Below are 68,608 nucleotides of genomic sequence, written 5' to 3' on the forward strand. Positions count from 1 at the left end.
TTACGAGTTGTTTACATCTAAACAACAGCTATAAAACCAATGGAAACGGGACTCTTCCTGGAGATTTGTCATGGAATCAATTGTGCTCCTTTATCAGGAACCTTGAAGACGGGATAAATGGGAGAGGCGCTTCTTTTTTGGACACCGTAAGAATGGCATGGATAAAAAACTTGGCTCACAACCTAAGAACGAGCGGAAAAGATCGTGCTGCGGTTCAAAAATTTGGAAGAAGAGCTGCAACGATATGGGGTGTCCCAGATTCTTCAATGCCAATTTTACTTAACGGGTTAGATAATTTACCTCACAAAGACAGTGAAGAGACCGCTCAGGAAGAATTGGCCCAAATCGCTATTGACCTTATCCGAGCTGAAGCCGCTGCTGATGATCAACTGAATCATCCCAACTATAAATATCATCAATATCTTCAAGGAACAACTGCTGCACTATCAAAAATCATGGGAAGTATTGATAACATGCCAGCATCACTGACAGCGCCTAGGCCTTTAGGCTATGACAACGCAAGAGCATTACTTCATCTAGATGCAGATAATGAACCTTCAATAGAAGAAATATTATTAAAGCTGAAGAAAGATGACGTAAGTCCCAATGAAAAAATGAAGTTACCAACGTAAGACAATTTCGCTGCTTTATTTATGATAGGAAAGAGAAGAAGTTCAAAGGAATGATGAAATGGATGTTGTTCCTGGTGAAAGAGGACCACATATAGTCGATGAACCGGCCGTCGACACGAACCTACTAAATTCTTGCCAATCCGCAATACTAAAGCAATGCGAATCGTATTTCCAGGTAAAACAAGTCTTAATAAACATGTATAATAAATAAAGAATGCTAACCTAACCTTCTTCGAATAGAAAAAGCAAGATTCGGAACTAAGGGGATCCTTATGCCCAGCCCCACTACAATTGCTCGTACATGGTGGCCCTGGAACAGGAAAATCTTTTCTGACCAGATGCATTTACAAAAAAGCAAAAGAACTAGGTTATATCGTTAGATGTGCAGCACCAACCGGAATAGCCGCAGGAAATTTGCCTGGTGGAAGGACGATCCACAATCTTTTTGGATTTTCAATCAAGGATTTGAAGTCTTCAACGGAACTGCCTGATTTATCTATTCAGGCTGTAAATGATTTAAAATACCGTCTAAAACCCGAAGAATTGATTATGATAATCATAGATGAGGTTTCTTACATATCACCTGAATTTCTGGGCCATATCGATAAACGTCTGAAGCAACTGACCGGAAAAAAAGATATTCCATATGGAGGTAACATGGTAGCAATCTTACTTAGTTTAGTTAATGGACATACTCATGATCATAACACAATTTTTTTTTAAGGTATCGCAGTTCTGTTAATGGGGGACTTTTATCAATTGCCACCGGTTGCAGCTACTTACACCCTCTATAGTGCTGTTGTAAAAATGTTTACGGAATCCAAGGAAATAGAACACAATCCCGCTGGACCACGATCCAGAGGAGCACAACTTTTCAGCATGTGCAATAAATTTGACCTAACGCAGCAGATGAGAGCAGCTGAAGATGAGAGTCACACTAATATGCTCGACAAAATGAGAAATCCCATTCAAGGAAGGAGTTACATCGATTCTGAATGTGTATCAAAGATTAAAACGCTACAAACATCAGACATCGTAAATGACCCACTCTGGTCATGGGCACCAATAATTGTTACAAGCAACAAAGAACGTCTTGTGATTAACGATTTCCAGTCGAAAAGGTGGAGTAGTCATTTTAATACGCCGCGGTTTGTATGGAAAATTCCGCTGGTTGGTAACTTGGCTACTGTAATACCAAATGAGCTACACTCAATTTTTTACGATAATTGCAAGGCTCTAATTGGATGTTTCGTCTGTGGTGCCCCAGGTAATCAAAACTAAGATTTTTTGAAATTCTTCATTAAGTCTTTTTTATATTGTAGGATATCTGACAAAAAACATCAACCCTTCCCGAGGTCTATCGAATGGGACCCGAATAATTTACGATTCCATTACTTTAGATGAGAAGGAGAACATGCATAGTGTGATGGAGCAGCTCCTACTAAAAAGTGGCAGAGATATTGAGTTACAATTCCCACCCAAGTATATTCATGTCGAAATTCCTGACGCTGAAGCAGTCATGTTTGAGGATATCACGATGACCCCAGGTAAGGTAGTAATCCCTATCGCTATGAACAATCCTGAAAATCATCAGGTACAAGTTCCATTTCGTAATGAAGCTGTAAGGGTTGATGCAAAATCGCATGGAGTCGAGCTGGGGTTTTCTTGTACTGTGCACAAAATGCAGGGGTTGACATGCGATCGTGTGATAATTGACGTCAACAAACGTCCATTTCAACCACAAATTTGTTATCACGGACTTTATGTTGCTTTTTCGCGTGTAAAACGAGGCGAACATATCCGTTTACTCCCTCTTCAACCCACGTCTTGCAACTTTAATCACCTTTACCAATTAAAACCACCCTCCACTCTAATGACATGGGCCCAAGGATATAATAAAGATGGTTTGTGGTCGTCCTTGAACGTGCCACCGCAAAGTAGAGTGTTGCAAAACAAGAAAAGAAAAAGAAATGACGGCAAGAAATAAAAATGCTTTTAAATCTCAATTCTTAATATGAAATGTCTTGAATACTGTGTTTCTACCCAACGAAGTTGTCTAATTTTCCCATCTGAAGCTCTGAATTTTCCCAATAAAGTTGTCTAATTTTCCCATAAAACTTGATGCTTGATGAACTTGATGTAAAATATTTATGCACAAAAATAAATTAAAGAAAATAATTATATTGGATGGCTCAAAAAAAAAATACAGCTAAGCAATAATAAACAAAAATATTTCCAAAAATATTCAATTCGTCGACGAGAGAGAACAAGTACCACGGGTGTCCAACACAAGTAAAACAGAAATCGAAACCAGCATTAAAGGTGTCCAGCTAAGTGTAGCGTCCACCGTCATACACGTTCACGATCTGGCTCGAGGAGTCCGCCCTTATCAGGTAACGGCCCCCCCGTGAACTAGACCCTTAAACACTAGATCCTCTTCCATGTAATACTATGTGAAGACTGTGGCAATGAAGACGTGACGGACCGTCTCTTCATTCTTCAGTACCATCAGCGTAGACTTGCCGACGCCCGGATGGACAAGGTGGGTGGACATACAATGCAATAAACAATACATACAAACATACAAAAAGTGACTCACCGTTGTGTTTAAATCCAAGCATGTATCCAATGAAATCCAGAACACATATATCCAATGAAACACCGAGTCACTGACCACACACAAAAGAAAATAAATGTAACTGTAGACGGCAATGTCAAGGCATGTATCCAATGAAATATTCATAGACTCGCACAATATGTGACTCAAGCCTCCAGCAAACACCACGTGGAAATAAAAAAAAAAAAAATCAAAGATTCAATCAATAATCGGTATTAAAAAAGTTACCAATAAATACAACTCACCAATGATTCCAATTCAATGTAGCCAATGAAATATTCACAGACTCGCACAACATGTGACTCAAGCCTCCAGCAAACACCACGTGGAAATAAAAAAAAAAAAAATCAAAGATTCAATCAATAATCGGTATTAAAAAAGTTACCAATAAATACAACTCACCAATGATTCCAATTCAATGTATCCAATGAAATATTCACAGACTCGCACAACATGTGACTCAAGCCTCCAGCAAACACCACGTGGAAAAAAAAAAAAAATCAAAGATTCAATCAATAATCGGTATTAAAAAAGTTACCAATAAATACAACTCACCAATGATTCCGATTCAATGTATCCAATGAAATATTCACAGACTCGCACAACATGTGACTCAAGCCTCCAGCAAACACCACGTGGAAATAAAAAAAAAATCAAAGATTCAATCAATAATCGGTATTAAAAAAGTTACCAATAAATACAACTCACCAATGATTCCAATTCAATGTATCCAATGAAATATTCACAGACTCGCACAATATGTGACTCAGGCCTCCAGCAAACACCACGTGGAAATTAAAAAAAATCAAAGATTCAATCAATAATCGGTATTAAAAAAGTTACCAATAAATACAACTCACCAATGATTCCAATTCAATGTATCCTAACACCACGTGGAAATTTAAACAAAAAAAAATTAAAGATCAGTAGCTCTGTTCTCTTACTACGCGACCACGCGACTAACAATGCAAGCGTCAGGACAGACAGTATAGTCAGTATAAGTCGCGTAGTGGTGGTGGCGCTGATTTCCGGCATTGATTTGGCAGCTAGCGCCACTAGTGGCCTGAAAAAGGTGTAAAATCAAATTTGACAGGCCTTAATGTCCAGTCATTCAGGCCAGTAAAAAATATTTTCAGGCCACTGGTCTGAATGTCCGGCACCCATAGACCCAATACAAAATATTTTTAAATAAATTAAAACTTTGAGAGTAATGAAAAGGTTTGTATCAATATCTTTCAACCATATCATGTGAGAAACATAACAGCCAAAACGGCACTTCCAATCGCCGAAATACCAGCTAGACATTTTAACTCCATAGATTGAGGCAAATCTAATATCAAGCTGCTATGAGCCAGCAAACAATAGAGAGCAAGTCAACCACATCAGGGATAATCAAATCATCTTTGGCGTACTGTGGTAACATAGAGAAATGGGAAATGGAGAGAAACCAGAAGGCAGTGAATGAGAAATAAGGACTAGCTATGGAAGCAGGCAACGTTACTAAAAGGATTGATTTCTCAAGGACGTGATAGGAGAATAGGAAAAATGCAAGAGACACGTTGATCAAAGAGATATGCAAATTACGCGAACTGTTCTTAAAATATAGATGAAGTCCACAAGGGAAACTGAAAAGAGCTGTTAGCAGTAAACAATATCTAGCGATAGCGGTGGGTTCCATTATTCGTCGGATTTTTACCAAAACATTTAATGTGCACCAGAAGTTGGCAACATAATCTTCAAAAATTCCGCGGTTGAAAGGAAAGACTCTGGAGAGAACTTGTTGCAAAAGCCCATTATGAAATTGTAAAAATAGATACCAAATAATGGTAAAAGTGGCCAATGTTACAATCCCAATACTTATCAAATTTCAAAGTTGATATTAAGGAGGAACCCCTACGGTGACAAGAAGCCAGCAAATAGAAGAACATGGGTATAGCGTGATAAAGCTCCATTTGCTTAAAGTTTAGTTCTGCTGAAAAAACAACTTGAATGAGGTGACCAGGAAAAAAGATTCTATCGTGCAAGCTCTTTCAATGAAGCCAAAGTGCTAATAGCCAGATTTAGAGGAATGCAACCTATGATAACAAATAAATTAGCTTGTGACACTTTAACGGTAGAACATATAATTGGATACCTTGTGGCAGGACAATATTCCCAAGACAATGAGTGAGACGAAGTTAGCACAAAGAACCATAGATGCTTCATTGTTTTGCACCGTCTTGAAATTTATAAGCCAATTCCAAGGCATCAGGAGCTGTCAGTGGATGATCTTTTGATAGACCAACGACTATAATATGGAGTAAAATGTATCCTACATGATGGAAATTAGTAGTCAAAGTCAGTAGTCACATGAATATTCCAACGAAATTTTTAAATACCTCCATAATTTGTTGAATCCATTTTTCAGAGAGTTTGGCTGCAACACGTCACGATTATGCACTAAGTTTTTTGTGCACTGATACAAATTTAAAACAAACAGAAAACATGACGTATCCTAGGATGCAATGGCTACGAGTCTTTCGACCACGCTTGACAAAAGTAAAGGGAATGAAAATTGCGGAAAGAAGTAGTGGAAAATGGATACGGGCGTTCACATGCAAAGGCTCACAAACATGCAGTTGCCCTAAGACTAGAAAAGCTACACATGGGGATTACGGAAAAAAATAAATAAAAAAAACTTAAACAGATACGAACGAAAATATCCAGTAATACTCAAAGAAATTAAGTTAAGAAGGTTACCGAAATTTGGAATAAATCGGTCAAGTAGAAAAAAAGAAGATAGCAAAAGACCAAACTGACAATAAACCTTTTGGAGCCCAACTCCAAGAAGGTATCGATTACTACGATACGATACGATACATGACATGATCAGAAACTTAAGAGCCTTCGGTATACTAGAAGTATAACCCTCAGGGATAATGATCTTTAACAATGGGCGTTACTTATTTTCCCTAATCCCAGATTGAGATTGAGATTCCTGAATCCGATTGCATATCCTGAGTGAAAAATTTTTCTTAGCGTGACCGTGACGTCTAGCGTGCATTTGCTATTTGGCACGGTTGCCACATAACGGAATTTTTAAGGTATTTAATTATTTCAGAGATTATTTTGATAAAATCATTAATCATATTCATAATTATTTCCGAACTAGTTTTAAGAAAATACACAGATAATTAGTTATTTAATATTTATCTAGTACTATAGTATTAATTCAGTTTTAAATTTTTCGATTCAGTCTGAAATTCAAGATTGAACAGCCAGAAGACAAGACAACTAACAACTTACATACAACTTAATGAATTTCTTGGTGGCTCTTTCACGCAAATTTATGAGAAAGTTGTTCACAAGCTTTATTTAATATTCACAATTTGTTATACTTCGTTTACCACGTACGTAGACATAATGCTCAGATTCTTCAACTCTTGTGGGGTTTGGTAAAAATAACAACTAGACCACTACGGTATTTTCCTATCTCTTCGTGTAACCAATTCGTAATCATGGGTAAATATTTTGTTTTTTACATTGAGTTATGTGTAAAAAAACAAACAGTTTTTTTCTACCCTGCTAATAGCAAAGCCCGTCCAGTTTTCATCCATCGGACGTAGATACGTCCAAACCCCGTCCATCCAGTTTGAAACCTAGAATTTTATCTTTTGGATGACCCTTTTTCATCCATTACGGATGTTTCCTGCTTGTCTAAGTTAGGTACAGAAAATACTTCCAAAAGATGGCCCATTTTCATCCATTACGGATGTGTTTCTCTCGTCGAAGTTGGGTACAGAAAAGACAGCCAAAAGATGACCCTTTTTCGTCCATTACGGATGTGTTTCCCTCGTCATAGTTCGGTACAAAAAGACAGCCAAAAGATGACCTTTGTTCATCCATTAAGGATGTGTCCCGCTTGTCTAATTTAGATACAGAAAAAACAGCCAATAGATGGTTCTTTTTCATCCATAACGGATTTGTTTCCCTCGTCGAAGTTGGCTACAAAAAAGACAGCCAAAAGATTACCTTTATTCATCCATTAAGGATGTATTCCTCTCGTCTAAGTTAGGTACAGAAAAGACAGCCATAAGATGGCATTTATTAATCCACTACGGTCATAGATTTTAGTTATTACCAAGGCCATCCCGCCGGCAACCGGCAGAGATGTTGACAAGTTCAGTTTTTCTCTAAACTCTACAGTAGCGGTAGAATTAGTTCAAGTCGATTTCATAGTTATTAGTTTATCCATTAGTATTTGCAATCTACTTGTCAAGTAGATAAATTTTCAATAAACTTATTTATTTTACATTTTCCAACTTGAACCTTTTGAAGCATGCATTCTTTTGCTTAAAAATTATACCGATTTCTAAAAACTTAGGTAGTCTTACGTAAAATATTAGGTCAAGTACTAGCATTTTCGACAAACACGCCCGCTACCCTCGAACTCCTATTTTCTATACTAACAAAAACTAGAAAACTTTCTAAGTCCATGTGTGCAGAAAAACGGATTTTAATTAATAAATATCTAAATAATTTACAAGTCGATTGGTGAAGTGGTTAGCGAGCTAGGATAAAAAGGTAAAGGTTGTAGATTCGACGCTGGTCTGAGTCGGATCTTTTTTTCGTCTTCTGTACAACCCCGAACGTTTCGAAAACGTTATTTAAACTTTTCTTGTACATCCATTGTACGTCTTTTTAGGATTTATTTTATACATCCGCAGAAGATGCCGCGCGGACGTAGGGGGAAGCTTAATCTTGAGGTCCATAGTGCATCAAAAAAAGATTCAATTCGGACATAGGGGGAAAGAAAGACTCCATCCTTGCTGGATATCTTTTGGGGCGTTAATTCACTGCAATAAGGCTCAGGAGAAGATGTCCAAGGGACGGACAGCCAATCCAAGAATTCCAACCAAAAGACGTCTTAAAGACGGGAGCTTGCTAGCAGGGTATTTGTTAGTATTCCAGTTGGTACTCTTTTCTAATTGTTTGACAGTTATTTATACTGAATATTAATGTTTAAATTTATGAATTGTTTAGTTAACTATAGTGACGTGCTGCTGTTGGGTGTTGTGATGGCTGGGTCGACCGCTGGTGTACCTTTGTAATTTTGTATCATTGGTATGGCGGATAACAAATCACAACGCCGCCGCCTTATACTAAACAACAACCAACGACCAGTTACTACGCTTCCCTTGAGCTACTACACCGACGTCCCGAAGTAATACTCTGCCCCAAGTTTCACCATCAAGGCACCGGAGTACTACACGATTTAGTATACTGCCCCATCATTATCCTTCACCGAGTCTTATAAGTACTACTCTGTCCTCAGCTACTTACTACACTGATCCTAAGTACAACTCTGTTCCCAGCTACTACACCGAAGCTCCAGCTTACACCACTAAAGCGGTCGAATACTACACTGAAGCCGTTCTTATTAATGCCCGACCATGAATTTATCTTACCTTTCCCCCGATTTTACCTGCATAATGTCAAAAGGTATACGAAATTAGCCCCTGAACGCCTCCTGTCAACGCGTATCGAATTCCGCATTGAAATTCCCGGAAACAGTAATATGAAACGGAATCATCATTTGAATATTGCAACATTAGAAATAGGCTAACTAAATTATTATTATCTTTTTCAAATTCAGCTCCCTACGGCATTTTCGCTCGCAGCTGCCTTGCCATGGCCAAAGACTCCAGAAGTACCTTTCAGATCATCGACGATGACGGGTAAGAATTTAAAATCTGAAATTCAATTTTTTTAACAAAATCTAATTTAATTATATTCTTTTATACTTAATATTAGTTGCCCAACTGATCCATCCATCTTCCCTCGCTTCATTCCGGACGGAACTGCTCTGCAGAGCACCTACGAAGCTTTCCGCTTCACCGAGAGCTACGGTGTCATCTTCCAGTGCAACGTGCGATATTGTCTAGGACCTTGCGAACCGGTACGATCGTATATTATACGCCCTATATTTCAATTAAAATAACGTCATAACGAACCATTGATGGATTGCAGGCTAATTGCCAATGGGGAAGAGACACGATAGAATCCTGGGACGTAAGCGCCGTTAGCGCCGAGAAAGTTGACAAGACCGAAGAGGACTGACCATGTCGCACGAAATTCTCGTCTCGATTCTCGTTCTTGACTTTGGAGATGAAGATACGAAATTCAGCCACCGACAGACTGCCACCTTGCCGGCCAATTTCCCCAACAACAGTAAGATTAGGCGGGAAATTTGAATCGGTCACGATATAGGAATGATAATTGATTTTAAAAAAATGTATCATAGGTACTTACACAGTCCATGAAGAGACGGTGACCGTATTCAACAGCACTTGCCCAACAAAGACGTCCGTTCTGGCGTTGGCCGTCACCTGCGCACTTCTCTTATTACTGTACATCTGCACCGTGTTCTACTTCCTCATGCGCCGCTGGTTGGGACCCGACAAGAGCGTCTAAGATTATATACAAACCCGCATCTATAATCAAGGTGTGGAATCTTAATATCTAAAAACACGGGACATATTTTCCGATCGTGAAGCCCTCCTCCTAAACATAATCGTTAAATCCATTCGTCGTCACGTCAATTTCGCTAGATATTCATTGTTTCCATTTATCATTTTTTTTTTAAATTATTATTTGCTTGATTTGTTAAAGCAGCGCTTTAACATGACTTCTGGTTGAATCTTTTTTGTTTTTCTTCCATGGTGGTCATAAAAGGGAACTGGTCCATTAGTAATTTATTATTCTATATAATCTTTTTAGGTGTTTCAAAACTAGCCCAGGGCATTTTGTTGAGTGGTGCTTATTACGGCAGATCTTATCCTGGTTTTTCTCTAGCACACTTGTAAGCTATAATGTAAATATGATTTAAGTGGGGGGGGGGATGACTTATATAAATGAAGTCTTCAAAATTCTAATATTCTTGGGAAACCGGTTGTAGTTGGAAACGAAACAAAAAAATAACCGTTTTTATTATCGAATGTTTCTTCGTTTATGTTTTTCCCTGCCCCATAATAAAACTTTGTCTGCAGTATGAATAAACTGATTCACACTATATAGTAATGTTTGGGAAATCGAATATCAACTTCTGGTCAACTATTATTTAGCACGAGCTTGAACTAAATTATCTACAAAAGATTATTTAAATGCTATGAAGCCGTGTTATCTTCAATACTCCCAAATATAATTGCATGACATCAATTGTTTATTTTTCAATCTGCGGTTGTGTCAAATACTGTGGGAGAATTAGTCATTGTTTTAGTTAATCAAAGTCATAGAAAAAGTCGGAGAAAGAAGTATCAGCAGCCATGTTATTCGTATTTAGGTTGTCTCCCGCCTAAATCAAATGTTCCCTCCCGCCCAATTTAAAAATATAAAACAAAAGAAAAATGTTAAAATTATCGCTACACTCGGCAATGGAGCAGTTACACATCCTGCGTTGCGCATTCTCCGCAAATGCGAAAATCTCATTTGTGTCCAAGCTGGTGTGTGTCGCCTACAGCGTCTTATGGGAAAACCAACTTCTTCCCGTTAAAACAGTTGTTTTCTTACCTATAACTTTGATTTCCCCCCTTTTCTTCCTAACAGTGAATACTTTATTCATTTCTCTATTACCTAATTTTTATTTCTATCCCCAATTCCATCTGGTTGATTTTTAATTAATTTTTGTTTGTGACTGGTTTTTTGTTCGTCTCCTGTAGCAGACGTTTCTACACAGAATCGACCACGCTACGAACGAAATTCTTCTGCTACAAGAGACAAAAAAAAAACCAGTCACAAACAAAAATTAATTAAAAATTAACCAGATGGAATTGGGGATAGAAATAAAAATTAGGTAATAGAGAAATGAATAAAGTATTCACTGTTAGGAAGAAAAGGGGGGGAAATCAAAGTTATAGGTAAGAAAACAATTTTATTACCGAGGAGAAGTTGGTTTTCCCATAAGACGCTGTAGGCGACACACACCAGCTTGGACACAAATGAGATTTTCGCATTTGCGGAGAATGCGCAACGCAGGATGTGTAACTGCTCCATTTGTTTGAAAGACACAGTTAGCTTTTATTCTTAGTCGAAATATGCAAATTTGAGTTAGTTGTTAAATTCTGGTTATGGTGGAGGAGGAAGGGAGAGAAAAAATTTCATGATGGCCGCCGCTTTTCAAACCCTTCCTCCCGTTTCTCTTTGTTTCAAGGGGGGCGTTACTCACTTTCGTCAGTTGGTCACCGAGCCTCAGTTCGAGCGCAACGTTTTATTGTCGTCTCTTAGAAATGTTTTAAGTTCTTGATTTTATTTATATTATCTGTTTCCTGGTAGTCTTATGACTCGTAGACTTATGACATGGGCAAGAATGAAAAGGAATTTTGAAGGAGCATTTAGTTGTATATTTCGCTTCTTCTTTTTTTTTTTGCTGTTGCGACGTCAATTCTTTTTGTTATTCAACCGGTAAGTCACTCAGAAGTCAAGAATTCTCACAGGCAATAATTCGGTTGCTTTTGTTTTACAGTTTTTTTTCTGCTTTTGCTTTTGGCGTTCCTAGAGAAGTGGCAGCTGGTCTCACGTCACGCCATGTTTGATTGGCTCACGGACAAGGTGCTGGACATTCAAGCACCAGAGAATAACCTCAAGAGGCTAAATGGTTGTCCAAGGTAATATGTTAAGTCATTCAAATTTCGGTGTCATTTTTGTGATGCAGTTATATTCTTCCAGGGCGGCCAACAACATTTGGAGAGCGAGTTGATAGTCAAGTGGTAGTGTTAAGAGAAGAATGGCCACTTTGTGGTAGCCATTCGAGTTGTCTCCTGTCTTTCTTGACTCCACAACATGGCCATCAGTTGGAGAATCCAGCTGGCCACTTCCTCGATGAGATGTTGGAGAAAACGGACTTTGCTGAAGTTTAGTCCCAAGTCTGAAGCTCCTTGTCCATTCTCCTTACGCCATTCTGGACTACTACCGACACCGATTGGATTTAATCAGCAACACGTGCCTGGATCGCCAATATCTGGTCAATTGGTCATGGATCAACCCTCGTAGAACCTCGGCATAATTCTCAAGTATACTGCAGCCACTCTTTTTGGCCCTTTCTTTTTGAACGAATAATTGATGGAGCGACTTGTTTTATATCTCTTTGCATAGATTCGGGAGGGGTGCCCATACTCCGTCAACTAAAACAATCACCGTTCGTCCATGGATTGTACCATCAACTTGTTCCAGGTCCTCCAGTTATACTCGACGTCCTACGACTAGCTTCAAGCCAAGGCCCACCATAGGCCTCCATCCACCAGGCCTCGATCTCCTGGCTCATATTGGAATCTTCCAATTGTACCCAGCAGTACTCATCGGGAATATACTCCACTTCCGACATCCGCCTCCTGTCGACTACCACGGTACCACCCGGCCGAGTAGCATTCGTCCAACTCCAAAAATTCCATTCACTGCGGCCCGTCCATATACTAGACGCCCTTCTCTTTCGAGCTAGACCAGCTACACACCGAATTTCTGAAGGTTAGGACAATTAATTGGGGTTGAATTATGACATTAACTTCTAGTCGAGCTTATCTATAGGGTTTACTGGCTACTTTTGTTGTTTAATTCTCTCCAGTTTAAATCAAAGATTAAACTTAATTACACACGAATGCTGTTTATTCTGGATGGGATATTGCGTTTAACGCAGTCTGACACCAAATTATATCACTAATAACAACAACTACAATTCATTCCAGGAAATATCGCCTTCCGGCGTCCCGACTTCAACTTCGTGATTCCGCCCTGTGTATTTTCTCAACGTCTTGAAGACCACGAAATCTGTGATTGATCTCCATACACACCGCCGCTGCCTTTGTTCAGGTAAAGAACAAGTTTCTTTACTTCTAGATTGCATAATATTTCTAGTAGTTTGATGACAATTTTGTTTTTCTATGAATTCATAGACATTTTTGTTTATTTGTTAATAGCACTAAGAAAATACGAACATTGGTACAGAGAGAAGCCAAACTTCCGCTAAGATATCAAGGTCCCAATGGGTTACCGTAGGTGAAAATGCTTTATTAGCCTATTTTTATCCTAATCTCTTGTTAGGATATAATACTAGAAAGAAAATGGGTAGACAGCAGTTCGTGATTCTTCCTCTGCCCCGTATTTTCTCAGACGGTTCTCATTCGTTTTTATTGGGTAGAGACGGATGAAGAAGAACTGAATAAGAGTTAACAGGACAGACATTTGTTGGATAGAAAAAACGTTCTCGTATGTCGCAATAACCAACACCCACCGCTTCACTGTTAAAGAGTAGCTCAAAGACGTCCGTTGATTCTGCTATGATTCCATTCTTGTCAGGAATGCTAGGTTGGGCTCCCAGCTGAATTTGATGGGGAACGTTTATCGTAGGATTGAATCCCATTTTTACCTTCGCACCCGGTGTGTTTTCTCTTTCCGCAACAGATTGGCAATTCTTTCGCCGTGCCCATGCGCGTTTTTCATTGCGTAATCCAGCCATTTCGCCCGGCATTGTCCAAGCGGTTGATATCCACGTCTGGATGATTGAGGAGTATCTCGACGAGCTGCACGTCTTTTGCAAATTGTGTCGCCAAATGAAGCGGAGTGATTCCATTTCTACCGGCACCGTTGGGATTGGCTCCCTTTTGAAGGAGATGGGGGACGATTATCGTCGGATTGGGTCCAATTATTGCGTAATGGAGAGGTGTGACTCCGTTATTATCAACGTCGTTGATGTCAATTTCGCCCGTTTCCAGAATGGCGTCGATGAGATCCGTCGTCTTTGCTTGAAGTGATGTGAAATAAAGTATACATTATAATCGATTCCCTCAAGAGGTGCACTCTGCATTTCAGTTTTTTCTACGTCCAATTCGGGTTTAAAAACGCTTTTTCTAATCAATCGAGTAAAAATTTTACCCTCTAGTCCGTGCTCGTTAAGGCTGGCGCTAGCAATAAGTCTTGGATCGTTTCCTTTGAAGTCTTCGTATTTAATATTCTTGAGTAACACATTAATGATCTAGTAAATGCAAAATAATAAAAAGACGGAAAAATTTCAGAGAGCTGCTGTCCATTTTGCCAAACTGCTGTCGTCTTTTGCTACCTGTAGGCTACCAGCTTTTTGTCCTACCCTATGCAGAAACACAACAAAAGTAATTATGTAATCCATATTGCTACAAGATTGTTATATCACATAGGGTAGACCCATTTGCTGCTTCACTGATTGTCCATGAAGTTGTCTAGAAAATTATAGAAACTATTGAACTGCTTCCATTTTTTCACCTCATTTCACTTTTAGATTAGATTAGAGAAATTATTTTACTGACTTATCGGCACACTTGTAACTGCCTTCTCTTTCTCTAATCCTTAACTGCTTGTTTGTGTAGGCCTAATGATGTGATTTTTTCTCCCCTACCGCCATCGACACTGCCTGCTGAGTGTGTCAGAATCCAATTCTTGTCATAGAAACCAGAAATGCTATCTTTTTCCATTTGAATGATGAGGTAATCATGACAATTAGATTTTTAAAACATTTCATCGCTTGACTGTTTGTAGGCAAAAGAAATGAAAACTGGTGGGAGCCTCTGCTAATGACTACGCAATGCGGAGTAATCCACTGGAGTGAGGCTGATGCGGCTGTAAGCCTACCATTGTCTAGGTTAATACTTTGATGGCCTAATTAAAGGTTTTCTTTTTCTTCTGGAATTCCTGTTTGCGGATGGACGATCTGCTGAGAGATTAGTCGTCAAACTATGAAGCGTGAACGAGAAGCACGTAAGATTTATTTGTTTTTTTATATTCTTTGATTGACTTTTGAAAGAAGATGTCATTTCATTTTTATTGACTTTTGAAAGAAGATGTCATTTCATTTTTAGAACCAACACGCCTTGAATCCTACTACAGACAGCTGGATGACTCGTCAATCCTTTCAGCGGTGAGCGACGCGCCTTGTGTTAGTAACTCTGGTCCAAGTTCTCTAGTAAGGATTGCAACATTTTATTTGACACATTTTATTCGTTGCCCTTTTCAGATCTCTTCCTTCGACGCCTTCGCTAATTAGACGTGACAACCTTCGTGACGACCCTCATTTTGGGTGTAACTCTGTTCGTTGTGCATTCCCTTGTCCACCAATCAGAACAAGAGTTTGGTTTTTTCGGCTATACGTGTCGCCATTTGGTTGCCAATTTCTGTATGCGTGGGACGAGATCCTAACTGTTTCTAACGTCCCTCCTTTTGTCCCAGTTTCAATCGATATAGAAAAAACTGACGGCTGCGTTAAATATCGATACAGAAAACTGCAGCGAATATAAAAGACGACCCATTTCGACGTTGGATTCACAACCCCCCAACTCGCCTGTCGAAAATGAAGTTCTTTTCGATTCTCTTCCTTTTGGCTGTCGTCTGCCTGGCCGTCGTTGCTGATGGGGTAAGTTGTTTGACAAATACTCGTTTTGGTTTCAATATTTAACCTCAAGCTCACACCGATGTACAAAACAGGAAAACCGTCGCGAAATCTGCAATTCCCAGAAGAGCACAACGACCAAGTTGATAGCGAGAAAAACCTGGCCCAGTCAAACTGCCACGACGACAACGACGGACAAACCCACAACAACTAACACAACTCGTTTAGCGATTCTTTTCAATTGCTCCGTTTCTCATCCAGGTAATGAACTTGAATCGATTGCCCTAACAAACTTGAGGTTAAAACAACCGAATGAATCGTAATTTTCTCTCGTTTAATTGAATCACGAAACTGCACGCCTCTACAAATCCTTGCTGGAGCGAAGCGTGTGGAAATGTGTGCACCAATTTGACGTCAGCGGGAGGTGTTGTCCAGTCTTCCAACTTTCCAGGCGACTACGGGGGTGAGGAAAGGCAATGCATTATCACCATAACCGCGCCAGCAGAACGGATGATCCAATTGAAATTCACCACCTTCAATTTGGAGACTGGCTACGGTTATGTTACCGCAAGGAAAAGAAATCGAATTTCAGCGTTCGATGTAATTATCCAAATTTTGTTTTGAATTGTCAGGTTGGTGATGACTCGAGTGCTCTAATGCGTTCGAAAACTGGCCACACGATTCCTGCCATAGTTTCCGCAACAACCAAGCAATAACGGTAAATTTCATGACGGTAAATCCGGTGAATTTCATGTGACGGTAAATTTCATTTTGCATCGGTAATTCATGCGATATTTTTTTTTAAAGTTTCAAACGCTTCCATTTTCTAACCTCGACAGAGCCAAGGGAGTTCTTGTTCCGTTTTCGATCCAGCAGCAAGTAACTTAATTCGATAAAATCATTTGAAACTCAATTTGTGAATGGTGAAAATGTCTAATGAACGAAATTTTATATTGCCTATTTGTCACGTGAATCTACGCGTCTGTGGATGAAATTTGTGGATTCAATGGATGCGAAAATATGTGCACCAATGCCACGTCAGCGGGCACCAGTGTTGTCCAGTCTCCCAACTTCCCCGGCGACTACGGGAATGACAGGGAATGTCATGTCAACATTGTCGTGCCAGCATGAAAGCGAATCCGGTTGACATTCACCACCTTCAATTTGGAGACAGGCAAAGGTGAAATTTCTGTAAGCAATGCATCGATTTCAAATCGATTGTATTTCATCATTTCAACACAAAGCCCTTTTATACTGGACTTTGTATTTCTAATTAAATTTACTCGTGTATTTTCACCATATTAGGTGGAATGATGACATAACCTGTTCGACTTTTCAGCTTAGATACAGAGAGACTGCTTATTTGTCCCATGTAAACGGAAACTCAGCTCCTGCGGTAGTCACCACAACATCCAACATTGTGAACATGGAATTTTATTCCTATTTTAGTATGAAACCCAACGCCACAACATATAAATGTCAGGCAACTTACACTGCTGTGTAACGGTATGGCATCTCACAGTATCCAAATTTTAAATCTTAACTTCAAACTATGTTTCCATTGTCCATTTATTCTTGGAGCAGTTGTAGGTATCAACCAATTCAACACTTCGGCTGACTACCCAAAAAAACAACGACCGATGAAAAAAATAGCTTTACTTCTATTTTTATCGAAGCAAATCTATAGTTTCAACAACTGCCACTTTGTTAACTATTAACACACACCGCCGTGAATTCAAATGATTTCTAACAATTTTCTTATTAAAAATCTTATTAATTGGCAAAACAAATTATCTTTAACATATATATATATAACATTTAATCTTTAACTGTCAGCAGCAGTATAGCAAACTACTTGAGACGAACGGGAGTTTATCAGAAACAATTACGACATGTGTTACAATGTGTTGTTTAAGAATTGTCAACATTTTGCTATCCAGTGCAGGTATGAGAAAGCATTTAGTCTCCAAGTTCCTGGTTTGATTTCGGCCTTTTCCGAGTTTATTCTTACGTTGTGTTTGGCTTTTTATAATCAGCTCTCCTAACGCGCGCGCAGTCGCATATGATGCCTGTCATGTTGCATTCATGCTTTAGCATTCTTTTGACCACGTAATACACACGGATCAATTTTTGAACGTCATGAGATTTTTCTAGGATGGAAGAGGTGTGAGGTGTGTTAGAAGTCCTGTCATCTAATTAGACCATCTTTTGTAATGATGATCTATTTTCATTTTCTATAACTAACTCAAGGTTGAATTACTTGTAGGTTACGAGGTGGTGGCAGAATGCCTGTGTGATGTGCTCTGCATGGATGCACGAATCCCTGGTGAACTCTGCGTCCAGTAGCTCCAGCTGGACCTCGTACGCTGGCGATCTGATCCGGAAGAAGACTTCGTAGTGGAACCAACTGGAGAATAATCTGAAAATCAATCAAATCAATAAAAATGAGCTACCCTACAAAACGGGAGTTATTTTCATATTAACAAAAATTTTATAATACAAAAATAATAACAATTGGCCCACGACTAACAAAATGTTATTTCATTTATCCCAGAAAGCTTTGATTATGGTATGACGTTTCTTCTCGTCGATTTGTAAAAGAAACATTTGATCATCGGGTAACTTTGTAGCGTAGACCGGTGGATGCATTTCTACAGTCCCTGCTTGATAAGAGTCGATTAGAAAGAAAGGAAACACTTCAAAATTCTAGGAAACGAAGAAACGTCCCACCTGACCATTGTAACATACAAGGATAAGGAGTGTATTGCTAATACTACATTATAGTACAGTCACTGTTAGACAGCCAAGGACAGCCAGGGAACAGCCCCGATCAGTCCGATGCTCTACGCTTATATACCCGGCTAGGCCGGCACAGTCATACAGTACGTCCGGTTGGACTACATACCAGACGTATCACATAGCGTGGTCATTGAACTCGTGACATCCCCCTCTTTAACTCGCAGTCGTCCCCGACTGCGGCAACACAACGACAAAATTCATTCAAAAACATAAAAAACATATCAAATAACTCACATCAGCAAAAAAAATTACTTGTCAGGAAATATCTCACACGTGCACGTGCCGAGTAGTCAGGACAAAACAAAGCAATCGTCAAAAATATCCACAACAAAATAAATCTATACGAACAAAATTCACGCATCGACAGCAAAAACAATAATTCATTCACACTTAATTTCCTATCCCACAAAATCCATACAATAATAACTAATAAATGCATCTCTAAGGCAAAGAAAACCAAACCGGAACAGAACTACGACTTAAAAAAAACGCACAAAATACTGCAACCATTTGAAAAATCAATCACGTACAAAATGTCACAAGCAATGAACTCAGTTCGACTTCCAGATCGTCACCCGTCAGTCTCTCCGATCGATAGCAATACTAATATGTAATTTTAAAAAATAACGTGACAACAGGAAAAAACAATTTTTCGGCGCATTCCGCCCTTCGTCTAACACTCAACCGTTCTCATCGTCACTTTTCTCTCCGTTCAATCACACTCCGTTCTCTCCTCCGTCGCTGTCTCCTCTTTCCTCTGTCGCTCTCTCCTCTGTCGCTCGTCGCTCGTCGCTCTCTCCTCTGTCGCTCGTCGCTCGTCGCTCTCTCCTCTGTCACTCATCGCTCTCTCCACCGTCACTGTTTCCTCTGTCGCTCTCGTTCCTTCTTCTTTCTCTAGCTTCATTGTTTCTATCCCGCTCTGTCGTCTCCGTCGCTCTCTCTCACCGTTGTCTCTTCCGTAGCTCGTCGCTCTCGCCGCCGCTCGTCGCTCTCTCCGCCGCTCGTCGCTCTCTCCGCCGCTCGTCGCCCTCTCCGCCGTCGCTCGTCGCTCTCTCCACCGTCACTCTCTCCGCCTCTCTCTCTGTCGTTCTCTCTCTCCGCCTCTCTCGTCGTCGCTCTCTCTCTCCGCCTCTCTCGTCGTCGCTCTCTCTCTCCGCCTCTCTCGTCGTCGCTCTCTCTCTCCGCCGCTCGTCGCTCTCTCCGCCGTCGCTCGCCGCTCGCCTTGCTGTCGGGCTCCCGACCTTCTGCCGGTCTCGCAGCTTCTCTTCTCCCGTAGGTCTCTTTCAATCGCTCTCTCTCCGTTGGTCTTTCTTCTCCGCTCCTTCCACCGGCTCTCTTCGATCCTCTTGCCATCGCAAATTCTCTTGTCGATCTCCCGTTCCATAGGGGCTGATCAAGTCTCTCTTTCCACCGGTCCAACTGCCTTCCTCCTTCGGCCATCACTGTTTTCGTCTCCGTACACCATACACAGCACACTTTTCCACAACACAACAAACACACACAAAAAAAAGAACACGAACAAAACACTAAACGACCCTGGCATGTTGCAACCTTCGAGAAATGAAACACTTCCCGTTGCTCACCGTGCGTTTTCAGTGACCCCAGATCTTGCCCGCGTCCGAAAGCTTTGACACTTTCCGCTGCTCACTGTGCACTGTGAACGACCCCGTTTCTTGCGGAAACCGAAAAGATTTACACCTTTTGCCGCTCAACGTGCGCTCTCAAGCGACCCCAGGTCTTGCCCGCGACCAGAAGCTTGACGCTTCCCGCTGCTCACTGTGCGCTTACAAACCAAACGACCCCGTTTCTTGCGGACAAAAGGCTCACGCTTTTTCCCTCAACGTGCGTTTTTTTCCAAGTGACCCCAGGTCTTGCACGCGGCCAAAAAGCTCGCTGCTCACCGTGCGCTTCCTACAACGACCCCGTTTCGCGGAAAAAAGGCTCACGCTTTTTCCCTCAACGTGCGTTTTTTTCCAAGCGACCCCAGATCTTGCCCGCGGACTGAAACCCGCTGCTCACCGTGCGCTAACAACAACAAAACAACAAATCAACAATCAACAACACACAACCAATGCTACTCCCAAATTTCTACTTATCCCCCGCTCCGTTCTCCTCACCCTTGTTACCAGGGATAGCACTCAAGGCGCCGTTTTCTCCGTCACATCGTTGCTTGGCCGGAACAAATCCGCACCACCGCAATTTCAAGGATCACACTGCGAAAGAATTACAATACGATGGAGAAAAACGGACTTACCCTATGAGGCCTGCATCTCCACCATGTAACATACAAGGATAAGGAGTGTATTGCTAATACTACATTCTAGTACAGTCACTGTTAGACAGCCAAGGACAGCCAGGGAACAGCCCCGATCAGTCCGATGCTCTACGCTTATATACCCGGCTAGGCCGGCACAGTCATACAGTACGTCCGGTTGGACTACATACCAGACGTATCACATAGCGTGGTCATTGAACTCGCGACACCATTTATGTGAATTTGCAGTACAATTCTAATCTTCAATGCGATTGATCGCTATAGATTAATATTTTACCCTATTGGGTGATTAGTCTAGATGGACCGGAAGTTGCAGCTCATTCACATCAAATTTCCTTTTTTTTTTCAAACGGGGGTGGCCGCGGATGTAGGACGTTCAGGCCCCGGCGTTCAGGCCCCGGCGTTCAGGCCCCGGCGTTCGGGTCGCCATAATTCGTCATCGTCATCGTCATCGTCATCGTCTTTTAGGGACTAAACTGCGGAATGTGTTGTGGAAATCTTGAATCGGCCACCAGAGGGAGCCGCTTAACTTCTACTTGGCATTTCGAACAACCACTACAGTTTTTTGTGGTTTGAACATGGTAGTACAAATATCTTTGAATGTCTAGCTCTAGCGTAATGCTAATGCAATTGGTGTAATGCATTAAATACTTAAAACTATATATTGACATTATGACTTATGAGTGCGATGATGTGATCCGTTCAAGATAAAATACGTGGTGCTTAGTTATTATATTTTCATGTCACCTCTGGAAAATTATTTGTCTTTAATTTGATAGGAGAATACCTTGAATTTATATACGACTATATATTTATATATAACATTATATTGTTACATTATATATTAAAATATATATAATTATATGCAATATTATATAACCGCATATAATAATATTTAATATCACATGTTTTCATGGACGTGACCGTTCTACGTGCATATACGACTTTATATATTTATATATAACATTATATATTAAAATATATATAATTATATGCAATAATATACAACCGCATATAATCATATTTAATATCACATGCTTTGATGGACTTGACCGTTCTATGTGCTTCCGTATCTTGTGTACCCTCTTATATAAACGTATACACATGTATAAGACCCTATTTTATTTGCGAAATCCTAATTATAATTAGATTCTCAGAGGTTCTGATTGAAGCGTGGTTTTATAACTTGTTATAGGATGTCTAGTTATCTACGACAATCCGCCGACTATTTTTTCGGAATTAACGTCTATTTTTATTTTTAACGTTAGTTTGATGTTTTCTATGCGTGAATGTTTCAGAATACAGGAACATTTTCTTAATTTTTTTTGCATACAAAAATTCGATTTAATTCATTATTGCCTATTTTTAAAATAAAACAAGCATAAAAATCTAGATAAACTTGCACAACTTTAGCCTATGACTATTTGAAATCCAGTGGTGCCCCCTGGTGGCATCCACAGCGGATCCCGCATTTTAGCTCCCTATGGGCAGACGATGACGATGACGATGACGATGACGAATTATGGCGACCCCCGGCGTTCAGGCCCCGGACTTCAGGCGCTCCCAACACCATGACATTTTCTCTGCTTTCTCTATTTTTACTTTCGTTCCTATCCCATCTCCTCTGCCTATCTTCAGAGACCATTGATGTCCACTCCCGAGTTCTGACTGATTGAGCAAGGAGTAAAGGAGTCCTTGGATTGAGTTTACTCAGAGATCTCTGCTTTTATTTTACTGTGGTCAAATTTCAACTTTGCGCCACCAGGGATTTGTAATCCATACCTTACTCTTATCGAGATCGATTCCTGCCTTGAATGATTTACCAACAATCATCTCTGCTGACAATGTTTGTTCCGAAAATTATTTTAATTTAATTTAAAATTACGCAAACAATGTCACGTAATTTTTGTTTACAAAAACAATTTGAATTTTTTATAAATCACTGTTTATATCAAACTGGCAACGCTCATTCATCACAGTAACATTCAGTCCTCTAGTCACTACGTCGAAGTCTACTTCTTTATGATTAGTCTACGTCTACTTAAATATGCTAAAACTGCGTATTTTGAGTTAAATTTAATCTGTTTTAAACATTTCGTTCCGACAAACAAATTATCCCCCCCTCCTTATCATACAGATACAGGTAAAGGTCGTCAATAGGATGTAGCAATATTAGAATTTGGGGAACTGTTCTTAGCCCACTGTGCCATTTGCATTATGACAGCATTTCTCCATTGAATGGAAAATGAAAGACTTATTGTATCTCTTTATGCAATTGTAGTATGTCTTGTGAGTGTTGCTATTTGAACAAAGAAAGGGTAATTATTTTTAGATTAATGAAACCATCTCTACAATGATGAAGCTTCTTACATCGGGAAATTTCTGGTTTTCAGTCTTACCCAGTTCCCACACAGTATTTGTTAGACTCTGGCTTATCGTAATTATTCACTTTGGTCATTTTTTTATTTGTTTGAGTGATCCTTTTTGGGAGTTGGCTTTTCTGTTTGATCATTTGTCTTATGTCTCACAAGATGTACAACTAAAAAATGTAACATATTTTCTTTGAATCAACATTTGATCCAGGATATACCCAAGCTCGTTTCAACAGTTGCAGCCCAAATTTCACTGGCGCTCTTCAAAATGGAATTCAAAAACATCAAACGTAAACTGGCTAAAGCTCCGAAATACTCTACTCTTACTGGAAAAAAACCTGCTGTATGTCGCCCAGTTCGACTCGAACATACTGATGAGGACGTATTTTGCGTTTACGTTCTTGCCATGTTCTCTGGAAACCAGGTATATAAAAGTGAAATCTCATAAATTACAACGACGCGTTGGTTCATTGTCATTTTAAGGTATCATTTCGTCGAGTGTTGTCGAATATGGCTATACACGATCTGTGGTTGAAAACGATGGAGGACATGGACAATTTTTACCGAGACAATGTGACTCAGTTGAAACCAGTTGAGACCCTTCGAAAAACATCGCCTCTACGCTGTAAAATTGAATGAAACGTGGGCCCGGGCGGTGTTTTGTGAATTTGATGAAACTGGTGGCGTAAGTTTGTATTAATATTTACACTTCAATCGAAAAATCAATTTCAATGTCTTTATAATTTTATATCTAGGCAAAATTGGAAATTGTTAATCAAGGCCACTTAAAAACTGTTTCACCCTCAGATGTTAAGTGTCGTTTTGGCATCTTTCCTTGCCAAGCCACTCGATGTGTTCTCTATGGCTTGGGATACAGTACTGGTCCACTTATAGAACCGGCCTGTGCGCGGTTCTATAACCGGGTGGTTCGATATGCGAGCACCTGATCCCATCGCCATCTACCTTCGATTTTGTCCATACGTAAAAGCTTATTGAGTAAAAGTAACATCAAGTAACATCAAGTTATTCAATGTGCCGTGGGTGGCGCTGAAACACGGCAGAGCCATTTCGGTTCTATATTCGGAATGGTTCTATGATCGGGCGGTTCTATAAGTGGACCAGCACTGTACTTGACTTTCGTTTTAAATAAAGTTGCCATTGAAGCTGTTAGCGAGTAATGAAATTACAAAGTGGAAAACTTTTTTGGACTCAAACTCTTAATTTTTGTTTTAAATTTGATTTTCTAGACACCTTCTTGGTAAATGTCTGATCGCATCCATCGTCACTCGGAAGCCGAAATTGACTGATGTTTTTTTCGAACCTCCTGTCATCAACTTGAACGAGTTTATCCTACTTCAAGTAGCGAAGAGTGTGTGGATGATTCCACTCACGGTTCGTATTGATCGCATTCATTATATCTCAAAATCAATCTAATAACGTTATGATTATTCAGGATAATGAACCAAACGTGCCGGAAGATCCTTTGATTGAAGACCCCTGCATTTCATATCGCACCAAGGCATCAGTGATGAACGGCTTGATTTTCATTGCGGGACTCAAGTGTTCCCAACGCCCACATGCCTCAGAAGTCACCGTCGACGGGCTTTACTTAGGATACAACGCCAAGGAAGGATGGTCTCGTATGCGTCTTGAAAGCAGCATTGTTCGTCGTAAAAAAGCTCAAGTCAGGATGATTGACTATATGGAAATACCGTTGACATTGTTTGGGAAAAGAGTTTGTGGGATCTAAATGACATGTCTCCCAAATTAGCCACTATTCCTGTTCACCAATCTGTCGTTCTACCTCTCAGTTGCTTGTGTGCCCGCGTTATAAGTTTGAACAAAATTGATGTACAGTCAACTCCTGCAACTGTGCAGTCGTTTGCTCGCCGCCACCTTTACCCTTATTGATGCCTCTCTTTATATTTTTTGGACAAGTGGCTTTATATTTGAAATTCGTTATGTACGTTCCTTTTCTCGTTTCCCTTTCTTTTCCTACTTGAAATATTTTTTTCAAAAACTTACGGCGCTAATACGTTAGTCGTTTTCTCGTTTGTTGGGTTGAAAACCTTCGGCTCAAAATTCTCAAACAGTTTGGCTTTATTTTTGCGGTTATTTGTCAGTTATAATTGTTGTCTTGCCTGTTATAAGATAAACAATGACTTTCAAACTTGTTTCGTTATTTAGTTTTAATTTTATTCTTTTATATTAATTTGGCAATTGCCTTTTTTTACCGTCAGATGGCTTTGAGTTTGTCACGTGACTTCCGGTATCAGTTTGAAATCGTCTCATCGTCTGCGATTTCAGTTCATGGCCATTGTAACAAAAAATACGAGAGCATGTTTGTTTGCTGTAGCCTCTTTTAATTGTGTGAATTATTCAATGAGTTTAAGATATTTTTTCTGCTCTTTAAAACTGGCATCAAAGGTTTTACTCTTTTTATAATTTGAACTTAATTAATTGTCGTTTAATCAATCATTACTTGTCAACTCAAGTTATCAGCATGGATCTGGGCTATCAGTCAGATTCTACTGATTCTTTCATTGGTGACGAGCCACTTTAATATGAAATACCTGGTCCATCTTTTGATTCACTGAGGGAATTAGGCAACCAGCTGTTCAAGAAGACTTTTCGAAAGCTTTGTCCTTGACTCATTACCAGCAACAAATGTGCCAGGCGCTGCAGTATTACAACAAGGCTTGCAATTTTGCCAGAAATGCCAAAGAACTATCTTCCATCAAGAAAAACATTGCAGTCTCACAGTTGTACATTGTGCAGAGGATGGCACAGTGTAACCCTCAAAATTCGCATCAGATGACAAAAGATTTCAGGTTTTTTGTGAAAGAGAGTCTGAAAAACTTCGAAAAAGCCATTGAAAGAGGTAAACAGGTCCAAGCCCCAACATGGATGCTTCAGTTGAAAGAAAATCAAAGAAAATGTGCTGAGCTCATGTGGAATTTCCTCATTTCGCTGTGTAGCAAGAAAAAACTTTGTGTTTTACTTGGTCAGTTGCATCAGTTTTGCTGGAGCCTCAATGAACCATCACTTCATGCCAACCTTTTCCTCAAACTGGGCCGTTTTACATTACAAAAGGCTGTACATCTCTAAGAAAGAAAAATATATCGAATCGCTCCAGCTGCTGCACGACAACCGACTGAACATTGGCCACAGAGGCCAAAAAGATTAGTAGCCAACTGGAAGAGGCAACCGAGTTGGAGGCAAGTACCTACATTCATTTGTGCATCGGTGACTCGGCCAAAGTACGTCAACAAGGCGACTGCCTCTGGAGAGCAGCTACCTGCCGCAAAGAAGAAATTCAAATGGAATTGACTTGGGACGCTAATGACTGTTATCTCCAGTCGATCGTTTTATCCCGGAGCAAGTGTCTAGAGAGCGAAGCCAGGGCTCACAGTCAACTGGGTCGACTTTATGAGTTACTAGTGTCGAACGAGAAGAGCCGCGATCACTACAAACTCACCATACAATTGGCGATGGCTATGCATCCAAAGATCTGCAAGAACTAATTCTGGTACATGCAAGCTTTCAATGGCCTAGACAGATTTCAGCAAAAGCAGACGTGGGACGAAAGAAAACAGAAGGAAGCTATTCGTGCTCCCATTCGTATTGAATTGAAACAAGCCCTGGATGAACTGAAAGAAGCATCCAAGAAATCAGCTCAGGAGCTGTTAAAATCTCATCTACGACAAACATCCGCCGAAGCGAGGAACCAAGTCGACTGAGCCCTTAATCCGATCTTGGTACAAGACAGCGTTGCTTCATTATCATCCCGACAAGCAGGACCTTGAAGAACACGGATTGATGTGGATTGTCATGTCCGAAGAGATCACCGTTTTATTGACCTATCATTTCGAGCGGATGAAATCGGTAAAAACGCTAATTTTTTTGACACTCCAAGATTTTATTAATGAAATTTAAATGATAGGACCCTGAGCTATAAAATGTCCCTGAAGAAGACGACAGCAGGGTCTTTCCACGCGAAATCTGCCGATCGATGGCGCCGTCAAAATTGGAATTCTATTCATTTTTTGGTGTTGGGTAAAGATGAGCCAAAAAAAGTGATTCTGAAATTTTCAGAATTATCGCTTTAATAGTTTAGGAGATATTTTAATTTTAATTTCTTTTTTGTTATTTTGCCGTGAACTAAAAAAAAATACATTTGTCGGTTTTTCTTTAATTGCGACTTTATTCGTGTTAGTTTATTGTGTTAGAATTTTATGAAACCTTCCAGCTGATTATGTTGGTGACGAACAGAAGAGGAACAAAACGTAAAGAGGTGACATGAATAGGTCTATCAGGAAAACAACCTACGAGAGAGAAAATTTAGCACAACCAAAAATTAAACTTCACATTTAGAAGAAAATACAATCCTTAAGTGATTTCCATAGATGTTGACAGATGTTACAGTTGAAAGTCATCCATACAGGGTGACTGGCCATCAAACACTAGTTATAGGGCACTGAATGAATAAGGAACTCGTAATTACATCCCAAACAGTTGATTTTACTTCCTCCCTAGCCTGTAAACAGAATTTCCTTTGTTATCATGAATTCTTAACTGGCTGACCAAAGCTATAAATAGAACATACCAGCAGGATAGCCTTGGACCAAAATTAACAACTGTTATTCCACGAGTTGAATCCCATCCAGACTGTAGCACTACTGTAATAATCCAGTCATCATTCTGAACCGATGAGCAATTTTGAATCACCAAAACATTATGAAAAAGACATAGTTAATAATACAATAATCACCAACCAACTTATCTGAATTGCGTAACTTAAAACAGAGTCCTCCATGACTAATATTGAATCACCACACAACATTGTGCTGAACAGAATGAACATATCATCATTGCAGAAAGATGTCACATGATGTCAGCTACTATTTAACTGCACTGCTGCACATGGTGAAATGGATTGATCTAGTCTAGGACCCACACATTCTGTAAAAATTAGTTGAGATTAACGTAATTTACCATTTATCATTCAAAACACAAAAATAGCTGATTGAAGCTGGTGAAGCATTCAACATTGATAGCCTTCGTCTCGATAAACAACTTAACACAACAAAATATCTTCCAAGTTCCAACGCAAAGGCTATGACTGCTGACTGACTGCCGACATTTGTTTTGGGCGGGGAGGAAGGAGGAAGAAGGAGAAGCCATAGGGGCCACAGGCTGAGTTGGCAATGCTGTCATGTTGCCAAACCGAATTAAATACAGAAGCGAAATCAAGCGGCAAAGACGAGATTTTTTAAAAAATCTGAAGGAAAAAATTTAAATAGTAAAGTGTATCAAGTTCTGTTGAACAATAATCGTTAAATTCCAGAGATTTTAAGAATTATATTTCAAGAAAGTTAAAATAAATTTAAATGTTTACGGAAGTAAGACGATTGATCTTCTGCGACTGTTCTCTATTGTTACTTAACCATAGTACCCATGAAAGGCGGTAGGGTTCGCCTCGGCGACCGAGATCAAAGTTGCCATTTCCATTTCTATTTCGGGTTTTTGAATTATTTTTAAAATTTCATTTCATTATCTCTCGCTTGAAATATGTGCGTAATTCAATAAGGTTTAAGAAAATGTAAAATTTAATTTCATAACGTTTGATTTGAATTGATGAAACTTAAAATTATTCCTAAAATGACTGCTGCGGAGCGTAGCCGAAGCCGCCTAGGCTATATAAGGTCACCGCTACCCTCTTCATTATTCACAAATTTTTTTGAGATTTAACAAACTCAAAAAATGGTTCTCAAAGACTTTTTGACCACTGTGAAATCCACGGTCTCTGCCTTGTTGTTAGAACCGGTCCCCACAAACCAGACTGAACAACAATCAGACACTAACATACTCGATTTCTCTAACCCATATCAATACCCGATGGAATTAAAACGAACACCTGCTAAGGAACGTGATGTACACTTTGACGATTTCAGTAGTACCCGACTTCCTTCCTCCGGATTAATTCCTCTATCAAATCAGAGGAAATTTATTCCGACTTCATCTGGTGTAGTTCCTGGAAACGTACCTTCCAATAACGCCATTTACCTGAAAAATGGTGTATACCAGACCATCCATAAAGCCGAACCGAACTACCAGACTGTGTTCACGATTCCCATAAAACCGGAAGAACAAGGAAGCAGCTCAAAAGTCTGTTTTGAATATGATTTCAACGAGTAACCTGAGCCCCGTTCAAATCCGGGGAACTTTGGTCTAGCGTAAAGTCGGATTCTTTTGCTATTCGCTTTTCTGTAGCTTAATCATCTGCTTGTAATAGATTTTATCGTGGGAAATCTGCCCAGTACCTTACTTGAAGATTTCGTCATCAAGGCGATGCTATAGACTGGTTGTTGCGTCATCACGATTGCGACATCTGGTGGTGATTTGTTTGGGCATGATTCCATTTTGGGGGAGGAGCCTGTGTTGACACATTATCCGTGACAGACACAGGCTCCTCCCACAAAAGCTTGTTCTTTTATTATATAGGGATTCAATTAAAGAGATGAAAGTTAGTAACCTACCGACTAACCGAGAATCAACGGATGGCCCAAAAATGATAACCGAATTCAAGACGAAAATGTTTCCGGAACCTTGTCACAATCAAGTTCCGACAACCAACAATTCGCAAGAGGCAACTGACCGGACCCGCATAGTAACCCAACCTACTATGTGGAAACCGGAACCAGCCCTTGCCTTATTACCTGACAGTACTGAGTCTATGGTTAAAAATACCGAAATCACGACGGTCGATGATTTACCGGAGATAACGAAAATCGCACAAGAGTATGTGCTAGATTTAAAAAACGACAACCAGAATCACAAAAACGAGATTGGAGTATGTCAGAATGTCAGCGCCTAAATACACGGTGTTGAAGAGATGGCACAGGAGATGGAATCTATGAAGGAAACTCTCGTCGAGTGCAAATTGGATAGTCGGAAATGTCAGCTACCCAAGCCAGAAAAACCGGATGATAACGTTAAACGTTTAAAGCAACTTAGATACGAGAATTTCCACCTGAAAACCGATCTCGAGATGAAAGCTGCTTTGCTGGATTCCCATACACGAGCTGTTGGCTACGAACTACCAAATGCAAAAGAAATATCGGAATATGTCTGAAATGAAAACTGAATTAACTACCCGGAATGCGGAACTGAAAAGAGACAAATCTTTGCTAGAGTTGAAGAATGCCGACCTGAAGAAGAACCTAGTGCGAAAGGAGCGAAAGAATCGAAAGAATCAAGATCTTTGGGACACCCAAGAGAATGTTTTGCAATCGGTGCAAAAAGTGGAAAAGTTGACTAACGAGCAAGTGGAGACTCTACCGGAAGCTCAGTCACAAGAGAAACTGCTGGATCTAGAACAACAAAAGCAACTCGTATACGACAATTCAAACCTGAAAACTGAACTCGAGACGTCAGCTCGTAAGTTGAGTTTGCAATCGGAAGAAATTAAAAACCTGACGGCTAGAACAAACGAACTGACCAACAGGTTGGAGGAAACATATTTGAAAAATGATGAGCTGATTTTGAAGTTGGCTACTTCACGTGATACGGCTCTGACCGTTTCAGATCGATTTCATGAAAATGAATCAAAATTAGAAAAGGAGATTAACGACTTAAAGGATCTGTTGAACACAAAGCAGAAAATCTTGGAGGAAAAAGAAGCAATTTTGGAGTCTACCCTGCAGGCCAAAAAGGTTGCTGCCCAAAAAGAGGAAGAGATGCACCAATCACAGCTCGAACTTAAACTAGCCCATCATGAAAATCTTCGTTTGACAAATCTAAACGATCAGTTAGAAAATCAATTAACCGAATTGAAACGATCAATGGAAGAGATAACGGCGGAACGGGTGGAATTTCGTTTTCTTTACGAGGACGCTACTGAATTGTCCGCTGAACAAGCCCGGAAATTGGCCGAGCAAACCAGACAACAAGCTGCTGATAATGGTCTCCTTCTGTCGGATATAACTAAACTAAAAACAGAGTTAGCTGCCTCCCTGACTCAAATCGACGAATTGAAAAAAGAGAAAGGCGTTTTGCTCTGCAATGCCTCAACGGCCACCGAATCTCTGCTTCGAAACGAAATCGTCAATTTGAAATCTATAATAGAAAATCAGAATGTGACCCTATCCTCAAACACGACGACAGTTTCCTATACTTAACCTTGGAATCTACCAAAGCAATGCTCGCAGAAAGGGAGATGGAAAACGAGGATTTAAATATCCGGAATTGGGACCTGAAAAGCGAAAAATCTTTGCTAGAAGTATATAATAAAAACCTGAAGAGGGAGGCTGAAGATTCATTGAGAAACCTAGAGCGAATGGAGCGAATGAATCAAGATCTTCTGGACACCCGCGATGAGGTTTTGCAATCGGCCCAAAAGGCGGAAAAGTTGGCTAAAGAGCAAGTGGAGGCGCTATCGAAAGCTCTGGCTGTACTGCAAGAAGCAGTTAAACATACCGAAAACGCAGCTGCAGCGACGAAAACCGAACGCAAATCGATGAACTCTGGTGCGACTAAAACCGAAGGAGAAACCCCAAAAAAGAAAAATTGGATTAAAAAACTGATTGCCAAGAGCAAAAGCGGCAAAAGCCGACAGTATGATGATGGATACGCGGATTTCCTGGAAACGACAGGGCAAAAGATGGTGCAAAGGGCAAAAGATGGTGCAAAGGGCAATAGAACTGCAAGAGCATGCGAACAGCTTAAAAACAGAAGGCAAAGCGCTAAAGAAAAAGGCTAAAACAATTCAAAAATAAACTTTCACCTTTTTATTTTATTTTGTTTCGTTGCTGTCTATACCTTCTTGACGAAATCCGGAAATGATCAGTTACCCCGTTGAGTTGGCTGCTGTTGCCGAGAGAGTCAGGCATCCAAGTCGATGCTCTGTCAGGTTTTGGAGCAAGAAAGTGTTTGCTGGTGTCGAGAAGACGAAGCCGAATCCTCGTGATTGTCGTCTCTTCTACTAGCGGCACTCGACGGAACACTTCTGGGCGATTCGAGTTTTCAATACCACCTGAAAAATGTCATTGGATTTACTCGTGCGTCTGGATACTGACTTTAGTTTCTGTGGTTGCCCCGATTCTACGAAACTGCGCAGTCAAATTTGACGGAGGAATTTTGGTCTATATTATTGATTGGTCCTTTTATAGCAAATAAAACTTACGCAATGAAGAGAAGGATCAACCAGTAACCACCAAAAGTACACAAGTGGCAGCAACGCCGAGCTCCAGCACTGGGATTCTCTGTAGCGAACCAATATTAACATGTTAATGTCAGATAATCTAAAGCGTGCAAACTGTGCAAACAATTAAATGTAAACGACTGAAACAGCATAAATGGACCTAAAAATTATCAGTCCAGATCTAAGGTAATAACCATCAATACCTAGATAATCATCAAGATCTGCTTTTAACCATCCACTACTTCTAATCCTAGCACAATGGCGAAGGGTAACCTGAAAAAGGATAAAATGACCCGTTAAGAGTGCAGTTAAAACAAAGATAATGAGAATATACCTTAAACAAGTTCATCAGTTCTCAGTCAATGGAACAGCAGCACGTGATCTAATAATAATTTTAAAAATATTGCAGCGGCAACAAGCAATACTTCTTATTTATCAATTCAAACTAACCTTTGAAACTGCCATTAGAATACCTCCAGTCACCTCCAGTATAGGTAGCAAGAGACGATATGTTAGTGAATGGAAAGCAGCTTAGACAACAGCACCACTAAAAAATAGGAATCAGGAAGCCTAAATAAATTCAAAAGAAAAAAATTTATTAGCAGCTTCATAATCATCAAAACTATATAACAACAATCTGATTTTACTAATTACCCGAACTGATTTCCATAAATTGAAAGGGAGATGGCATTTCTTTAATCATTCAACATAATTTACTCTTTTGAACGTGACGATTCAATCGAACGATTTTGATGAAAGTAGAGAGACGTCATAAAATCAAAAACAATAAGTCAAAGGAATTGACACGCCAAATGTCGAACAAACACCCCCCCCTCCCCTAAATCATGATGAAAAATCTACTGTAGTCCTCATAGTGGAAATTTTTGAAAATATATAAATAAAGCGTCAAAATGTTACAAAAAAATTACATCTTAAAAGTTAAAATGTAGAAAAAAGGGATTACTTCATACAGGCTTTATACTTGACATTTTTTAACAAAGAATCAAGAGAGCAAAAACAAATGATAGACCACACCTACCATCTTACCATGAAAGCCACGCCACCAGAGAGCAGACGACAGAAAAAATGGATTCCATATTTTACCAAAGTTCGATTTTGCCTTGGGGGCTCTTTCAAGCATGGCTGCCGTGGCTAGTTTTATATTGCTCGTCTGCTTGCAAGTCATGCTGTCATGCTGTGCTCTTTGCAATAGATTTTTCACTTTTTCTACATTCTCTGTTCATTCGTCAGTGTTGATGTTTGACGCGTTATAGGTCTCTTCAATTTGTGGTAAGTTAAACAATAGATAAAAGAACTTGCCGATAGCTCTGTTGGTAAGAAACGGTGACTCTGGCCATGGAGGAGAAGCTCCTTTGTGCTCTGGCACATGGCCGGCTCTTAATGGGAATCGGCCAAGTCGCTCATGTGAAACTCCACAAAATCTGTTTCGTGCAATGTTTAGTCATAGACAAAGACCACTCTTCTTTATCTATGGTTTAGTTACTGGAAAACCTTTATTTTGTTTCCTCACCTGTCGAAATCATTAACTGTGTTATGATTCATTGTAATTGCCATTCGAATGCTATGGGAATATAATTGGCTGAAACGTCAAGCGAGGTTTCCATGGAAACATGTCGGGTCGTCGGGCTCATCTTGTCGGCCTCGTATGAGACCATGGCCTACTTTAGTTCACGGCCCATCATCGTACGCTTCTGTGTGGGACCAATTTTGGGTTCCCTGCCCCTTTCCTGTTGCCATAGTACCTAGCCAGAGGGTCGTAAGGTTTCGTTTTTTGTTCCACATTTCCGCAGATTTGTCCACCCTTTGGATGCCTGTGTGCTTGACTTGCAATATGCCATGGTCAGAATCAACAGAAAATAAGCGATTGACATTCTAGTTGGTATAGCGGCGGATTTCCACAAGAGTAGTGATAGGTTCAAATCTATGCATATCACAATCAATTTTTCATAATTTTTCCTTGTTTTTTCTATATTTTTTAAGGGAATTAGATGGAATGCCTAGATTCTGTAAAAAATGCGAGTTTTTTCACTTTTTTAAAACAAAATCTGAATTTGTTTTTTTTTCTAAGTCCTTGCCAAAGAAACAAATTAAGATTTTGTTTAAAAAAATGTGAAAAAACTCGCATTTTTTATAGAATGTAGGCATTCCATATAATTCCCTTTAAAAATATAGAAAAAACAAGGAAAAATTATGAAAAATTGATTGAGATTTGCATAGATCTGAACCTATTACTACTCTTGTGGAAATCCGCCGCTATACCAACTAGAATGTCAATCGCTTATTTTCTGTTGATTCTGACCATGGCATATTGCAAGTCAAGCACACAGGCATCCAAAGGGTGGACAAATCTGCGGAAATGTGGAACAAAAAACGAAACCTTACGACCCTCTGGCTATGCACTATGGCAACAGGAAAGGGGCAGGGAACCCAAAATTGGTCCCACACAGAAGCGTACGATGATGGGCCGTGACTAAAGTAGGCCATGTATGAGACTCGCCAATGAGGCAATGACCCCGCATCTTTTAAAACATTGACAGTAATTTCATAGATAAAGAAGAGTGGTCCTTTTCTGTGGTAATTTTCTTGTATTTTTTAGCACCTTTACAAGAATGTTTAATTTTTAGTTAGCTTGTAATTATGAAAATGGTTTTTGTGGGGTTTTGCTTTATCGATCTGCTATGCTCTTTCCAAAGTCTGAGTGTGTGCTCAACAATATCTTTTGTCATTTCAGATTTCAAATATTATGGGAAACGAAAGAAAACCAACAACTATGAACGACGACGTTGCATCGTCTTCATATACAATCGCACTAATGAATGAAGGTCGGTGGCATCGATTAACAGTTTTATAACTAGATTTCTTTTTGATATTGTTAATATTCAACTATTTGTTGTAATTTTCCTAGGTTCTAGAAAGCGCAAAGCACCTTCCAGTCCAATACCAGATGATAATTCACATTCACCGCTAGGTATACTATTTGCATATTTCTTGTGTGTGTTTGACGTAAGAACAATAGGTACTGTAGTGGTAACAAGTGATCCACTATTACCCGTTTTACAATTCTCTTAGTATCAGTTAGATGTTTTGACTATGTTATAAATTCTAAATTATTATTAGTTGGGGCCGATGACAAAGATGATGAAGGGAGAGAAGATGAGGAGGAAGAGAAAGAAAATGGTGGCGATGAAATAGATGACGAGGAAGAAGGCAACGACGAAGAAGAAAATGGGATCGCTCCAGGTATAAGAAAACTGAAGTGTTGTGTTGATCAATAATAAATATGTGTCATTATTCTCTAATTACAGCATGGCCCAAGAGTGACGATTGCGAGCTCTTTAAGCGTATCCGAAAAGCATGTCCAAAAGATGATGCCATGAAGTACGAATCGCGTGTCAACCATTTGAACTGGGAATCTGTAAGTTGTTCATTAAAAATTTTAAGTTTGTAAAAACTAATCTGATTGAAATTTAAACAAATTCCTTTTAATTTCAGATTAAATTTCAAGATTATTCTGCAGAAGAGTGTAAAAATCGTTGGTTACATGTTCAAGTACGTAAACGTTGTAACATTTTTGGCTCGAAAGCCATCACTTTTAAATAATGAACTTACAAGAATCCAATTATACGATAGACTCATCTGAGGAATTATCGGATCCTTGCCGAAGTGTTAGAAGATGCTGAATCGTGGGTAGATGGACCATGTTATAATAACTTAAACAAAAGAAGAAAGGTATTAGTTTTTATTTGTTACATTCATCTTTGCATCTTGCTTCAAAATTTTTATTTGGATGGTTTTCATTTTCCAGAATAACCAGAAGTGTCCTGATGATCGGTCTAAAAAGCCAAGAACTTCATAAATGTTGCCCTTTGTGGAGCAAAAAGATGCTGTTTTGGAGAAGAGTTTTGAAGAAGAGAGATTAAATTGTTATCACCAGAAAAATGAATTGGTTTCAACAACACTGCAATCCCCTGCTTTGGCGGCTAGTAGTCAATTGTTATTCAAAGCAGGAAATATGACTGAACCACTTAAACCACCAACGTAATCAAAGGTTCTGTTGTATTGTAGAGTGATGGTATACCATCGAATTATTTTCATTATTAGGAGTGCTGCTGCTTATTACGTTATGAAGCATCAGTCTAGATTTGGTGAACGTACTCCTTGTGAAATCGATTTTGTTTGGCTAAGGTTGTCTGTGGAACAGAGGAAGAAGTGCATTGAAGAGCATTCAAAGAAGTATGAAGAATATGTTATTGATATGTTCGAATTCGCCAAGGTAAATTCAAGCGTTTCTTTTTTGTGCCAATTTTATCTAATCGATTTTTGTGTTAAGTCATTGAATCCAGCCGAACTCAGATCTTTCCAAATATTTATGAAGAATCGAGCTCGAGGTCTGGAGGATGGAGATAAAAATAGTAAATCCATTTCCGCATCTTTAAAATCCTCAGAGGGTTCCAGTGATTCGCCGTCCAAAGAATCCGCGGCAAGTGTTGATGCGAAATTTGCCAAGTCACCTTCGAAAATCCAGCCATCTGTGAATGCCAATGTGAAGTCATCAACAGAAAAAGAGGATTCAACAACCCTGACATCCTCTACTTTGGTGGCTAGTCAATCGTTATTCAAAGCAGGAAAGATGACTGAACCACTTAAACCACCAGCGTAATTAAAATTTCTGATCTAGTGCGGAGTGAAGACACCATTGAAATATTTTTTCATTATTAGGAGTGCTGCTGCTTATTACGTTATGACGCATCATTCCAAATTGGGTTATCTTACTCCTGCTGAAATTAATGCTCTTTGGGGAACGTTGTCTGAGAAAGAAATGAAAAAGTGCATTGAAGAACACAAAAAGAAGCATGAAGACTACGTTCGGGACTTTGAAAAATTCATCAGGGTAAAATCAAGCGTTCCATTTTTGTACTAATTTTTATGCAATCGAATTTTGTAATTTAGATATTGAATCCAGCCGAACTTAGATCTTATCGCACAATTATGAAGATCCGTGCTCGGGATCAGGAGGATGAAGTTCAAGAAAGTTCTGACGAGGAAAGTTCTGATGAAGAAAGAAATGACGAAGAAAGAATGTTGTGAACCGACTAGTTCAAATGAAACAAGTAACGCTTTCTGTGGCGATGACCTTGTAATTGCCTCAGAAGAAGACTAAACGGGCTGAAAATGTACTATTTAAAGTGTTTAATTGAAGTGTTAAATGTTTCAAAAGTACCTATCAAATAGTTAATGGTCGTCAAATTGCATGGTGTTGCACATCCGTTAATTCAGGATCTCTATAGACCTTTAAAATAAAATGCTCAAACAAAGCCAACGGACATTCTTTCCGATAACCCAGGTAATCTCTAGGTCGGGATCTTTTTATTTTTCTAGTACACTGGGCTTTCTTTCTCTCCGAATATGCAATACCACACAATCGACAGCGGCGTCGTCACTTCTGACTCCTGAAAAGTCAAGTTAAGATATTGGGATGGAGAGAGACAAAAAGACATGGTAAGTGGCTGTTTTCCTTCAATTCCTTTGGCTGCTGAGCATATACATTGTAAAAGGTAACTGAAAAAATTGAGACAAATCCGAGTTTAAAAAAGATGCAATTTTTATGTTTCACAATCTGCCAATGTGCCATCATTCGTTAATACTCGTTTTAAAGTGACCACTCCAGGATAAAAATACGCAGTCAAACAGGAATAAAATTACTGCCGCATCACATAAATAGACTAACTTTTTAAAAAAGAAGGTTAAATATGAGCGACATTCACTTGTTAAATAATTTTACTTTAAGGACGGTAGGTTTCTGTTCCTCGGCATCGTCATCGTCCATGTCTTAACCATCTTCTTCGGCCGAACTCGCGGCATTGGCCTGTGAGCCATGAAACAAATTATTATAATTCAGCCAAAAAATGGAGTTAAACTTAATTTCACTCACGTAAGATACGACGCCAGAGACCCAGGGTGGTGGGGCTTGATCGGGGCACCTTCTCAAAGCAAATTTGTAAACTTTAAACCCAGATTTCCTTACGCATTGCCAATACTTTTCAACCGTGTATAGACCTAAATAAACAAATGAATAAATTGAAAATTTCGAACAATTTTCAAAGTCAAATTATTACCATCGTATCTATATCCGTATTCAGGTGCAAATTCGTTTTTGAGGTTGGACCCTCGAATGACACGGACAGGTTTGCGTGTAGTGATATTCAATGAAAAATGATAAGATTGTCCTCAACTTACATTCTTCTTAGTTGGTGAATTCACCACTAAGGGCGCCCTGTCGTTTTCCAGACATGTCCAGACCGGCAACATTTGAATCCCAACCGGAATTTTGAAAAACTTCATTTCAAAATGCCATTAAAAAATTAAAATGAATTGCAATTAATTCAAAACTAATTGAACAATGTTCGTTACACCTTAAAGTAAGAGAAAAAATCAATACAAAAAGTTAAATAGCATAAACATAATTAGAAATCTGATGTAAAAGTGGAAATGAAAAGTGCAAAACGGGATTCCCCTGGCAAGTCTATATAAGCAACCCCAACGACATTAGCAGGTATCGCAGTTTTGAATTGCAAACAAACTATCACACAGTTTAAAAATGATCGGAACTTTGGAAGTGACTATATTTGCTTGCCTTTTTCTTAGGATCATGGATTTCTTCAGTCGAATGACCGAATCACAAACTCGGCATTCGTCTGTTAACCTGAATAATATTGAACCTGACGTTGCATGCAGTAACCAGCATGCACTTCCCCGACCTGATATTAACGATGGATTTTCGACTCCCAGCGGAGAAGTCTTGAACAACCAAAGTTTTCTTCGTTTGATGACAGAAAACCATCAGATTGTATTGGAAAAAGAACGTTTGGCGAATGAGTTGAGTCTAGTTCAATCACAACTGACAGACTCCTCATCAAAACTGCAAATGTTTCAGAACGTACACGACGAGTTGGAAACTACCAAGAGCGAACTCGAAGAAAAGGAACGTGTAATGACTGACATGAAAGAGAAACATCTCCGCTTGTCAAATGATGATTCGCGTCTTAGACGAAAAATTGAAGACAGGGATAGACTGATCGCATCCAGTCAGGCAGAAGTGGAGGAATTACAGAATTGCCTAGATGAAAAAAAATTGGATAAAGTGCATGATATGTTGGCTGTTGCTAAACGTGAGCTTGAGTTAAGGAACAGATCCGATACTAGACTTCATAAACAAAATCTCCGATTGATGAGAAACGATAAGCAGCTAAGGCGAAAACTGAAAAGTACCAATCGTTTTCTTATATCCAGTAGAGCGGAATCCCAACGTCTCCGGACTGCCCTTGCTGAACAACAACTGGACAAAGTGCACGAAGATTTGTCTATGGCTAAACGTGAGCTAGAGTTAGGGAAAAGAGTCGTTACTAGACTTGAAAAGAGAACTTTCCGATTGATGCGAAATGATAAGTGGCTTAAGCGAAAAATGGAGAATACCAATCGACTTCTTCTATCCGGTCAGGCGGAATTGAAAAATTTCCGGGTTTGCATTGCTGAACAACAGTTGGACACTCGCGAGTTAGCCAAGGCTACACGAGAGCTTGAGTCAAAGAATAAAACCATTTCTGAACTCGAAGCGAAAAATCTCAGTTTGGACGAAAACGATTCAAAACTGAGGCGAATTGAAGAGCCCAGCACTCCAGTCATTGAAATCCCCGAAATCGAAACTGCATGTTTAGCATCCAGTCCCATGGCATCCAGTGGAGCGATTGAGAATAATCTATTTGTTTTGGATAAAGAACGTTTGGAGAATGAAATCAAACCACTGAAGACTTCGTCGCAACCAGAAAATGTGTTGAATATTTCCTGTTGTAATGAACCACGGCCTACAATTGAAAACTTAAGCCTAATAACAGGGAGCCCGGCAGCAATTCTGCCGGATATAGAATTCGACATAAAATGTACTAAAGACGAGAAAAAACCGCCAACAGTCAAATCGTCTAGTACCTTGTCTACCAACAGAATAAAAAATATTATAAAAAATATTTTCTCCGAAACATCAAACCTACCGTCTGACGAGTTTGTCGTTAGAGGAAAACAAGTTAAAATGCAAATTGACTCGGGGAGTCCCGCATCATTTCTTACAAAGCAAGAATGGAAGCGGATCGGAAAGCCCCCATTAACTCCAGTAAAAGGTTACTCGTTTAAATCGATGAGCGGTCGGTCTGCGGAGTTAAAGGGTATGTTCATGGCCAGCGTTGTCTATGAAAACACGAGCTACCTTTTACCATTGTATGTTTCGAGTAGTATGAAAATTAATGTTGTTGGACGAACTTGGCTTTCAGATATCAAAAACGTTGATTGGAACATTAAAGTTTTCTCTGATAAGTTCGAAAAAATTCAGCAAGAAAGTCTTAAAGAAGTAGAACAATATTGTACTGAAATTCCAACCTTGAACTTGGCTATTAATGGATTCCCAATTAAAGCCGAAATCGATACTGGTTTATCAAAAACAGTCATCACAAAGAAAACTTGGGAAGAAATAGGGAAACCAAGATTAAGAAAATCCATTTTTCCATTCTTGGATACGTGCTTTAACAAAATTCCAATTAAAGGTCTATGTGCTGTAACTATAAATGAACGAAAATATAGTATAATTGTTTTGAAAGAATCTAAACTAATAGACCAATGTAATTCAATAGGAATGGATGTTCTGGGGAATTTGGAGAATATTGATTTAAATGAGACTTTTAAAAACTTAAATAAAACGTAAAAGATAAATTTTATTGTTTTTTTTTGTCGTTGTTTACATTAGTGTATGATAATGGACATTGAATTGTTGTGTTATAAACTTAGTGTTGTTGCAATGTTTGAGGGAATTAAAAAAATTAAGAGAAAATGAAGGGAGGAAGAGAAGAAGGAAGGAAATAAGATGAGGAGAATGAGAAGAAATGAAGAAGGTGGGAGAAGAAAAAGAAAAGAAATAGAATAGAGGGAAAGGGAAAAAGTTAGGGAAGTTAAGATCATTTCTTTCAAGAGTTCATGGGCAGTTTTAATTTTCGTGAAGAAGAGGACCGGAGCTGATATGAAGAGGACCAGAGCAGATGAAAAGGAGGACCACAAAAGATGAAAACAAATAAGAAGAAATGATTGCGAGCCAGAAGAGCGAAGCTAATTGCGAGCCCGAAGGGCGAAGCTAATAATCGCATACGCAGAAAAATAAAAACCATGTCACTTTGTCTGTCTGTCTGTCTGTCTGTCTGTGTGTATGTAACGCTCCATAGCTCGGGTGTTTCATGACAGATTTCGGACTTTTTGGTCTTACAAATTAGACAAAAAATATGCGGTGCGACCAGAACAAAAATAATTCCATTAACTTAATTAGTTCTCCTGTAATTAATGAAAAACTGTTAAAATAATTGATTAGTGACATCTGGCGGTGGCGACTACAACTTTTTCACTTAATGACTGGTGACATCTTGCGGTGGCGACTACAACTTTTTCACCTTAGGTTTAAATTCCACTTTCCATTCTTAACGTGCGTGTCATTTACTTAACGTGTTAAGTTTAAAATAACGTGTTAAGTTAAGAATTAATTTTAAACTTAACACGTTATTTTAAACAAAAAAAGATGGTTATTTTTAAATTGTATTATTGAACTTTAATACTTTATGTGTAAAAATAGGAAAATATGAGTTGAGCAAACTTAACGTAAATAATTTGCAAGGATATTGAACTGTGACAGAAACATCCCGTTTAAAGACCAAAAAGTCTGTGAAGAAAAGTGTGAATTGTGAATAAATCTGACTTAACAATATTCCCAGAATTTGTCATTTAAGACAGTTTTCAACTGGCTTACGACTATCCCTTCGTGGCGAGCTGATAAGCTTGCTTTTCTATCTTAATCGCATACGCAGAAAAATAAAAGCCATGTCACTTTGTCTGTATGTATGTCCCGCTCCATAAATCGGGTGTTTCACGACAGATTTCGTACTTTTTGGTCTTAAAAATTACACAAAAAATATGCGGTGCGACCAGAACAAAAATAATTCCATTTACTTAATTAGTTTTCCCGTAATTAATGAAAAACTGTTAAAATAATTGCTTAATGACTGTTGACATCTTGCGGTGGTTACTACAACGTTTTCACTTAATGACTGGGGACATCTTGCGGTGGCGACTACAACTTTTTCACCTTAGGTTTAAATTCCAATTTCCATTCTTAACGTGCTTGTTATTTACTTAACGTGTTAAGTTTAAAATTAATTCTTTCTTGTCGAATATTTGTTATTGAAATATATTCGTTATGGATCGTTAAACATGATTAAAAACCACCAGATGTCCATAGCATCGCCGTGATGACACAATCTTTGATGACCCAACCATGACGCAATAACCAGATTTGTATTTAAGTTTTGCAGTTATTAAACTTAAAGATGGTTATTTTTAAATTCAATTATTGAACTTTATGTGTAAAAATTTGAAAATATGAGTTGAGAAAACTAAACGTAAATCACTTGCAAGGATATTGGACTGTGACAGATAAATCCCGTTTTAAAACCAAAAAGTCTGTGAAGAAAAGTGTGAATCGTGAATAAGTTCGACTTAACAATCGGCCCTGAATTATTCCTTTAAGACAGTTTTCAACTGGCTTACGACTATCCCTTCGCGGCGAGCTGATAAACTTGCTTTTCTATCTTAATCGCATACGCAGAAAAAAAAGCCATGTCACTTTGTCTGTCTGTGTGTATGTCCCGCTCCATAGCTCGGGTGTTTCACAACAGAATTCGAACTTTTTGGTCTTAAAAATTACACCAAAAATATGCGGTGCGACCAGAACAAAAAAAATTCCATTTACTTAATTAGTTCTTCTGTAATTAATGAAAAACTGCTAAAATAATTGCTTAATGATTAGTGACATCTGGCGGTTGCGACTACAACTTTTTCACTTAATGACGGGTGACATCTTGCGGTGGCGACTACAACTTTTTCACCTTAGGTTTAAATTCCACTTTCCATTCTTAACGTGCGTGTCATTTACTTAGCGTGTTAAGTTTAAAATAACGTGTCAAGTTAAGAATTAATTTTAAACTTAACACGTTATTTTAAACAAAAAAAGATGGATATTTTTAAATTGAATTATTGAACTTTATGTGTAAAAACGAGTAACCTGAGCCCCGTTCAAATCCGGGGAATTTTGGTCTAGCGTAAAGTCGGACTGTTTTGCTATTCGCTTTTCTTTAGCTTAATCGTCTGCCCGTTAAAGATTTTTTCGTGAGAAATCTGCCCAGTGACTATATAACCACACAAATCATAAATCAGAATATCTTTAACGAAATTATAATTCGCTGGTTCGTTAATTTTATCAACAAACCGAATTGTTATTTCCTTCAGTAGTTTATCTTCTAATACTGATCTCAGGTCGGAAGCTCGAATGTCACTTTCCTTGGCTTGACGTTTAAGGCATTTTGACATTGTTACTAGGATGTTCATCTGCTCAACATTGTCAACGTTTGCTCCTTGTATAATCGTGGATAATCTTGCTCCAAGAGACACATAGCGAATGATTTGTTGAAAAGAAGTCACCGTGGGATGAGCATCAACACCACGTACAATGCCGAACAGTCTCTGTATGAATTAGAAAAAAAGTTATTGAGTAATTGCAATAGGTATGATAATCACGATTAAAATTCGTTTCACCTCAACTGGATCTTGATTCATTTTTCCAGTGAGGACTACTGTATAGCCTGCGTTAAACATTTCTTCAGTTAACGCAATAACGCTTCTTATAGTCATTCTCCATCCATGTACGGTTGTCAAGGAACAAAACATTTTTCTGTTTTTGTCCTTTTCATAAATCCTCTCAGTTACTGCTAGAACTGCTAACATAGCTTCAAGTATTTGTTTCCTGCCTTTCACTTTTTCATCATGTGCATTTATCCACCAGTTATTGGGAGTGATTCCTTCTTTGATATGCCTACCGTTGAGTACGTCAAAATTGTCATTCACAGTCTTTGTAAGCCGCTCAATGTGTTCAGTACCTAACAATATGTAATAATCAATAGCATTTTAAATTGATTGATTAATTATGGAAAATACCTTCAAACAACTTTTTCAATCGTTTTTCAATTGCAGTAAAGGCTGGAATTTCACGGTAGATGTTAAAAGCAAGAGCATTTCGTTCTGAAAATAATTGAGCAGCTAGTCTGACGTTCATTTTTTGAAAATTGTTTGGTTTTACGTGCACTTCAGTTAATCGGCAGCATAACATCAATTGCAAACCTTTCTGGGCTTCCAGTAGATGTTCATACGAATAAAAATTTACGTTGTGTCCCTGGAACTACAAATAATATTTAGAATTACAAACGAGTAACCTGAGCCCCGTTCAAATCCGGGGAACTTTTGTCTAGCGTAAATTCGAACTTTTTTGCTATTCGCTTTCCTGTAGCACGATCTGCCCGTAATAGATTTTATCGTGGGAAATCTGCCCAGTACTTGAAGATTTCGTAATAACGGCCATGCTATAGACATCTGGTGGTGATGCTAATTGTTGCGTCATCAAAAATTGCGTCATCACGGCGACGACATCTGGTGGTGATTTGTTTGGGCATGTTTGGGCATGTTCCATTTTGGGGGAGGAGCCTGTGTTGACACATTGTTGACACAGACACAGGCTCCTCCCCCAAAAATGTCCGTGACATGAATAAGCCCCTCCCCCCAAAGCTTGTTCTTTTATTATATATAGATTAAGTAAAACAAAATCAAGAAAAAGTTACCTGAACTACTTTATGTTCAAGCATATGGTTTCTTGTGCATTTCAACAAATGAGGAACATCGTGGAGGCAATGAATTTTCACTGAAGGATCCATAGGGTGTAACATGGAATTAACTCCATCTTCCGTTCCAGAAACACCAAAATGGGAATACAGCGTTTTGTTTGTGGAAAACCCATCACAAACGCTTGCTTTTGTTATAGCTCCAGCTTGAAACAGACGCGCAATGCTTTTCGTAACTAGTTCTACTAAAACTGTACCATATGCTCCACCCTTTGTTCCAAACCACGCAAACGGTTGAATCCAGCCTTTATAAAATGGTCTGAAAACAAACACTAGGACATGGTCTGCCAAACCATTTGGAACCATAATGGAAACTTCACCTGCAAAGTCTACTATGCCTTTCCACTTCAGACCTTTACTGTCCCATCTCATTTCCTTGGTTATTGATATTTCGTCCCACATTATAACTCCCCAGCGCTGCCATGCCAGTAATCCTTTGAACGCATCGGATATCTGCGGTTGGCGGAGATATAGGCCCGGTCGAAATAGGCCCCGACGAAATAGGCCCGGCAAATAGGCCCGGACGAAATAGGCCCCTACGAAATAGGCCCACTTTAAAAATATTTTTAAAGTGGGCCTATTTCTCCGTCAAAGTGGGCCTATTTCTCCCAATTATTTCTAAGTTCCATAAGGTACTCTGAAATATTTTCATGAAAAAATTCGACCTACTCTACATGAGCGAGAAGGCGGAATAATCTACGAGAGATCCGCCACCGTATATATTCATTGCCGTAGCTCAAACCACGATGAGTGATTTCACACATTGCCGTTTCGTTTTTCACATGTTAGGCAGCTGATTCCCGTCTTTATTTTTTGATGAACGTATTCCCCTTGATCTTAACTGTAAAACACATTTGTTCAAACGTCGTTTTCACTTATTAACTATCGCTTATTTAAAAAATGAACAAATTTCCGTGTTTTCTTCGCCATTTATTTGTTCCGTAGCTCGATCCCCCCTTCAGCGGCTCAGCCTTGAACGCGTCTCTCCCCTTCAGCGGCTCAGCCTTGAACGCGTCTCCCCCCTCTACCTATGCCAGTACTCAGGTGAAGTAGGAAATGAACATGTTTGATGAAATAAATCTTACGGATTGATTTCAAACATATCCATAACAATTTCATATTTTTTTTAAAGCAACAAACGCATATCACCTAAGTTTCTTGTTTTATGGGGCTAACGCGAGGTGCTGCTCAAGCCGGCCAGAAGGGTGGTCGAGCGGGAGAGGCTGCACGCACTCATGGGAGAGGGGTGAGTGAAGGGGGGGGGGTTTACCTGGGCCATACCATACACGCCCATGTTTTCCCTTCTCCGTATATGTCAACGGGTGGTCTAGTGGATAGCAACTTGGGCTATGTATCTTAAGTGCCGGTGTTCAAAACTCGGCCATGTCGATAAAGAATTTTATTTACAAAATATTTTAGAAAAATTAATATCTCAACAGCATAAAGCGGTGTGGAACTACCCTGGCGAAATTGATCGTTTTTTGTTTTTTTAATTGATGAAATATACAGCACGAAAAGAAAATTTCTATTATAGTTGAATATACCAAATGTGGTTTTGAAGATTTCCATCTATCGGTGATGGTGGCGTCACTAGCGTGGTTCAATAGCGTCATGAAGATGGCGTCATCTGCTCATCGTCAACTTCAGCGTTTAATTTACAAATAAGAAATATAAATATTATTAAAAAATTAAAATAGTAGCTTCAACATGTGTACATTTTATTTTTAATCATTTTAAAATTTGAATTGCAATTTTCGTTACATTTGATCTGTAAGAATTCGATTTTGAATCATTTTCATTTCAAATTGATTCACACACATAGCAGACGCCAACACATCAAGCGTCATCAATAGCGTGGTCTATGGTGCAATGCTATCGCTGGAGTAAGGCGTTTCCCTTCAATTCGGGTATGTTAGAGATTTCTATCATGTTATTTTCAATCTTTAGTTGCTACTATTGTAATTATCAACTTGTGTGAATAGGTAGCGTCATGATTGGACTACCCTGATGGCGTCATGATCGCTGCTGATTGCCTTTCCAATAGGTTTTCAGCATTCTGCTTACACCTTTGGCCACATATTTCACAATCCAACATCAATTGGTACCAACAGCAGCCCTTCTCTCCATCATCCAGAAGGGTCTGAGATCAGTATTGGAGATGTGTGTGACAATTTTAATATGATGAAATTTATCTACCACCAAATTTTTACTCTTTTATGTTTTTGTTTTTCAGGATGGTTCGGAACAACCCATGGAAAGCTTATCACTCATTGATGCTGTGATGCCTGATGTTGTTGCAAGTCGTCAACAGCAAACACAGAACAATCAGAAACCACAAGTGGTAAAGACAGAACCACCAAATTCCAATGGAGATGAACCCATGCATTCCTATCGTAAAATAGTCAATACTTTTCTTTGATCCCCTGAACTACTTACTTATTTTCCCTTCAACTATTTAATAAAGGCTGGGACGAGGAAACAGGAGTAGAGATACCTGCCAGCAAATCAACTGTACTTTGTGGCCATGAATCTGAAGTTTTCATCTGCGCCTGAACCCAACAACTGTTTTATTGGCTTCTGGCTATGGTGATAGTACTGCCAGAATTTGGAACATGAATGACAACCCGTCTTCACCAACTCAACTTGTTATTAGGCATTGCATTCAGAAGGGTGGAACTGAAGTTCCGAGCAACAAAGATGTCACCTCACTTGACTGGTATGTATGTTTTTTCTTATAACTTAAGCGCCAAATAGTTTGCTGTGTAATAACAGAGTTCTTTTTTTTTTTAGTGTGATGGAACTCTGCTTGCAACTGGCTCTTACGATGGTTACGCTCGCATTTGGACAACTGATGGAAGATTAGCTAGCACTTTGGGACAGCATAAAGGACCTACTGTCGCACTACAATGGAACAAAAATGGCAACTATATCCTCAGTGCTGGATTCGACAAAGTAGACCTAAGTTTTCATTTTTAAAACGAAAACTGTTGATATTAATTTATTTCTTTCATTAGACGACCATCATTTGGGACGCTTCAACGAGTCAGTGCACGCAGCAGTTGGCTTTCCATTTCGCCCCAGCACTCGATGTAGATTGGCAGTCGAATGTCAGTTTTGCCTCATGCTCCACTGACCAGTGTATTCATGTTTGAAAGTAAAATCTAGATAGCCTACAATGAATACATCTACAATGAAACTGCGGTGTGCTGATTGCGGCTGATTGTTTCAACTAAAAAGCATATTTTATCAAGCGATCAATTCAGATCAGGTGTATTATCAATTTTACATTTTCCTGGACGCAAAATTTGTTGTTTTGCTTTAAAACTGGATCGACAATCAACAGTATACAGCCTTGACGGGGGATCAATCAGTACATGGAAAGATGAGGGATCAAATAATTTTTTTTTTTAAAAGGGATATTTATTAATCTATTATTAGATTTGGGATAAATGAGAGACAAGTTAGATAATAATTTTTGTTATGTTGTTGTTAAATTAAGAGTAAAGCACTTGTGAGACCTGACAAAACAAAACAGAGTAACGTCGGGAGCAATGACTGTTGGCCACTGGTGGGGCGGCTATTGTTACGACCGCCAAGCGTTCCCCATCCTTTGGTTCCTTCTTCGTCTCCACTCCAACCCGGATAAGAAAAGCATTGAATTTTGCAGTCGGTTGACTGGCAAATGTCACACACATTGGCTGGAACTGGTTCGTAAAACACTCGAGCACGTCGAGCTAATGGAAAGAGGGGGGAAATCAGTTGACTAAAATCCTGAAATAAATTATCAGCAGCCTGAGACTTACAGCTGTCGTAATAATCGTACATGACGACGGGTACTTTACGTTGCTCGGCCACTTTGAAAACGCGATACGCTTGAACAGTTGGGCAAACCGTATTCCTCGTCATCTAAAATTTTAATTAACCTTCTCGTTAAATAAGGAAAACTGTCGCTTTAAAAAGGGGTTTTTACCTTGTCGAAATACAACGAAATTCCAGTGCCACCTTCTTTCGTTTTAACTTTCTTGACATCTTTGGTGGCTCTGAGACTCGGTAGGGAATCCTCGTCCATGACGTAACCCGACGGCAAACTGATTTATGTAACGGCCCTGTTGCTCTCCTCACCGACGAAACTGAAATCAATTCAAATAAGTTTTAAAATGAAATTGGAGACGATAATTAGACACGGGATTCAATTGATACCTGGAGCAGATGGTCAACTGCATGCGGTTCTGATTGGCGTTCTTAAAGAGTTGAGGATCCAGCGTGAATAGCGGCCACTCTCCAGTGACATTCAAATTGTAAGAAGTTGACACTTGGATAATGGAGAACCCACTTCCAACGGCTGAAATTTCCACATGGGTGGTCTTGGGAGGAAGCTGTCGTTACAGAAAAACCATATGAATTACTTGTTAAAATGGAAACAGAATAAGTTTCAGTGGTTTTACCTCGAACTTTTGGAGAACCATGGCGTTTTCACGACTGAGAGAAAATGTCCACAAAGTACAGTTGATTTGCTGGCAGGTATCTCTACTCCTGTTTCCTCGTCCCAGCCTTTATTAAATAGTTGAAGGGAAAATAAGTAAGTAGTTCAGGGGATCAAAGAAAAGTATTGACTATTTTACGATAGGAATGCATGGGTTCATCTCCATTGGAATTTGGTGGTTCTGTCTTTACCACTTGTGGTTTCTGATTGTTCTGTGTTTGCTGTTGACGACTTGCAACAACATCAGGCATCACAGCATCAATGAGTGATAAGCTTTCCATGGGTTGTTCCGAACCATCCTGAAAAACAAAAACATAAAAGAGTAAAAATTTGGTGGTAGATAAATTTCATCATATTAAAATTGTCACACACATCTCCAACACTGATCTCAGACCCTTCTGGATGATGGAGAGAAGGGCTGCTGTTGGTACCAATTGATGTTGGATTGTGAAATATGTGGCCAAAGGTGTAAGCAGAATGCTGAAAACCTATTGGAAAGGCAATCAGCAGCGATCATGACGCCATCAGGGTAGTCCAATCATGACGCTACCTATTCACACAAGTTGATAATTACAATAGTAGCAACTAAAGATTGAAAATAACATGATAGAAATCTCTAACATACCTGAATTGAAGGGAAACGCCTTACTCCAGCGATAGCATTGCACCATAGACCACGCTATTGATGACGCTTGATGTGTTGGCGTCTGCTATGTGTGTGAATCAATTTGAAATGAAAATGATTCAAAATCGAATTCTTACAGATCAAATGTAACGAAAATTGCAATTCAAATTTTAAAATGATTAAAAATAAAATGTACACATGTTGAAGCTACTATTTTAATTTTTTAATAATATTCATATTTCTTATTTGTAAATTAAACGCTGAAGTTGACGATGAGCAGATGACGCCATCTTCATGACGCTATTGAACCACGCTAGTGACGCCACCATCACCGATAGATGGAAATCTTCAAAACCACATTTGGTATATTCAACTATAATAGAAATTTTCTTTTCGTGCTGTATATTTCATCAATTAAAAAAACAAAAAACGATCAATTTCGCCAGGGTAGTTCCACACCGCTTTATGCTGTTGAGATATTAATTTTTCTAAAATATTTTGTAAATAAAATTCTTTATCGACATGGCCGAGTTTTGAACACCGGCGCTTAAGATACATAGCCCAAGTTGCTACCCACTAGACCACCCGTTGACATGTACGGAGAAGGGAAAACATGGGCGTGTATGGTATGGCCCAGGTAAACCCCCCCCCCTTCACTCACCCCTCTCCCATGAGTGCGTGCAGCCTCTCCCGCTCGACCACCCTTCTGGCCGGCTTGAGCAGCACCTCGCGTCAGCCCCATAAAACAAGAAACTTAGGTGATATGCGTTTGTTTCTTTAAAAAAAATATGAAATTGTTATGGATATGTTTGAAATCAATCCGTAAGATTTATTTCATCAAACATGTTCATTTCCTACTTCACCTGAGTACTGGCATAGGTAGAGGGGGGAGACGCGTTCAAGGCTGAGCCGCTGAAGGGGAGAGACGCGTTCAAGGCTGAGCCGCTGAAGGGGGGATCGAGCTACGGAACAAATAAATGGCGAAGAAAACACGGAAATTTGTTCATTTTTTAAATTAGCGATAGTTAATAAGTGAAAACGACGTTTGAACAAATGTGTTTTACAGTTAAGATCAAGGGGAATACGTTCATCAAAAAATAAAGACGGGAATCAGCTGCCTAACATGTGAAAAACGAAACGGCAATGTGTGAAATCACTCATCGTGGTTTGAGCTACGGCAATGAATATATACGGTGGCGGATCTCTCGTAGATTATTCCGCCTTCTCGCTCATGTAGAGTAGGTCGAATTTTTTCATGAAAATATTTCAGAGTACCTTATGGAACTTAGAAATAATTGGGAGAAATAGGCCCACTTTGACGGAGAAATAGGCCCACTTTAAAAATATTTTTAAAGTGGGCCTATTTCGTAGGGGCCTATTTCGTCCGGGCCTATTTGCCGGGCCTATTTCGTCGGGGCCTATTTCGACCGGGCCTATATCTCCGGCTTCCATATCTGTTCGAGCGCAAGCGAATTAAAATCAAACTGACACTCGGAAGAACTTAACATCCTTCTCATCGTTGACTGACTAGGAAGAGGTAGAAGTCCAATTTTCCGTATGTGCACATATGCTGAAAAACTTTTCATCCTTAGGATGACGCACTGAATTAGAAAGGAATGGTCATATCTCATAGTCTTTCGGTGTCTGTTACGTTCTGGATCAATTTTGGCCTTGGCAATAAACATCTTAACAACCAATTTTTCCTATAAAAAAAATATGACAATGTATTGAGAAAAGAATAGTATTTCTGAGTTTCGGTGTAGAATGGGGTTTAAATAATAACTTACCGTTTCTGAAAGATGTCTTAGCTGATAATCTAGTCCATTTGTTTTTTTCTTTTTGAACCATGATTTCGCATTCTTTGCGTATATCTTTAATCAGCTTACAGGCATCCTTGAAAGACATAAAATTTTAAATTATAAAAATAATAATGGCATTGTTTGAAATCATAAATACCCTTTGTTTTGTTGTGATTTCATATGCAACCATGCAACCCTAGATGGCAGCACCCTAGATGGCAGCACTCGTGAAGCGGGAGATTCCTCGGCCTTCTCTCATCTACTGTATAGGCCCTTCCGTTTCCCTCTTTCACTTCTCTCCTGGCACCACGCTGACAAGCAGCTCTCAAAGACTATTTCTAGTAGCTAGCGGGTTTTTGTTTAAGTTGCTTCTCAGCAGCTATCTCTGAATCGAGAACCATTTACATTGTGTCCTGAGTTTTGATTCCTAATCTGTTTCTTCTGTTTGTATTTCATCCGAGTCCATTGGACTCAGGTAATTATATATTTATGTTCAATCCATATCATATGATATGAAGCCCACATTGTGGAAGATAATTGTGTTACATACCTATGTAATTGAAAAGCCCACATGCTGGCACAAATCAATTCCTGTTACAAATACAGAAGCCTAGTTGAGCAAACATCTCACTCTTATCCTTGTCTATTTCCAACATGTTTTCCTTTAAGAACTTTAACTTGTTTCAGACTGTTATCTAGTTTCTTTTGTTTCTCAGCTAACTTAGATTTCTTGTTTTTCTCCTTTGAAATTGGTATTTTTACTTCCATTTTACTTGACCTTTCAGACAGGTATTTCTTCAAAAAAAGACATTTAACGCACAGTCTGTTTTTTTCTTAAATGGTTCTGCAATATTTTGATCTTAACACGCCAGCTTTGTCCAATGTAGCAGAAAGACGAGATGAAAAATTAAAATTTCTGAACCTTTCTTGAGGAATGCCAGAACAAATTTTTCGATCGTTGAAATCCTTTATCAATTGCGAAATATCTTCAATTGTTGTGAAATGGTTTGACAATAAAGCAGTAGTGGTTGATGGAATGATCGTTCCGTTGACATAATACATTACTTCTTGTTTGTTTTGAAACCATACACTTTTTATATTAAGATTTCCATTTTGTAGTTGATCCATCGAAATGCAATAAATCATTTGTTTGATTTGATCAAAAGACCATATCCAATTCTTTGGTATCATTGATAAAGTTACTAGTGACTGAAATGTCACAAAATTAGACTTGGAATTACTAGAGCTTGCTTCCATAGAAGGTGATGTAACTGTAGAATCTTCAATGACAACAGCAACGTTTTCGTTCATTACACCAGGAAGTGGATCAAAAATGGCTTCTTCAGTAGCCTGGTGAATGTCGATTGTTTCTTGAATAGAAGAGCTTGCTTCCATAGAAGGTGATGTAACTGTCGAACTTTCGACAGCAACAACAACGTTTTCGTTCATTACATCAGGAAGTGTATCAAAAATGGCTTCTTCAGCAGCCTGGTGAATGTCGATTGTTTCTTGAATAGTAGAGGTAGCTTCCATAGAAGGTGATGTAACTGTCGAACCTTCGACAGCGACAACAACGTTTTCGTTCATTACATCAGGAAGTGTATCAAAAATGGCTTCTTCAGCAGCCTGGTGAATGTCGATTGTTTCTTGAATAGTAGAGGTAGCTTCCATAGAAGATGATGTAACTGTCGAACCTTCGACAGCGACAGCAACGTTTTCGTTCATTACAACAGGAAGTGTATCAAAAATGGCTTCTTCAGCAGCCTGGTGAATGTCGATTGTTTCTTGAATAGAAGAGCTTGCTTCCATAGAAGGTGCAACTGTCGAACCTTCGATAGCGACAGCAACGTTTTCGTTCATTACATCAGGAATAGGATAAAAAATGGCTTTTTCAGCAGCCTGGTGAATGTCGATTGTTTCTTGAATAGTAGAGGTGACTTCCATGGAGGGTGCTATAAGATTAAATTTAAAGCAATTGCTCTTCAAAATAAAATATAAAGAGAACTATTATCAATACCTGTACTGTCAAATTTTTTTCTCTTTGACGTAGTTGGTATTTTGTCTACTTTTGGTCGTTTCCTTACTGATGCATTGCTAGTATTTTCTTCCACTACAATACATATTTAAGAATTGCGTTATTTAACATTAAACAACATAAACATATGTAAAGATACCATTAAGGTTATTTCTCCATTTGAAACCATCAACATTTTGCATTGCTTGTCGACTAGATGTATCTAAAATGAAAACGGTTAAGTTTCTGTGCATTACAGATTATACAGGAAATATAATATCAATACCATTTATCAGAAAATGTTTGGGAATTGCTCCAGCATTAAGATTCCTACGTTTGAAAGGATGGAACACGTTCAAAATTTCAATACCTGATTTAAAGTCACTTTCGTCAAAATGACGGGAGCAAATACGTGAGGTGCTCGTCAAATTACTACATGGAATTAGTTCTTGCCATTTTGATAATGAAGTTTTAGGAACTGCAAACAAAGTAACATCATTTTCTTTTTGATTTCACTTGTAATATGTTGTTTTACAACCAGGAACAGCACACCTGCCAACCATTTTTACAGAAATTATGGTTAGGCTTCATTCACGTAATACACGATAATGGCCGCCGTATTCACATATTACACGAAAATGGCCGCCGAAAGTATTATTTGAAAGTCAACGTCTTATCACTAGATGGCGCTGTCTCATTTTTCCACTTCACAACTTCTGACAAGCTCCGCCCTAAAACCCTCTGAAAATCGGCTTACGTTTACCCTGAAACCGGGATAGGGAAGCCAACACAGCCATGAACCGACCAGGGATTCTATAGCTCTGCTACAAGGTACGGTACGGTACAGGGTACAGGCCTACAGCTTATACTTAACTATAAGGCCGGCGAGCTACACACGTTTTCCATGGTTCCATCTCCCATTTCCACTGAAGCAAAGGGCGCATCTAGCGGTCACATTTCCAACTACATGCTAAAATGCAACACCAATGAGTGCGAATAATCATGTTGAAAATTCAAAAAAAAAATATTACGAAACAAATAAACATTTTTCTATGCGAAGAAAATAAAACAACTTCCCTTCTCAAGTTCCCATGAGTGACGATGTGGTGGGTTTCGTTTTGCATCGCCAGGGGATATTAACAGGACCCGTACTATTAACAGGGGATCGGCAGTTCAGTGTTAATTTTCACTCAGTATTTTGAGGCTATACATTTGCAAGTACAAATTTCGTGATGGTTAATTAATGAACATTGTTGTCTCTTTCATGCTCTTTCGTTTGAGATGTGTTACAAATAAACTGATAAATTGATCCATTAGGAATCAATAATTATTTCAGGGCGTTTTCATCAACCCCCGATGTGATCTGGCCTCTTATTTTAACATGTATTTTATTGGTTGAAAAATGACCACCCCGATGAAAAGATCTCCATGCCTGAACAAAATTTTAGAAATGAAATTTTGTCTTCTCTAGACGGACTATCTTTAGAGAGACAAAACTGAATGCTAACATTATGATTCAGAAAGAGATGTCATTGGAGAATGTTATGTATCCCACTATCCCCCTATTCTCATCGAACATAACAGAGGGGGGCGATCATGGCCTATAGATATTAGGAAATTCCTAGTATTTTAAATCATATAACATTCTAAATGAGAATGGTATTTATACTACATGCATACACGTCAATTTGACTAAATCAGTCTATCGATAGAGACAACAAACATATAGGCGAAAAGATTTAATTGCAACCAAAATAGCTCATTAATCGTAATTGTGAAACGTTCAAAACTAAATGTAGTTGACTAAATGGAAGGAAAACCGAAAAACAGTATTTACCCAAATATTTCAAGTTGAAGCTCAACCCATCCTACTTCCCTTGGGCCTCTACGCGCCACAGTTCTAAATTTGAAAACAGACAAAGGGACGGGGATAAAAATGTATTGCCTTTTTTCATTTGGTTCACTGTTATGGATTAGCAAAAAATATCACGAAACAAATAAACATTTTTCTATGTGAAGAAAATAAAACAACTTCCCTTCTCAAGTTCCCATGAGTGTCGATGTGGTGGGTTTCGTTTTGCATCGCCGAATTTCACAATTGGTTCCCCTCGTAATTTCGATTGGCTTTTTGAAAAAAAGAAAAGAAACAATTAATAATTCTCTGCAATAGGGTCTTTGCATGAAATTTTGATTTGTTTTTAACATACTTCATGAGAATCAGTTTTTCACGCTGATTCTCATGGTATTTTTTTTTTTTTTTTTAAATCATTCAAATTATGTGTATTTCTAATTCAAAGTTGAAATAAGCGCCTCTCATTTCAAAACGGGGTCTCAGCCATTTTTGATGGGCGGTGCTTAATTTATAATCAATTTGTAGACGACGCTCACCAAAATCACCCTTTTCGTACTGCCCACGGCTGAATACAACCCTCTTTTGCCCTTAGGGCTTTAAGGCGAAATACGAAAAGGGTGATTTTGGTGAGCGTCGTCTACAAATTGATCGCAGCAAAAAATCCCGCGGGATCTATGAGGCCATAGGCCTACAGCTCGACACACAAAAACCGCCTGTGTGCGCTCCTGTCTTATATAAGGGAGACACAGCACAGATGAAAGGCACGGAAGTCCTGATTGGTGCAACGGCCCGACTGCCATGTAATCAAAACCCAATGTGTTAGATGGGCCTACTGGGGTCGGGTGGGCCCGAAGAAAAGAGCTCGTAAAAATAAAATAGAAAAAGAATCTATATTTTTCTATATATATATCTAACATAAATCGAATCAAAAACCATCCCTCAGCACACACTGCACTATATACTCACGTATATAGGGAAGCCCTAAATCTGCGCCGGTTGACTTTTCGGTCGTCCCCAAACGCGTCCAAATCACAAAAGCACAAGGCCCCCGTGTGTTGCTGCTGCTGGGCTGTGTCTGTTATATTGGCGTTTGTTTGCCACACGTACATAATAGCTATTTCAAATTGGATTGGATTTCTATATGGGGAGAGAAATAGGGGAACAAAAAACTATGGCACCACCCGCGTTTTTGCTTGGATTATATTTTATGGGCTATTATTCCTTTGCTGCGGATGCGGTGTGAGGATATTGCACGGATGATTTTCCAGGACATTTCCTCTTTCTTTTCGCTAAATAATAGCACACAAAGGTATACAGAGAGACGAATGGGGATATTCTGTTGGCCTTTACATTATGTAAAAGGGGGCTGTTTGTTTCTTTTTATTTTATTATATTTTCTCGGTCTGGGCAATCGCCTTACACACTGCGGACACACACACAAAACAGCGGACGGGGGATATAAACAGCTTACAACAACACCATCGACCTCGATAGGACGACATATATACAACAATCTACTATGGGCTACTATACTACGGGCGCTATAAATAAATAGGAAAGAAAAAGTCAAGCGAGACATGATATGCGGGTATAATGTTATACGTACACATTCTTTTTTTTCGATTAGCGCCAACCGCGCTCTGTACATCAGTTTGATGTCTCTTTTTTTTATTTTCATCATCAGCAACTGCGTGCTGCTGCTGTTATTGGTCAGGTTATTATCGACGATTGTTATATATATGATATGTACTACATATATAAACACACATCAAGCGCACGAACGACTAGATTCACGGCCATCATTCCAGTGCAGTTTGGAAATAAAAAGAAGAAAGAAGAAAAAAAAATCCGCTGATGATGTAGAATAAACTGCATCCCGGCGTCTGTGTGATGACGTTTGCCGTTTTTATTTTGCCGAATCATCAATCTAATATATAGAGGGAGAGAATAAGGGTGGGCCAGCGCGCTCTTTATATCTAACCTTCCGTCGTCCTATATATATAAAGGAAGAGCTAAACCGTGTCTCGTACATATAAAATTGTGGGGAAAAAAATAAGATAAAAAAAAGGTTGTACTACACATAAAACGTCTAGCACACAATAATCCATGCGTGCAATTGTTTTTGATCCGGCGCAAGAAAAGTATAATAGTACTATATAGATAAATCCGGGACAGCTTGCTGGATATGAAACGCCATAGGGACAAAAAATTAACTGCTCCAAAGTTAGCATTAATTTAGTGTTCTCCAAAAATAAGTGCTCAAAATTTAGTGCTCTCTCCCATCCGCCTTCTAGCGGGCGGTTCAAAATATTTCCTTTCTCCGCCTGCTTGTGAGAGGAGTTAGAAGCTATCGATTAAAATCCAATATTAAGCTTAACTATGGGATTTCTAAATTCGAAGTCAGGAAGATTACTTCGACAAAGATGGAATCATAAAAAGACACGATAAAAATCACAGGGCAGAAGGGTGGTGGCGGAAGTGATGGGGCAAGACGCTGATCGACGCTGATGTATTCGAAAATTAGATTTTAATCGATATTCAATTGTCAATATTTTCATTGATAGCGAAATATTTTTAACCACCCGCTAGAGGGCGGATGCGAGAGACCACTAAATTTTGAGAGCTTATTTTTGGAGAACACTAAATTAATGCTAACTTTGGAGCAGGTAATTTTTTGTTCCTTTGGCGTTCCATAGATGGATGACCGGAGACATATTTGTCACAGATCATAGATGGGAAATGTGCAATCTGTCGTCGCGATGGATAGGGGGCCTATTTATTATTTGCTGGAACTGGGCTGATGATGCGATACATTTTATCCGTCGTCAATGGACTATGGAACGCCATAGGGACAAAAAATTAACTGCTCCGCAGTAAGCATTAATTTAGAGCTCTACAAAAATAAGTGCTCAAAATTTAGTGCTCTATCGCCCCCGCCTTCTAGCGGGCGGTCCTGAAATTTTCCTTTCTACGCCTCCTTATGGGAGGAGTTCTAAGCTATCGATTGCAATCGAATAGTTAGCTTAACAATTGATTTGCAATCATGATTCAGACCCTATCTCCTGTCCGGCGTCTAGAATTGGGTTTGAAACCAGTAAATCTGACCATTTTATGGTTTTTTGACTGTTTTTTCCAACCGTTTGGCGACCTCTTCATTGCGTCTTTCTGACCATTTCCAAACCGTTTGCTGTACTTTATGTAGAACGGAAAAGCATTTCGAAAAATTTTGCCTTTGAATAGTCAAATAAACTGAACCTAAACCGTTTTTGTTTCGATTTCTTATACCACAATTCAACCTTATAAACGAACCTATATTCAGCCCTTTCTTCGTGATTAATTCACGCAACCAGCAAATGAATAAATGAAAATTTTAATTGGTAAGTCATTTTATTGCGTGATGCCATGTTTGGAAACAATTCAATTGAATAAAACAACACACAAACAGAATATAAAGAAAACACGAAATTTTCTGTGTAAAAAAAAACAAATCAAATTCTTATCTTGAAAAACTGATAGAAAATAATGACAAGTAATCGTTCAAACTAGAGAACAACACGATAATAATTATACTAACTTCGTTTAAACGATTACTTGAGATACTTTTCAATCAACTTTTCAAGATGAGCCACTTTTTTTCCCAGTAACACTTGAATATCATCTTTCAATTGACGAGGAGCATTAGTTCTTTCTGATAACACAACCGGCTGCTTGGTGTTGCCTCTGTGTGTGTATGCGTCTTGTTTTCTTGCAGTGATCAATGAAATCCTGGACGTCTTGTTTCGGGATGTTGTTGGCCTTTGACCAGAGATTGGCAGTTACTGAAATAAAGAAAAAAATTTTAGTTAACAAAATTTGATTGGACAATTTTCAAAAACGTTAATCTTACCGAGTATAATGGCTAGAATATTGGGCATACACTTCAAGCCAGTTATGAGTTCATTAGCAACTCGTCTCGTCTTCCACTGAACAATGTTTCCCACCTCTGGCTCCATCAGTTGAGAGAAAATGCTACGTAGAAAAGAATTGATGGTTTTCGATTTTTCAAACGCCGCGGCCCAGTGAAATATCTGAAATTTTTGGATGGAAATTTAGGTTAGTAATTGGCATTGTGGTGTTTCTTACAGAAACTTACCAAACTTATTGACTGTTTCTCACGAGCTCCGACCATCACGTCAAAACTGCAGAGCTGAACAGGATCTTTTATTGGTAAAAAATCAAACTCTTTTTCAACGATAGTTGCATGACGAGCACGGTCTTCTTCCAACACCGGAATATTTCCATTAGATTGTTGTACGGCTTTTGTGAGCGCCACAACTTTCTGCGAAATTTCAGTTAGGGCAGATTGCTGATCTTGTATTATTTTCAGTTGTTGTTGGATTATTTGAAACTGAGAATTTGCAAGAGGTATATCTGTAGAGAAAAACGGAATAAATGATAATACGTTTTAAATGAAATTAGACCGGGATATTTACTTTCACTTCCCGAACTGTAATGAAGTCTTCGCCTTTTCAAACGGTTGGAAGAAACGTTGTTACTTGATGTTGAAATGTTACTTGATGCCGAACTGCTTGACGAATTGATAGAGGAAGATGGCTGATTGTTTCCTTCTAAAAAAATTGGTTAAGTTCTGATAAGATTAACATAAAAAGAAAATGTGAAATGTACCATTCTCAGTCGTAGTATTTGTCACTTTTTTTGGATTACCTCTTCTCGGTTTCTCAACAATCAAAGCTACTGCATCTTGCAATTTTGAGCTTGGAATTTTCTTTCGCTTGCCCACACCAAGCATTTTTTCTGACTCTGATTCTTCCCATGTTGTAGCAAGACCAGATGTGAGACGTTTCAGCCTCTTGTTGATCTTTTCAAAGGATTCTAATAAAAGAACATGAACAAGAAAATTATTGATTACAAGCTGAAATAGTTTACGATACACCAATACATTTGAAACTTACTTAAATCATGTGGATTGAGATAACTGACCAATTCATACTCGAGCCAATCTGACTTGGGATTTCTGTTGTTCATGAATTTGGTGTTTTCCCAGTAAACTGGTTGCGAGGACTTTTGTTGAGTCATCCTTGGATACAAAGTATACTTCTCGCAATCAGAAATCCACTCTGGCAAAACAAGGCTGTGGATGACATTGCCGTCTTCCATGGTTTGCACAATTGCATAGAGTAGGGGTGTATTCTTGTTGATTGGTAAATCTAAAATGTAAATATTAACTTTAAGCAAAGGAAAAGCATTTACTCTTATTAAAGCCTTACTGCATCGTGTAGAAGGGTGAGATTTTGATTTAACTCTGACATCACGAAGCTGTTTCACTTCTTCACAAGTGTAATAAGACATCAACTTCTAATCAATGCAAATTAAAACGTCTTTTAGATAAAATTTAAAACTAAAATAAGAGAAACAAACTCACCTGAACCATTAGCTCTGTGCACAAAATCACACTACAAGCAAACTGCACAAAATCCAACAAAAAGAGTCACTTGGAATCCACTCTAAGATAAAACGGTATCAACAACGAAGTGACGCTATGACGCTCTTGGCCAGCAGTTGCCAAGTTTGAGAAAACAATCTTGTGTGCATCGTATACGCTGCTGTGTTGCCACACCTGAATTTTTCTTGCAATATCTAAAGTAAAACAAAGGGTCAAAACATTACGGTATTGGAACAGTTCATAAACGGTTTTATTTAAAAAAACAACACGGTGAAATATACAATTCAGCTTTTTTCTAAACTTTCGCCGTTATAACATTGTTGACGCTTTTAAAACCTTTTTACAAACGGTTTATAAAAGGTTAGTTTTTACAAACCAAATTTTAGACGCCGGACAGGAGATAGGGGACGAATTGCATTGTTGACAATCCAAGGGCTCGCTCAACGCACAAATTGATTGTGTTCTTTTTCCTCCTGAATAGGTAATATTTATTGGAATTTTATAAAGAACTTATCTACGTTAAATCCTTAATAACCCTGAAAACTCTCACAAGAGGTAAGTCTTTGTTGTATGATTTGGTTAAAAAAGAATTAATAAGTTGATACTCTGCTTCTGTTACCTTCCAGAACTTTCCGAAAATAGTTTCTCACTTTGATTTCATACAATTAAAAATGAGTCTTCCGTTGGTGGAGGCAAATTAAAAGTTCAAGAGTAAACTGAAACACTGCTGAGATAGGCTACATACTACATGGAACCAGATCCCAATCGAGAAATTCCAACTAAATAGTCCAGGGTAAGTCTTTGTTATATGATTTGGTTAAAAAAAGAACTAATAAGTTGATACTCTGCTTCTGTTACCTTCCAGAACTTTCCGAAAATAGTTTCTCACTTTGATTTCATACAATTAGAAATGAGTCCTCCATTGGTGGAGGCAAGTTAAAAGTTCAAGAGTAATCGGAAACACTGAGATAGGCTACATACTACAAAGAACCAGATCCCAATCGAGAAATTCCAACTCAATAGTCCATGACTTAAACTTGAATGGTTAGTTTTCAAAATTTAAAAATCTTGCAAGTGCTGGTTGTTGTTTTTCGGCAATCGCAATAAGTCCCAACACATCATTTTAAACTAAATTACCTAATGGCATTTATTGACAGGTGAATGTGAGCACCTGTATCATTCTGGGTTCTGCCAAGAAGACCCCAATACCAACTCCCATGGACTGACCATTTCATCGTGGATCTGGGAATGGAATACTGTCATTCAGCAGAGAATGGTCCAGCCATGAACAAACGATCCTCAGTACCCACTCCAGTAGTACTTGGTATGATAATTACCAAAATTATACTAGTTGTAATGAATTATTTTAATTGAAAAATTTTAATTGAAAACAGCACGGAAAGAACGTCGGAGTCACTCACCATTTGAACGTGACACCTGTTTGGCGAAAAGGGCTACCTGGCCGTGTTGTAGCCATCGCCAGTATATCAGCATACGACACTTTTGTGATTGACATCACATTTGGTTGAAGCTAACAAGTAGCAAGCTACAAAAGCATCACATCAGTTTATGTGAATTAAAACTTAAAAGAGCTTTCTCATCATTTATAACCAAGATGCAGCGTGAAGAGATACAGCTGGTAATAATGTAATATTATAATTGAGGTAAATTTTCATCCCAAACTTACAAAATACGTACAAATCAGGAAGCCGCTTTGGAAGCTTTGCTTCAGAGAATTATTGACCTGAAGACTTCTATTCGAACTCTGTTATTTCGATTGGAAAACGAGTATGGATCCCTCAGTTGGCCTTCTGTTTTGGCCGCACGCTACGCCGTTATAACTGGCCAGGTAAATTGTTCTTAAGACATTAGCAAGTAATTCAGACTAATTTTAAATCGTCAAACCAGATGAATACATAGCTGAAAGTTATGAAGAATGATAAAACTCCTCTTTTGAGAAACCTCATAGTTTTACCTTTAGTTTTAAGCCCTGATCCAGATGAGGGTAAATTTGTACTTGCTATGCATACTTGCTGGTATGAGTGATTACCATCAAACATTTATTTGTAGAGCTTTCAGGACTACCTTCCGGCGCCATTAAGTCGCATCCGGGAATCGGCCGTTCAGAGCGTCCTGCTGTCCAAAGCTGTCGTCTACCAATTCGAGCACGTCATGCATGGATTTCGTCCAGAGTGTGGCCAATATACCGACTTGGTTCTTTACAGGATTGGGAAGGATTGCCACTCTCCTTTATTAGTGACATCAAAAAGACCGTTTCTTCGCCAAGTGAGGGAACAACCCAGAGTCGTGTTCCAGCAATAATTATACTTCCGGCGCACATGTTCTTCTAACCTATGGTGTGTATCCCAGTGTGAAAGTTCTTATACATAATAAAATTACTTACGATTTTCATTCAGTTTTTTTTATTGAATAGTATTCTTAAGAAAAAGAAATAACGGGCTGCTCGTTATTTTAGACAAACTTCGTCCGCTCGTCATCTTTTAGATCAGTTATAATGAAGATGTTCTCGTAATTCTCTTCGCATCTTTACATACTTCCTTTTCGCAATTTTGAGTCGGCACAGGATCGTGCCATACTTCCGCTTCAGTCTGCGTTTAATGTTTCTGTGAAGATTCACTTCGATAGGGGGAACATTTAGCTGTTCCAAATCACCTTCTCCTATATCGAAGACATCTGGCATGTCTCCAATATAATCAATATCCTGAAGTAAATAAAAGTAGAGCCTTCAATAAACAAGATCTGAAGAGGAAAACAAACCTGGTCCAGCTCGGTGTATTGGCGATTTCTTTGTTCGGCGCTTAACCGCAAACGACTCAACCCTCGGGTGAACAATCTAGACGGCGATAGATTTCCAGTTACGGTCCTTAGACCGTGTCTATTCCAACTTCCTACAAACTCATCTAAAAACGTTTGAATGACAGGAAGGAATATGTGATGGAGACAAAACAGATCCTCTTCGCTGTTAGGATCCAATAAATGTTTACGTTCCAATCGTCTGTAACCCAAAATTGCAATAATATAAATTCTTGAAATTCTTAATAAGATACTCACAAAAACAGGGATTGAAAAATGTGAACAACCCCATTATAGACATCCACCCACAACCGTTCAATCCTATGATTATGTACCGAACGTCCTGTCACTATGCTTCCTCGGTTGAGTCCGCGATGCGTCAACATAAATTGGGCTACTTTGACATTTTCTCCACCATGATCAGTACTGTATTGATAACCATATTATGTAGGGCTCATTATATAAAATAAATATTAGATTGATGTTACCGAACACGAGATGGTAGACCGTATTTCCTCACTCCAGTGAGAAAACCATCCAGCACAGTTTGGGATCTGGTGTTGTCTGATACCGTCATGAATAATATAAGCCGCGAGTAGCCATCCACATTTCCGTGTATGATGAATCTCCATCTTTCAACAAACATGATTGAAATCAGATAAATTTTTTAAATAAGCAATTGAAATTTCATACCGGACTAGTTTATGATTCCCGTCTAGATGTATAACGGGCAATGGAGCTCGTACATAATAAACTCGGCGCCTAATTCTCCTGGGTTGAATAATTTGCCCAATAGTCGCTGCTATAGCGGCTCGAACTCTTGAACGCTGCACTTTTAACCCATAATACACTAATCTACTTTTTACTGAAACCTCCCCCAGTTGTTCATTTTCCGTGCATATTTGTCTAACAATAGATTCCAGATCTTCAATTGAGATCAAACTATATCGCGATCGGACGGAAATACCGCACTGGGACATTTTATACTTGAGGGATCGAACAGTAATACGCATTTCTTCCGCTATTTCCGATAATGTGTAACCCTGATCTATAAAAATAATGAAATATAAATATCGATAAAAGCAAATAACTTTTACCTATGAATTTCCCAACGGTTTCCCTTAAAAACTCCATGATCACTGCTTCAACAATAAGTCCAAACTAAAGAGGAAATTAAACAGGGCATCCAATAGAAACACAAGGTTTAATATAGGTTTTATAACATAAGATATAACGCCCCCACCCACCCTCCAATACAATAAAACAAGAAGGGCGTTATCCAAATTCTACAGATTTCACAGACGGAGGAACGGTAAAATAATGTCTGGAATGTTAGGCAATAGATAAGGAAGAGTAACATGATTTGGCTCACTTTTCTTTATTTGGTAGCGTATTCAATTGAATCCGCATTTCCCATCCCACAATGCCCTATGGTTAGGTGGAAAGCCTATATAAAGGGTTGACAAGAACCCATTCTCAAAGGCTGAGAACAAGAAACGGCATGAAAATATGGATATCGAAGTAAATGTTTCTGCCCAGTTTGCTTGGTCAATTCAATTCAGTCCCGATGTAGTTCCGAAATTTTTGCATTGCGGTCATCGCGTTTGTGTGAGATGCGCCTCGGTATTCTTTTTTTAATTTTTTATTCATTGTTTATTATTATGCATATTTCATAATTTCTAAATGTCGATCACGTTTCTCTTATAGAATATGCATAATGCTGCCTTTGGATGGATTTCATGTCAATTATGCAGGAATATCACCGAAATTGAACTTCCCAACAATCTGAATTCCGACGTGGAATTCCTCCGATTGGTTGCCGAGCGGAGATCCTTAAAAGAAATAATCGTGAGAAAGGACGAAACTTGTAACAATCAACTTTTACAAATTGCTGACTTGCAGCAACAAGTGGATCTCTGTAGAGAAATGCACGGCGAAAGAGATCGCATGTCCTCCCCTGCTTCTTCCGTAACTTTTCCACTCGAAAATGCGGCTTCATCAGTGATCGTGGAACCACAACCATCAACAAGTGGAACAACTAATGAAAGCAAAAGTAATTTTACATTTATAAACGTCTTGTTATCCAAATTCACGAGTCGTGTTATTCCACTTGTCTAGGAAGCCGTACTCCGTCATTGTCATCGGATAGTGATTTGCAAAAGAAAAAATCACGAAAACTAAAGAAGAATAAAGGAAGACGACACGATCGAGACCGCCCAACGCCCTACAGCACAAGCAGCAGTGATGGCAGCGAAAGTAGCGAAGATGGCCCTTCGTCACATCGTCGCAAAAGGAAGCAACGTCGAAGCTCACACTCCAAATCAACCAATGTGGGAGATGAGCTTAGAAAGAAGTTTTCTTTTGGAAAAATGAAAGTGAAACAAGAACCTAAAGGTAGAACCGGGTAGAAATCACAATATCCTGGCTGAATTTTTTTAATTGTTTTTGTTATCGTTTTTCTTCATTCATACAGACAACCAAGATCTCACCATCAAGGATCTGTTTCTATGTTCGCTCAAAGATGTACTTGAGATGCCCAACCCAACCGAGAACAAACGGTTGAAAGAAAATGGGTTGGGCTATCAATACGATGTCCGCTTCCCTGTCGTGGCCACCAGCGCTGATGTGCGCGCAATATTCGCGAGGGAATTTCCTAGACTTCGTGAAGTCCAAGCGTATTATGTGTGTTCAAAGGGACCGGGGACCTCGAATAGACTGGCAATCAAGAACTATTCCATCCCATCCGGTCAAGAAATTCGGGTGAGATTTCTTATATTAGACTATGATTTTTTTCTTATTTTGACTTGTTTCGAACCAAATTGCTTTTTTTGTAGAGAATGTCAGGAAAGCTTATAGCTCTTGTACCTATTGGAGAGAGTCTAGAATGTGAGGCAGCCTCATCAGAAGAGGAAGGAGTCGTATGCAAAACATGCAAAAACTTCGCCCCCATAAGGCGTTACGGGCAACACAAAGAAAATTGGTATGAAACACTGAAATTATTGGCACGATAATGTTTCCTAAATTTTTTTTTATTAACTTCAGTCCAACTGAAAATAGGTCGCGGCGCAAAACCAACTAGTATCCCCCGTCAAATCAATTCATTTTCCTTCAATCAAAGTGATGTAATAATCCAGAGTACCCAGAGGGCTTACGGGTCGTACGCCGTATGAAAAGAAAATAAATCATTCATTCATTTTCATTAATTCTGCAATTTCATTTTTTTAAATTCTGCCTTTCTGTTTTTTAGTGATCTTGTTCAGGTCGTTCTCAACTTTTGGTTTTTATTTGCTTTTCGTGCTGTCCACTTTTACTGAATTACAACAAAGATTTCAATGCAATTTTTTTATTCTAATTATGTATAAGAACTTTCACACTGGGATACACACCATAGGTTTGAAGAACATGTGCGATAAAGGTAAAATAAGAAAAAACTTGGGCGCCGGAAGTAGAATTATTGCTGGAACACGACTCTGGGTTGTTCCCTCACTTGGCGAAGAAACGGTCTTTTTGATGTCACTAATAAAGGAGAGTGGCAATCCTTCCCAATCCTGTAAAGAACCAAGTCGGTATAGTGGCCACACTCTGGATGAAATCCATGCATGACGTGCTCGAATTGGTAGACGACAGCTTTGGACAGCAGGACGCTCTGAACGGCCGATTCCCGGATGCGACTTAATGGCGCCGGAAGGTAGTCCTGAAAGCTCTACAAATAAATGTTTGATGGTAATCACTCATACCAGCAAGTATGCATAGCAAGTACAAATTTACCCTCATCTGGATCAGGGCTCAAAACTAAAGGTAAAACTATGAGGTTTCTCAAAAGTGGAGTTTTATCATTCTTCATAACTTTCAGCTATGTATTCATCTGGTTTGACGATTTAAAATTAGTCTGAATTACTTGCTAATGTCTTAAGAACAATTTACCTGGCCAGATATAACGGCGTAGCGTGTGGCCAAAACAGAAGGCCAACTGAGGGATCCATACTCGTTTTCCAATCGAAATAATAAAGTTCGAATAGAAGTCTTCTGGTCATTAATTCTCTGAAGCAAAGCTCCCAAAGCGGCTTCCTGATTTGTACGTATTTTGTAAGTTTGGGATGAAAATTTACCTCAATTATAATATTACATTATTACCAGCTGTTTCTCTTCACGCTGCATCTTGGTTACAAATGATGAGAAAGCTCTTTTAAGTTTTAATTCACATAAACTGATGTGATGCTTTTGTAGCTTGCTACTTGTTAGCTTCAACCAAATGTGATGTCAATCACAAAAGTGTCGTATGCTGATATGCTGGCGATGGCTACAACACGGCCAGGTAGCCCTTTTCGCCAAACAGGTGTCACGTTCAAATGGTGAGTGACTCCGACGTTCTTTCCGTGCTGTTTTCAATTAAAATTTTTCAATTAAAATAATTCATTACAACTAGTATAATTTTGGTAATTATCATACCAAGTACTACTGGA

The 68,608-nt window shown here is 38.9% G+C and overlaps 6 protein-coding genes and 10 long non-coding RNA genes across 28 annotated transcripts in view; 8 read left to right on the top strand and 8 right to left on the bottom strand.

Moving 5' to 3' along the window:
• Window positions 1-4,457: 4,457 nt before the first annotated feature.
• LOC124329396 lies at window positions 4,458-5,835 on the bottom strand. Its single transcript, XR_006916767.1, has 3 exons — window positions 5,628-5,835; window positions 5,384-5,560; window positions 4,458-5,324 (listed from the first exon to the last, which is right to left on the bottom strand). It is a non-coding gene; the product is annotated as an uncharacterized LOC124329396 (long non-coding RNA).
• A 2,447-nt stretch (window positions 5,836-8,282) lies between these two features.
• Window positions 8,283-10,301, top strand: LOC124329395. Its single transcript, XM_046788476.1, has 6 exons — window positions 8,283-8,545; window positions 8,604-8,801; window positions 8,885-8,966; window positions 9,043-9,187; window positions 9,259-9,459; window positions 9,533-10,301. Exons 2-5 carry the CDS (start codon window positions 8,672-8,674, stop codon window positions 9,346-9,348), a joined length of 447 nt encoding a protein of 148 aa, XP_046644432.1. The 5' UTR covers window positions 8,283-8,545; window positions 8,604-8,671; the 3' UTR covers window positions 9,349-9,459; window positions 9,533-10,301.
• A 1,456-nt stretch (window positions 10,302-11,757) lies between these two features.
• On the top strand, window positions 11,758-13,247 carry LOC124329403. Its single transcript, XR_006916782.1, has 5 exons — window positions 11,758-11,891; window positions 11,953-12,296; window positions 12,379-12,747; window positions 12,966-13,089; window positions 13,173-13,247. It is a non-coding gene; the product is annotated as an uncharacterized LOC124329403 (long non-coding RNA).
• Window positions 13,248-14,687: 1,440 nt separating this feature from the next.
• Window positions 14,688-15,635, top strand: LOC124329414. The gene is made up of 3 exons (XR_006916793.1): window positions 14,688-15,006; window positions 15,108-15,184; window positions 15,263-15,635. It is a non-coding gene; the product is annotated as an uncharacterized LOC124329414 (long non-coding RNA).
• Window positions 15,636-16,651: 1,016 nt separating this feature from the next.
• On the top strand, window positions 16,652-17,358 carry LOC124329411. The gene is made up of 3 exons (XR_006916790.1): window positions 16,652-16,825; window positions 16,974-17,140; window positions 17,219-17,358. It is a non-coding gene; the product is annotated as an uncharacterized LOC124329411 (long non-coding RNA).
• Window positions 17,359-27,284: 9,926 nt separating this feature from the next.
• On the bottom strand, window positions 27,285-28,728 carry LOC124329407. The gene is made up of 3 exons (XR_006916786.1): window positions 27,687-28,728; window positions 27,465-27,617; window positions 27,285-27,405 (listed from the first exon to the last, which is right to left on the bottom strand). It is a non-coding gene; the product is annotated as an uncharacterized LOC124329407 (long non-coding RNA).
• A 1,488-nt stretch (window positions 28,729-30,216) lies between these two features.
• On the top strand, window positions 30,217-31,260 carry LOC124328661 (chromosome partition protein Smc-like). Its single transcript, XM_046787457.1, has one exon. The coding sequence runs from the start codon at window positions 30,217-30,219 to the stop codon at window positions 31,258-31,260; it is 1,044 nt and encodes a 347-aa protein (XP_046643413.1).
• Window positions 31,261-31,578: 318 nt separating this feature from the next.
• On the bottom strand, window positions 31,579-33,263 carry LOC124329399. 9 transcript variants are annotated; one of them, XR_006916772.1, is made up of 8 exons: window positions 33,247-33,263; window positions 32,937-33,115; window positions 32,733-32,852; window positions 32,617-32,664; window positions 32,486-32,555; window positions 32,265-32,343; window positions 31,866-32,190; window positions 31,630-31,721 (listed from the first exon to the last, which is right to left on the bottom strand). It is a non-coding gene; the product is annotated as an uncharacterized LOC124329399 (long non-coding RNA). The 9 variants fall into 9 exon arrangements; XR_006916771.1 differs by lacking the exon at window positions 33,247-33,263 and adding an exon at window positions 33,212-33,246; XR_006916773.1 differs by lacking the exons at window positions 31,630-31,721; window positions 33,247-33,263 and adding an exon at window positions 31,579-31,614 and having other exon boundaries at window positions 32,937-33,200.
• A 169-nt stretch (window positions 33,264-33,432) lies between these two features.
• Window positions 33,433-37,618, top strand: LOC124329388 (upstream-binding factor 1-like protein 1). Of its 3 annotated transcripts, none has more exons than XM_046788466.1 (8): window positions 33,433-33,572; window positions 35,035-35,125; window positions 35,209-35,271; window positions 35,421-35,543; window positions 35,609-35,718; window positions 35,796-35,852; window positions 35,934-36,032; window positions 36,109-36,288. In XM_046788466.1, the coding sequence occupies exons 2-8, from the start codon at window positions 35,047-35,049 to the stop codon at window positions 36,157-36,159; spliced, it is 582 nt and encodes a 193-aa protein (XP_046644422.1). In that variant the 5' UTR covers window positions 33,433-33,572; window positions 35,035-35,046; the 3' UTR covers window positions 36,160-36,288. The 3 variants fall into 3 exon arrangements, with proteins under 3 accessions (XP_046644422.1, XP_046644423.1, XP_046644421.1); XM_046788467.1 differs by lacking the exon at window positions 33,433-33,572 and adding an exon at window positions 34,659-34,877; XM_046788465.1 differs by lacking the exons at window positions 33,433-33,572; window positions 35,035-35,125; window positions 35,209-35,271; ... (1 more) ...; window positions 35,609-35,718; window positions 35,796-35,852 and adding exons at window positions 36,405-36,576; window positions 36,634-36,869; window positions 36,900-36,959; window positions 37,023-37,194; window positions 37,254-37,618 and having other exon boundaries at window positions 36,109-36,341.
• Window positions 37,619-38,038: 420 nt separating this feature from the next.
• Window positions 38,039-38,509, bottom strand: LOC124329408. Its single transcript, XR_006916787.1, has 3 exons — window positions 38,420-38,509; window positions 38,236-38,360; window positions 38,039-38,169 (listed from the first exon to the last, which is right to left on the bottom strand). It is a non-coding gene; the product is annotated as an uncharacterized LOC124329408 (long non-coding RNA).
• Window positions 38,510-46,893: 8,384 nt separating this feature from the next.
• LOC124329401 lies at window positions 46,894-48,264 on the top strand. The gene is made up of 6 exons (XR_006916780.1): window positions 46,894-47,022; window positions 47,098-47,275; window positions 47,349-47,508; window positions 47,580-47,831; window positions 47,906-48,067; window positions 48,130-48,264. It is a non-coding gene; the product is annotated as an uncharacterized LOC124329401 (long non-coding RNA).
• Window positions 48,265-48,558: 294 nt separating this feature from the next.
• LOC124329393 lies at window positions 48,559-50,081 on the bottom strand. Of its 2 annotated transcripts, XR_006916766.1 has the most exons (7): window positions 49,971-50,081; window positions 49,738-49,897; window positions 49,561-49,666; window positions 49,316-49,491; window positions 49,086-49,245; window positions 48,919-49,021; window positions 48,559-48,849 (listed from the first exon to the last, which is right to left on the bottom strand). XR_006916766.1 is itself a non-coding variant. In XM_046788474.1 (3 exons), exons 2-3 carry the CDS (start codon window positions 49,182-49,184, stop codon window positions 48,605-48,607), a joined length of 516 nt encoding a protein of 171 aa, XP_046644430.1. In that variant the 5' UTR covers window positions 49,185-49,245; window positions 49,316-49,491; the 3' UTR covers window positions 48,559-48,604. The 2 variants fall into 2 exon arrangements, 1 of the variants encoding a protein (XP_046644430.1); XM_046788474.1 differs by lacking the exons at window positions 49,561-49,666; window positions 49,738-49,897; window positions 49,971-50,081 and having other exon boundaries at window positions 48,559-49,021.
• A 3,100-nt stretch (window positions 50,082-53,181) lies between these two features.
• On the bottom strand, window positions 53,182-54,782 carry LOC124328663. The gene is made up of 6 exons (XM_046787460.1): window positions 54,575-54,782; window positions 54,323-54,514; window positions 54,197-54,259; window positions 54,040-54,132; window positions 53,264-53,974; window positions 53,182-53,201 (listed from the first exon to the last, which is right to left on the bottom strand). Exons 1-6 carry the CDS (start codon window positions 54,597-54,599, stop codon window positions 53,182-53,184), a joined length of 1,104 nt encoding a protein of 367 aa, XP_046643416.1. The 5' UTR covers window positions 54,600-54,782.
• A 4,474-nt stretch (window positions 54,783-59,256) lies between these two features.
• On the bottom strand, window positions 59,257-61,496 carry LOC124329385. 2 transcript variants are annotated; one of them, XM_046788453.1, is made up of 8 exons: window positions 61,311-61,496; window positions 61,156-61,243; window positions 60,841-61,095; window positions 60,593-60,760; window positions 60,361-60,495; window positions 60,021-60,298; window positions 59,775-59,955; window positions 59,257-59,706 (listed from the first exon to the last, which is right to left on the bottom strand). In XM_046788453.1, the coding sequence occupies exons 1-8, from the start codon at window positions 61,317-61,319 to the stop codon at window positions 59,567-59,569; spliced, it is 1,254 nt and encodes a 417-aa protein (XP_046644409.1). In that variant the 5' UTR covers window positions 61,320-61,496; the 3' UTR covers window positions 59,257-59,566. The 2 variants fall into 2 exon arrangements, with proteins under 2 accessions (XP_046644409.1, XP_046644408.1); XM_046788452.1 differs by having other exon boundaries at window positions 60,554-60,760.
• A 378-nt stretch (window positions 61,497-61,874) lies between these two features.
• On the top strand, window positions 61,875-63,145 carry LOC124329402. The gene is made up of 5 exons (XR_006916781.1): window positions 61,875-62,124; window positions 62,197-62,375; window positions 62,489-62,655; window positions 62,726-62,970; window positions 63,037-63,145. It is a non-coding gene; the product is annotated as an uncharacterized LOC124329402 (long non-coding RNA).
• Window positions 63,146-68,175: 5,030 nt separating this feature from the next.
• The window catches only part of LOC124329409, a 1,185-nt gene continuing 752 nt past the window's right edge, over window positions 68,176-68,608 (bottom strand). The window contains exons 3-5 of the long non-coding RNA XR_006916788.1: window positions 68,595-68,608; window positions 68,280-68,524; window positions 68,176-68,213 (exon numbers count right to left, since the gene is read on the bottom strand). The exon at window positions 68,595-68,608 is cut by the window's right edge and continues 153 nt beyond it. This is a non-coding gene — a long non-coding RNA (uncharacterized LOC124329409). The remainder of the gene's footprint in view (window positions 68,214-68,279; window positions 68,525-68,594) is intronic.

This window comes from Daphnia pulicaria, chromosome 3 (genome assembly GCF_021234035.1).
Source record: "Daphnia pulicaria isolate SC F1-1A chromosome 3, SC_F0-13Bv2, whole genome shotgun sequence".
NCBI lineage: Eukaryota > Metazoa > Arthropoda > Branchiopoda > Diplostraca > Daphniidae > Daphnia > Daphnia pulicaria.

Coding starts and splice junctions, on each gene's coding strand:
- LOC124329395 (XM_046788476.1), top strand. CDS start 8,672: ATGCCCGACCATGAATTTATCTTACCTTTCCCCCGATTTTACCTGCAT. Junction 8,967..9,042: donor CAGATCATCGACGATGACGG/GTAAGAATTTAA, acceptor ACTTAATATTAG/TTGCCCAACTGATCCATCCA. Junction 9,188..9,258: donor GTCTAGGACCTTGCGAACCG/GTACGATCGTAT, acceptor GATGGATTGCAG/GCTAATTGCCAATGGGGAAG.
- LOC124328661 (XM_046787457.1), top strand. CDS start 30,217: ATGAAAACTGAATTAACTACCCGGAATGCGGAACTGAAAAGAGACAAA.
- LOC124329388 (XM_046788465.1), top strand. CDS start 36,160: ATGTTGCCCTTTGTGGAGCAAAAAGATGCTGTTTTGGAGAAGAGTTTT. Junction 36,577..36,633: donor ATATGTTCGAATTCGCCAAG/GTAAATTCAAGC, acceptor TTTTGTGTTAAG/TCATTGAATCCAGCCGAACT. Junction 36,960..37,022: donor GAACCACTTAAACCACCAGC/GTAATTAAAATT, acceptor TTTCATTATTAG/GAGTGCTGCTGCTTATTACG.
- LOC124329393 (XM_046788474.1), bottom strand. CDS start 49,184: ATGGACGAGGATTCCCTACCGAGTCTCAGAGCCACCAAAGATGTCAAG. Junction 49,022..49,085: donor TTTCGTTGTATTTCGACAAG/GTAAAAACCCCT, acceptor TTAAAATTTTAG/ATGACGAGGAATACGGTTTG.
- LOC124328663 (XM_046787460.1), bottom strand. CDS start 54,599: ATGGTTGGCAGGTGTGCTGTTCCTG. Junction 54,133..54,196: donor ATGGAGAAATAACCTTAATG/GTATCTTTACAT, acceptor TATGTATTGTAG/TGGAAGAAAATACTAGCAAT. Junction 53,975..54,039: donor AAAAAAATTTGACAGTACAG/GTATTGATAATA, acceptor TTAATCTTATAG/CACCCTCCATGGAAGTCACC.
- LOC124329385 (XM_046788452.1), bottom strand. Junction 60,761..60,840: donor TCTCAATCCACATGATTTAA/GTAAGTTTCAAA, acceptor TTCTTTTATTAG/AATCCTTTGAAAAGATCAAC. Junction 60,496..60,553: donor AAATACTACGACTGAGAATG/GTACATTTCACA, acceptor CAATTTTTTTAG/AAGGAAACAATCAGCCATCT.